Raw genomic sequence first — 72,089 nt, 5'->3', positions numbered from 1 at the left:
CCTTCAGTCACTCTTACTCACTCTTACCCACTCTCGCTCACTCTTACTCACTCTAGTTAATAAGAACACGCCAATATAAGACAACAAAACGTTTTCAGATTCTTTCTCACCACTTTCCAGCAACTTTTATAATTTATATAAATTATCTTAGGGAATAATACATAAATTATATATTTAAACATGATATTAGTGTTTAGTGGAATGCATAAGGAGTCAAATTGTGTTAAAAAGAGCGATTTTTAGAAAATTTGGAAAACTACTTTTTTCTGTTCATATTATAACTAAATGGATTTTAAAGGTTTCACTCAGCCAATATATATCATTCACAATTTATTAATGAATTTTACAAAAAAACACCATAAATTTTATATTTAAACATGTAAAAACTATTTGTTTTACATTTGGAAGAAAATAATTGTAGAAAAACAATTTATAATTAAACCTTTGTGTTTGGATTTTTTGAGTAAAAGTTTCTCAAAGGCTCTCCTGCACCATTCTCAATGCAAATCATTCCCACACCTATGGGAAGAGATAGGCGAACGTTGTGTAGATGATTTGTGTTTGCTGGGATATTATCGGTATAAAAAGTCGTAATTTCAAACTGCGAATGCGCGCAGAAAGCCCCAATTTGGCTCCAAAATATGGCTCAAAGGTCGAATTTGGGATGTCTGGGATATTTTGCAAACTGCAGGGGGGTTTGGGCAAAATGTGACCCATCGCTTCTTTCAGTAATTGGCATATTTTCAAGCGTCACATTTGGGATGTTTGGGATAAAAAGTCGTAATTTCAAACTGCGAATACGTGAAGAGACCCCGAATTTCGCTCCAAAAACATTTTCAAGAGTCGAATTTGGGATGTTTGGGATATTTTGAAAACTGCAGGGGGGTTTTGGCAAAATGTGACCCATCGCCGCTCTCAGCAATTGGCATATTTTAGGTATAAAATGACGTAATTTCAAACTGCGAATACATGCAGAGAGCCCAAATTTGGTTCCAAAATACGGCTCAAGCGTCGAATTTGGGATGTTTGGGATATTTTGCAAATTGCAGGGGGGGTTTGGGCAAAATGTGACCCATCGCTTTTTTCAGTAATTGGCATATTTTCAAGCGTCAAAATTAGGATGTTTGGGATAAAAATCGTAATTTCAAACTGCGAATACGTGCAGAGAGCCAGAATTTGGCTCCAAAATAATTCTCAAGGGTTGAATATGGGATGTTTGGGATATTTTGAAAACTGCAGGGAGGGTTTGGGGAAAATGTGATCCATCGCCGCGCTCCATAATTGGCATATTTTCGGTTTAAAAATTGCTAATTTCAAACTGCGAATACGTGCAGAGAGCTAGAATTTGGCTCCAAAATATGGCTCAAGCGTTGAATTTGGGATGTTTTGGATATTTTCAAAACTGCAGGGAGGGTTCGGGCAAAATGTGATCCATCGCCGCTCTCAGTAATTGACATATTTTCGGTTTAAAAAGTCGTAATTTAAAACTGCGAATACGTGCAGAGAGCCAGAATTTGGCTCCACAATATGGCTCAGGCGTCGAATTTGGGATGTTTGGGATATTTTGAAAACTGCAGGGAGGGTTTGGGCAAAATATTATCCATCGCCGCATTCAGTAATTGACATATTATCGGTATAAAAAGTCGTAATTTCAAACTGCGAATGCGCGCAGAAAGCCCCAATTTGGCTCCAAAATATGGCTCAAAGGTCGAATTTGGGATGTTTGGGATATTTTGCAAACTGCAGGGGGGTTTGGGCAAAATGTGACCCATCGCTTCTTTCAGTAATTGGCATATTTTCAAGCGTCACATTTGGGATGTTTGGGATAAAAAGTCGTAATTTCAAACTGCGAATACGTGCAGAGAGCCCGAATTTCGCTCCAAAAACATTTTCAAGAGTCGAATTTGGGATGTTTGGGATATTTTGAAAACTGCAAGGAGGGGGTTTCGGCTAAATGTGACCTATCGCCGCTCTCAGAAATTGAAATATTATCGGTATAAAAAGTCGTAATTTCAAACTGCGAATATACGTGCAGAGAGCCACAATTTGGCTCCAAAATTTCGCTCAAGGGTCGAATTTTGGATGTCTGGGATATTTTGAAAACTGCAGGGGGGTTTGGGCAAAATGGGACCCATCGCCACTCTCAGTAATTGGCATATATTCGGTATAAAATGACGTAATTTCATACTGCGAATACGTGCAGAGAGCCCAAATTTGGTTCCAAAATACGGATCAAGCGTCGAATTTGGGATGTTTGGGCTATTTTGAAAACTGCAGGGAGGGTTTGGGCAATATGTGACAAATCACTGCTCTCAGTAATTGGCATATTTTCAGTATAAAAAGTCGTAATTTCAAACTGCGAATACGTGCAAAGAACCAGAATTTGGCTCCAAAATAAGGCCCAATGGTAGAATTTGGGATTTTTGGGATATATTGAAAACTGCAGGTAGGGTGTGGGCAAAATGTGGTCCATTGCCGCTCTAAGTAATTGGCATATTTTCGGTATAAAAATTCGTAATTTCAAACTGCGAATACGTACAGAAAGCCAGAATTTGGCTCCAAAATATGGCTCAAGCGTTGATTTTGGGATGTTTGGGATATTTTGAAAACTGCAGGGAGGGTTTGGGTAAAATGTGATCCATCGCCGCTCTCAGTAATTGGCATTTTTTTCAGTATAAAAGTCGTAATTTCAAACTGCGAATACATGCAGAGAGCCAGAATTTGGCTCCAAAATATAACTCAAGCGTCGAACTTGGGATGTTTGCTATATTTTGAAACTGCAGTGAGGGTTTGGGCAAAATGTGATCCATCGCCGCTCTCAGTAAATGGCATATTTTCGGTATAAAAAGACGTAATTTCAAACTGCGAGTACGTGCAGAGAGTCCGAATTTGGCTCCAAAATATGGCACAAGGGTCGAATTTGGGACGTTTGGGATATTTTGAAAACTGCAGGAAAGGCTTGGGCAAAATGTGATCCATCGCTGCACTCAGTAATTGGCATATTTTCGGTACAAAATGTCATAATTTCAACTGCTAATACGTGCAGAGAGCCCGAATTTGGCTCCAAAATATGGCTCAAGCGTGGAATATGGGATGTTTATGATATTTTGAAAACTGCAGGGAGGGTTTGGGCAAAATGTGATCTATTGCCGCTTTCAGTAATTGTCATGTTTTCGTTATAAAATGTCGTAATTTCAAACTGCGAATACGTGCAGAGAGCCAGAATACGTGCAGAGAGCCAGATTTAAATCTGTACCACATCACTCTCTTAAGCCTCTGCATCACTCTATTGAGCTTCTGCATCATTTTCTTGAGCCTCAGCGTCCCTCTCTTAAGCTTCTACATCATTCTCTTGATCCTCTGCATCACTCTCTTAAGCTTCTACATCATTCTCTTGAGCCTCTGCACCCCTCTCATAAACCTCTACATCATTCTCTTCAGCCTCTGCATCCCTCTCTTGAGCCTCTGCATCACTCTCAAGTGCCTCTGCATCTTTCTCTTTTGCCTCTGCATCACTCACTTTTGCCTCTGCATCCCTCTCTTGAGCCTCTGCATCACTTTCGTGATCCTCTGCATCACTCTTTTGAGCCTCTGCATCATTTTCTTGAGCCTCTGCATCCCTCTCTTAAGCCTCTTCATCACACTCTTAAGCCTCTGAATCACTCCCTTGAGCCTCTCCATCCCTCTTTTGAGCCTCTTCATCACTCTCTTGAGCCTCTGCATCACTCTCGTAAGCCTCTGAATCACTCTCTCGAGCATCTGAATCACTCTCTTGAGCATCTGCATCCCTCTCTGAGCCTCTGCATCACTCCCTTCAGCCTCTGCATCCCTCTCTTGAGCCTCTGCATCACTCTCTTGAGATTCTGCATCACTTTCTTGAGCCTCTACATCCCTCTCTTGAGCCTCTTCATCCCTCTCTTAAGCCTCTGCATCACTCTCTTGAGCCTCTGCATAACTCTCTTGAGCCTCTACATCACTCTCTTGAGCCTCTGCATCCCTCTCTTAAGCCTCTGCAACACTCTCTTCAGCCTCTGCATCACTCCCTTAAGCCTCTGCATCCCTCTCTTGATCATCTGCATCTCTCTCGTAAGCCTCCGCATCACTCTCTTGAGCCTCTGCATAACTCTCTTGAGTCTCTGCATCACTCTCTAGAGCCTCTGCATCCCTCTCTTGAGCCTTTGCAACACTTTCTTTTGCCTCTGCATCACTCTCTTAAGCCTCTGAATCCCTCCCTTGATCCTCTGCATCACTCTCTTAAGCCTCTGCATCCCTCTCTTGAGCCTCTGCATCACTCTCACGAGCATTTGCATCCCTATCTTGTGTCTCTGCATCCCTCACTTGAGCCTCTGCATCCCTCTCTTGAGCCTCTGCATCTCTCTCTTGGGCCACTGCATCCCTCTCTTAAGCCTCTACATCATTCTCTTGAGCCTCTGCATTACTCTCTAGAACCTCTGCATCACTGTCTAAAGCCTCTGCATCTCTCTCTTCAGCCTCTGCATCCCTCTCTTAAGCCTCTACATCACCCTATTGAGCCTCTGCATCCCTCTCTTAAGCTTCTACATCATTCTCTTGATCCTCAGCATCACTCTCTTGAGCCTCTGCATCATTCTCTTGAACCTCTGCATCGCTCTCCTAACCCTCTACATCATTCTCTTGAGCCTCTGCATCCCTCTCTTGAGCATCTGCATCACTCTCAAGTGCCTCTGCATCTTTCTCCTGTGCCTAAGCATCACTCACTTTAGCCTCTGCATCCCTCTCTTGAGCCTCGGCATCACTCTCGTGATCCTCTGCATCATTCTTTTGAGCCTCTGCATCATTCTCTTGAGCCTCTGCACCCCTCTCTTATGGCTCTGCATCACACTCTTAATCCTCTGAATCAATCTCTTGAGCCTCTCCATCCCTCTCTTGAGCCTCTGCATCACTCTCTTAAGCCTCTGCATCACTCTCGTAAGCCTCTGAATCACTCTCTTGAGCCTCTGCATCCCTGTCTTGAGCCTCTGCATCACTCCCTTCAGCCTCTGCATCCCTCTCTTCAGCCTCTGCATCACTCTCTTGAGATTCTGCATCACTTTCTTGAGCCTCTACATCCTTCTCTTGAGCCTCTGCATCCCTCTTTTAAGCCTCTGCATCACTCTCTTGAGCCTCTGCATAACTCTCTTGAGCCTCTGCATCACTCTCTTGAGCCTCTGCATCCCTTTCTTAAGCCTCTGCATTCCTCTCTTGAGCCTCCACATCACTCTCAAGAGCCTCTGCATCCCTCTCTTGTGCCTCTGCATCCCTCACTTGAGCCTCTGCATCCCTCTCTTGAGCCTCTGCATCTCTCTCTTGGGCCACTGCATCCCTCTCTTTAGCCTCCGCATCTCTCTTTTAAGCCTCTGCATCACTCTGTTAAGCCTCTGCATCACTCTCTCAAGCCTCTGAATCACTCTCTTAAGCCTCTGCATAACTCTCTTGAGCCTCTGCATCCCTCTCTCAACTCTCTGCATCACACTCTTGAGCCTCTGCATCACCCTCGTAAGCCTCTGCATTACTCTCTTGAGCCTCTGCATCCCTCTCCTAAGCGTCTGCCTCACTCTCTTAAGCCTCAGCATAACTCTCTTGAGTCTCTGCATCCCTCTCTTGAGCCTCTGCATCAATCTTTTCATCCTCTTCATCCCTCTCTTGAGCCTCCGCAACACTCCCGTCAGCCTCTGCATCACTCTAGTAAGCCTCTCAATCACTCTTTCGAGCCTCTGCATCACTCTCTTGATCCTCTGCATCACTCTCTTGAGCCTCTGCATCACTTTCTTGAGCCTCTGCATCACTCTCTAGAGCCTCTGCATCACTCTCTTCAGCCTCTGTATCACTCTCTTAAGCCTCTGCTTCCCTCTCTTGATCCTCTGCATCACTCTCCTGAGCCTCTGCATCACTCTCTTAAGCCTCTGCATTACTTTCTTGAGCCTTTGCATCCCTCACCTAAGCGTCTGCCTCACTCTCTTAAGCCTCTGCATCACTCTCTTGAGCCTCTGCATCCCTCTCTTGAGCCTCTGCATCAATCTTTTAATTGTCATCATCGCTCTCTTGAGCCTCCGCAACACTCCCTTCAGCCTCTGCATCACTCTAGTAAGCCTCTGAATCTCTCTCTCGAGCCTCTGCATCATTCTCATGATCCTCTGCATCACTCTCTTGAGCATCTGCATCACTCTCTTGAGCCTCTGAATCACTCTCTTGAGCCTCTGCATTACTCTCTTGAGCCCCTGCATCCCTCTCTTGAGCCTCTGCATCACTCTCATGAGCCTCTGCATCACCCTTTTAGGCCTCTGCATCCCTCTTTTGAGCCTCTACATCACTTTCTTAAGCCTCTCTCCCGAGCTTCTGCATCACCTTCTTCAGCCTCTGCATTACTCTCTTGAGCCTCTGGATCACTGTCTAAAGCCTCTGCATCTCTCTCTTCAGCCTCTACATACAATCTATTAAGCCTCTGCATCACTCTCTTAAGCCTCTACATCACTCTATTGAGCTTCTGCATCATTCTCTTGAGCCTCTGCATTCCTCTCTTAAGTTTCTACATCATTCTCTTGATCCTCTGCATCACTCTCTTGAGCCTCTGCATCATTCTCTTGAGCCTCTGCATCCCTTTCCTAGACCTCTACATCATTCTCTTGAGCCTCTGCATCCCTCTCTTGATCCTCTGCGTCACTCTTAAGTGCCTCTGCATCTTTCTCTTGTGCCTCTGCATCACTCACTTTAGCCTCTGCATCCCTCTCTTGAGCCTCTGCATCACTCTCGTGATCCTCTGCATAACTCATTTGAGACACTGCATCATTCTCTTGAGCCTCTGCATCCCTCTCTTAAGCCTCTGCATCACACTCTTAAGTCTCTGAATCACTCTCGTGTGCCTCTCCATCCCTCTCTTGAGCCTCTGCATCACTCTCTTAAGCCTCTGCATCACTCTCGTAAGCCTCAGAATCACTCTCTTTAGCCTCTGCATCCCTCTCTTGAGCCTCTGCATCACTCTCTTCAGCCTCTGCATCCCTCTCTTCAGCCTCTGCATCACTCTCTTGAGATTCTGCATCACTTTCTTGGGCCTCTACATCCCTCTCTTGAGCCTTTGCATCCCTCTCCTAAGCCTCTGCATCACTCTCTTGAGCCTCTGAATAACACTCTTGAGCCTCTGCATCACTCTCTTGAGCCTCTGCATCCCTCTCTTAAGCCTCTGCAACACTCTCTTCAGCCTCTACATCACTCCCTTAAGCCTCTGCATCCCTCTCTTGATCATCTGCATCTCTCTCGTAACCCTCCGCATCACTCTCTTGAGCCTCTGCATAACTCTCTTGAGCCTCTGCATCACTCTCTAGAGCCTCTGCATCCCTCTCTTGAGCCTCTGCAACACTCTCTTCCGCCTCTGCATCACTCTCCTAAGCCTCTGAATCCCCTCTGTTGAGGCCTCTGCATCACTCTCTCGAGCCTCTGCATCACTCTCTTGATCCTCTGCATCACTCTCTTGAGCCTCTGCATCACTCTCTTGAGCCTCTGCATCACTCTCTTGATCCTCTGCATCACTCTCTTGAGCCTCTGCATCCCTCTCTTGAAGTCCTGCATCTCTCTCATGAGCCTCTGCATCCCTGTCTTCAGCCTTTGCATCACTCTCTTAAGCCTCTGCATCCCTCTCTTGAGCCTCTGCATCACTCTCAAGAGCATTTGCATCCCTCTCTTGTGCCTCTGCATCCCTCACTTGAGACTCTGCATCCCTCTATTGAGCCTCTGCATCTCTCGCTTGGGCCACTGCATCCCTCTCTTGAGCCTCCGCATCTCTCTTTTAAGCCTCTGCATCACTCTGTTAAGCCTCTGCATCACTCTCTCAAGCCTCTGAGTCACTCTATTGAGCCTCTGCATAACTCTCTTGAGCCCCTGCATCCCTTTCTCAACTATCTGCATCACTCTCTTGAGCCTCTGCATCACCCTCTTAAGCCTCTGCATTACTCTCTTGAGCCTCTGCATCTCTCTCCTAAGCGTCTGCCTCACTCTCTTAAGCCTCTGCATAACTCTCTTGAGTCTCTGCATCCCTCTCTTGAGCCTCCGCAACACTCCCGTCAGCCTCTGCATCACTCTAGTAAGCCTCTCAATCACTCTCTTGATCCTCTGCATCACTCTCTTGATCCTCTGCATCACTCTCTTGAGCCTCTGCATCACTTTCTTGAGCCTCTGCATCACTCTCTAGAGCCTCTGCATCACTCTCATCAGCCTCTGCATCACTCTCTTAAGCCTCTGCTTCCCTCTCTTGATCCTCTGCATCACTCTCCTGAGCCTCTGCATCACTCTCTTAAGCCTCTGCATTACTCACTTGAGCCTTTGCATCCCTCACCTAAGCGTCTGCCTCACTCTCTTAAGCCTCTGCATCACTCTCTTGAGCCTCTGCATCCCTCTCTTGAGCCTCTGCTTCAATCTTTTAATTGTCATCATTGCTTTCTTGAGCCTCCGCAACACTCCCTTCAGCCTCTGCATCACTCTAGTAAGCCTCTGAATCACTCTCTCGAGCCTCTGCATCATTCTCATGATCCTCTGCATCACTCTCTTGAGCATCTGCATCACTCTCTTGAGCCTCTGAATCACTCTCTTGTGCCTCTGCATTACTCTCTTGAGCCCCTGCATCCCTCTCTTGAGCCTCTGCATCACTCTCATGAGCCTCTGCATCACCCTTTTAGGCCTCTGCATCCCTCTTTTCAGCCTCTACATCACTTTCTTAAGCCTCTCTCCCGAGCCTCTGCATCACTCTCTTCAGCCTCTGCATTACTCTCTTGAGCCTCTGGATCACTGTCTAAAGCCTCTGCATCTCTCTCTTCAGCCTCTACATCCCCTCTATTAAGCCTCTGCATCACTCTCTTAAGCCTCTACATCACTCTATTGAGCTTCTGCATCATTCTCTTGAGCCTCTGCATTCCTCTCTTAAGTTTCTACATCAATCTCTTGATCCTCTGCATCACTCTCTTGAGCCTCTGCATCCCTCTCTTGTGCCTCTGCGTCACTCTTAAGTGCCTCTGCATCTTTCTCTTGTGCCTCTGCATTACTCACTTTAGCCTCTGCATCCCTCTCTTGAGCCTCTGCATCACTCTCGTGATCCTCTGCATAACTCATTTGAGACACTGCATCATTCTCTTGAGCCTCTGCATCCCTCTCTTAAGCCTCTGAATCACACTCTTAAGTCTCTGAATCACTCTCGTGTGCCTCTCCATCCCTCTCTTGAGCCTCTGCATCACTCTCTTAAGCCTCTGCATCACTCTCGTAAGCCTCTGAATCACTCTCTTTAGCCTCTGCATCCCTCTCTTGAGCCTCTGCATCACTCTCTTCTGCCTCTGCATCCCTCTCTTCAGCCTCTGCATCACTCTCTTGAGATTCTGCATCACTTTCTTGGGCCTCTACATCCCTCTCTTGAGCCTTTGCATCCCTCTCCTAAGCCTCTGCATCACTCTCTTGAGCCTCTGAATAACACTCTTGAGCCTCTGCATCACTCTCTTGAGCCTCTGCATCCCTCTCTTAAGCCTCTGCAACACTCTCTTCAGCCTCTACATCACTCCCTTAAGCCTCTGCATCCCTCTCTTGATCATCTGCATCTCTCTCGTAACCCTCCGCATCACTCTCTTGAGCCTCTGCATTACTCTCTTGAGCCTCTGCGTCATTCTCTAGAGCCTCTGCATCCCTCTCTTGAGCCTCTGCAACACTCTCTTCCGCCTCTGCATCACTCTCCTAAGCCTCTGAATCCCCTCTGTTGAGGCCTCTGCATCACTCTCTCGAGCCTCTGCATCACTCTCTTGATCCTCTGCATCACTCTCTTGAGCCTCTGCATCACTCTCTTGAGCCTCTGCATCACTCTCTTGATCCTCTGCATCACTCTCTTGAGCCTCTGCATCCCTCTCTTGAAGTCCTGCATCTCTCTCATGAGCCTCTGCATCCCTGTCTTCAGCCTTTGCATCACTCTCTTAAGCCTCTGCATCCCTCTCTTGAGCCTCTGCATCACTCTCAAGAGCATTTGCATCCCTCTCTTGTGCCTCTGCATCCCTCACTTGAGACTCTGCATCCCTCTATTGAGCCTCTGCATCTGTCGCTAGGGCCACTGCATCCCTCTCTTGAGCCTCCGCATCTCTCTTTTAAGCCTCTGCATCACTCTGTTAAGCCTCTGCATCACTCTCTCAAGCCTCTGAATCACTCTATTGAGCCTCTGCATAACTCTCTTGAGCCCCTGCATCCCTCTCTCAACTGTCTGCATCACTCTCTTGAGCCTCTGCATCACCCTCTTAAGCCTCTGCATTACTCTCTTGAGCCTCTGCATCTCTCTCCTAAGCGTCTGCCTCACTCTCTTAAGCCTTTGCATCACTCTCTAGATCCTCTGCATCCCTCTCTTCAGCCTCTGCATCAATCTTTTCTTCCTCTTCATCCCTCTCTTGAGCCTCCTCACCACTCCCTTCTGCCTCTGCATCACTCTAGTAAGCCTCTGAATCACTCTCTCGAGCCTCTGCATCATTCTCTTGATCCTCTGCATCACTCTCTTGAAACTCTGCATCACTCTCTTGAGCCTCTGAATCACTCTCTTGAGCTTCTGCATTACTCTCCTGAGCCCCTGCATTACTCTCTTGAGCTCCTGCATCCCTCTCTTGAGCCTCTGCATCACTCTCTTGAGCCTCTGCATCACCCTTTTAAGCCTCTGCATCCCTCTTTTGAGCCTCTACATCAATTTCTTAAGCCTCTCTCCTGAGCCTCTGCATCACTCTCTTCAGCCTCTGCATTACTCTCTTGACCCTCTGAATCACTCTCTAAAGCCTCTGCATCTCTCTCTTCATCCTCTCCATCCCCTCTATTAAGCCTCTGTATCACTCTCTTAACCCTCTACATCACTCTATTGAGCTTCTGCATCATTCTCTTGAGCCTCTGCATTCCTCTCTTAAGTTTCTACATCATTCTCTTGATCTTCTGCATCACTCTCTTGATCCTCTGCATCACTCTCTTGAGCCTCTGCGTCATTCTCTTGAGCCTCTGCATCCCTCTCCTAAACCTCTACATCATTCTCTTGAGCCTCTGCATCCATCTCTTGAGCCTCTGCATCACTCTCAAGTGCCTCTGCATCTTTCTCTTGTGCCTCTGCATCACTCACTTTACCCTCTGCATCCCTCTCTTTAGCCTCTGCATCACTCTCGTGATCCTCTGCATCACTCTTTTGAGCCACTGCATCATTCTCTTTAGCCTCTGCATCCCTCTCTTAAGCCTCTGCATCACACTCTTAAGCCTCTGAATCACTCTCTTGTGCCTCTCCATCCCTCTCTTGAGCCTCTGCATCACTCTCTTAAGCCTCTACATCACTCTCGTAAGCCTCTGAATCACTCTCTTGAGCCTCTGCATCCCTCTCTTGAGCCTCTGCATCACTCTCTTCAGCCTCTGCATCCCTCTCTTCAGCCTCTGCATCACACTCTTGAAATTCTGCATCACTTTCTTGGGCCTCTACATCCCTCTCTTGAGCCTCTGCATCCCTCTCTTAAGCCTCTGCATCACTCTCTTGATCCTCTGCATCACTCTCTTGAGCCTCTGCATCACTCTCTTGAGCCTCTGCATCACTCTCTTGATCCTCTGCATCACTCTCTTGAGCCTCTGCATCCCTCTCTTGAAGTCCTGCATCTCTCTCATGAGCCTCTGCATCCCTCTCTTCAGCCTTTGCATCACTCTCTTAAGCCTCTGCATCCCTCTCTTGAGCCTCTGCATCACTCTCTAAAGCATTTGCATCCCTCTCTTGTGCCTCTGCATCCTTCGCTTGAGACTCTGCATCCCTCTCTTGAGCCTCTGCATCTCTCGCTTGGGCCACTGCATCCCTCTCTTGAGCCTCCGCATCTCTCTTTTAAGCCTCTGCATCACTCTGTTAAGCCTCTGCATCACTCTCTCAAGGCTCTGAATCACTCTCTTGAGCCTCTGCATAACTCTCTTGAGCCCCCTGCATCCCTCTCTCAACTCTCTGCATCACTCTCTTGAGCCTCTGCATCACCCTCTTAAGCCTCTGCATTACTCTCTTGAGTCTCGGCATCCCTCTCGTAAGCATCTGCCCCACTCTCTTAAGCCTCTGCATCACTCTCTTGAGCCTCTGCATCCCTCTCTTGAGCCTCTGCATCAATCTTTTCATCCTCTTCATCCCTATCTTGAGCCTCCTCAACACTCCCTTCAGCCTCTACATCACTCTAGTAAGCCTCCGCATCACTCTCTTGAGCCTCTGTATAACTCTCTTGAGCCTCTGCATCACTCTCTAGAGCCTCTGCATCCCTCTCTTGAGCCTCTACAACACTCTCTTCCGCCTCTGCATCACTCTCTTAAGCCTCTGAATCCCTCTCTTTAGGCCTCTGCATCAATCTCTCGAGCCTCTGCAGCACTCTCTTGATCCTCTGCATCACTCTCTCGAGCCTCTGCATCACTTTCTTGAGCCTCTGCATCACTCTCAAGAGCCTCTGTATCACTCTCTTCAGCCTCTGCATCACTCTCTTAAGCCTCTGCTTCGCTCTCTTGATCCTCTGCATCACTCTCCTGAGCCTCTGTATCACTCTCTTAAGCCTCTGCATCACTCTCGTAAGCCTCTAAATCACTCTCTTGATCCTCTGCATTACTCTCTTGAGCCCCTGCATCCCTCTCTTGAGCCTCTGCATCACTCTCTTGAGCCTCTGCATCACTCTCTTGAGCCTCTGCATCTCTCTCTTGAAGTCCTGCATCTCTCTCATGAGCCTCTGCATCCCTCTCTTCAGCCTTTGCATCACTCTCTTTAGCCTCTGAATCACTCTCTTGAGCCTCTGCATACCTTTCTTGAGCCTCTACATCACTCTCAAGAGCATTTGCATCCCTCTCTTGTGCCGAAATATTGGTAAAAATGAATATATTTACGTAATATCAAACTACATGAAAAACGTGAAAAAAGTCACTATTATTCCAAATTTGTGGATTTTTACTTCGAATCATAAAGCGAGGTTTCGTATTATTTATATCGAAGAAAAGACATATGACAATGTTGTTTCCAATACAAATGATAAAAATCAATGTGTATTCATTAGAATTACCTAAAATGTTCTTGATTTTTCGTTTATATTACCGATGGAAGATGTACAAGTAAAACCGCTCTATTTCGGCTGAAACGTCGATATATGCAATAAAAACCGAACTTCTCCCCTTTTCAATATCTTACTCAGTATTTCAAAGAGAAACAAATAGATGATTGAAGATGAAGTATTTAAGTTTATTATCTAATCAATTACGTGTTTGCATCATTTTTATCGTATATTAAATGAATTAATGACCCTTGAGCCATATTTTGGAGCCAAATTCTGGCTCTCTGCACGTATTTGCAGTTTAAAATTACGACTTTCTACACCGAAAATATGCCAATTACTGAGAGTTGCGTTGGGTAACATTTTGCCCAAACCCCCCCTGCAGTTTTCATAATATCTCAAACATCACAAATTGAAAGCTTGAGGCATATTTTGGAGCCAAGTTCTGTCTTTCTGCTCGTATTCGCAGTTTAAAATTACGACCTTTTTTACGGAAAATATGCCAATTACTGAAAGCGGCGATGGATCACATTTTGACCCAACCCCTCCATGCAATTTATAAAATATCCAAAACATCCCAAATTCGACTTGGAGCCATATTTTGGAGCCAAATTCTGGCTCTCTGCACGTATTCGCTGATTGGAATTACGACTTTTTATACCGAAAATATGGCAATTACTCTAAGCGGCGATGGATAACATTTAGCCCACACTTTCCACGCAGTTTTCAAAATATCCTAAAAATCACAAATTTGACGTTTGGGCCATATTTTAGAGCTAAATTCTGGCTCTCTGCACGTATTCGCAGTTTGAAATTACAAATTTTTATTCCAAAATACACCAATTTCTTAGAGCGGCAATGGGTCACATTTTGCCCAAACCCCCCTGCGGTTTGCAAAATATCCCAAACATCCCAAATTCAACCCTTGAGCCATTATTTGGAGCCAAAATTTTTGCTTTCTGCACGTATTCGCAGTTTCATATTACAACTTTTTATACCGAAAATATGTCAATAACTGAATGCGGTGATGGATCACATTTTTCCCAAACCCTCCCTGCAGTTTTCAAAATATCCGAAACATCCCAAATTCGACCCTTGATCCATATTTTGGAGCCAAATTCTGGCTCTCTGCACATATTCGCAGTTTGAAACTACGAATTTTTATACCAAAAGTATGCCAATTACTGAGAGCAGCGATGGGTCACATTTTGCCCAAACCCTCCCTGCAGTTTTTAAAATCTCCCAAACATCCCAAATTCGACCCTTGAGCAATATTTTGGAGCCAAATTCTGTCTTTCTGCTCGTATTCGCAGTTTGAAATTACGACTTTTTATACCGAAAATATGCCAATTACTGAAAGCGGCGAAGGATCACATTTTGCCCAAACCCTCTCTGTAGTTTTCAAAATATCCCAAGCATCCCAAATTCGACCCTTCAGCCATATTTTGTAGCCAAATTCTGGCTCTCTGCACATATTACAAGTTTAAAATTACGACATTTTATACCGAAAATATGCCAATTACCTAAAGCGGCGATGGGTCACATTTTGCCCCCCCCCCACCCCCCACTGCAGTTTTCAAAATATCCCAAACTTCCCAAATTCGACGCTTGAGCCATATTTTGGAGCCGAATTCTAGCTCTCTGCACGGATTCGCAGTTTGAAAATACGAATTTTATTACGAAATTATGCCAATTACTGTGAGAGGCGATGAGTCACATTTTGCCCAAACCCAGCCTGCAGTTTTCAAAATTTCCCAAACTTCCCAAATTCGACGCTTGAGCCATATTTGGGAGCCAAATTCTAGCTCTCTGCACATATTCGCAGTTTAAAAATTACGACTTTTTATACCGAAAATATGCCAATTACTGAGAGCTGCGATGGGTCACATATTGCCCAAACCCCCCTGTAGTTTTCGAAATATCCCAAACATCCCAAATTCGACCCTTGAGCCATATTTTGGAGCCAAATTATGGCTCTGTGCATGTATCCCTCCCCCTATTCCTTCCCCAGTGTTACCCCCCCCCCTCTCCATCCCGTCAAATAGAGAAAATGGCGGCGAAAACGCTTTATTTACCCAGCCAAACCGTTCACCTCATTTGGACATGCAAATATTAATTATTACACCCGTTTAAAGATTCACATGTCAGTCAGTTAGCCTAAATTCTCCTATATTCATTCATACATGACACTGCAATCATTGCAATTGTTTATAAATAGACACTAACTAACCCTGCTTGCTCCAAATTTTTTTCAGAAGGCAACTCCAGCGTGGCCTAGTCGGATAGAACATGTTCCTAATCCGGATAGACCTGCGTTCGAGCCTGTCGCAACGGATGCAACTACAGGGCGCAGATAGATTTCCGTGATGTCCTCTCCTGTAGGAGAATCAGTTTCGATAGATTCTCTGGATAGCCGAAGATTGATTGACTGCTCCCTTGGAATGTGGGGAAGGGTTGAAATCCGGGGGCCCACGGACGGATACCTGGATGCACTGACCTCGGGCAGGTCTTTCAATTCACCTGGATTTCAGGTGGGGAGAAGGGAGGCAATTTGGGTCGACACAAATGGCTTCCTGGACCCAGAACTCCATGGATACATGTGTCCGTGTATCCTTGGATACATGTCCGTATATCACAGACAAGCATAGATAGTCACACGGGTTGATCACACGGATACATTTCCGTGTGATCCGTGAATCCGTGTGATACGGGATTCGAATTCGATTGAATTCGTGGGTGGGGATAAGGATAAGGGAGGCAATTTGAGGGGACACAAATGGCTTCCTGGACCCAGAACCCCATGGATAACCCTAAACATAATAAGGTTACGAAATCCCATAAGATAAGATACACGGACATACATAAGATAGACGGAAATCCCTAAGATACACGGATAGGTTCGTGTCACAGGTAACAGGGGGACGGAAGGGAGGGAGAAAGAGAGAGAGGGAGGGAGGAAGGGAGAGCTAGGGTATAATTAAATTTCAATTATCAATTTTATTAATTACAATTAAATTAATTTAACTCAATTTAATTGGAGCTAAAAATCTACTTAAGATTTCTTAATTTTAATTTATTAATTTAATTAATTTAATAAGTTTTAATATTAATGAGTTTAAATCTAGGGAGGGAAGGAGGGAGGTTTATTTTCTGTTGTTAGGTTAGCGTATTTTTAACCAACCTAACCAACCTAAACTAACCTAACCTAATATAATCAACTTTTTTTTTTAAGTTTAAAAACCTTTATAACAATAATGCAAACTATATTAAAGAAAATTATTTAAAAAATTAAACTATATTAAATACAAGTTAAACTTGTTTCTTAACTTGTTCCTTGTTCCTCCCTCTATAAACCTTTAATAACTATAGGTTAAAATTAATAAGGACATTAACTCCATTAGGCAGGTTTAGGTTACAGGTTATGTTAAGTTTAGGTTTAGGTAAGGTTGGGAAATAAGTCAATGCTTTAAACAACCGACGGCTAAAAGGACAGACTCCAAGATTGATACTCTATCCTGCTGGATCGAGCATTAAATTATTATGCATTAAATTATTAAATTAAATTAAATTTTTCAATTTTTAAAATATTAGCATTAAAGCTAAGCATTAAATTGGATCTATGTGTGTACTCACACATAGGTGAGTACACATAACTGAATAACATGTTCCTTCTCGTCTCACAATCGGGGATTCAAGGGTTCGAATCCCGGTCGGACAAGGTTGTAATTGTTGGTAGCGTTTCCTTTCACCCAATGCCTCTATTCACCTAGAAGTATATAGTGAGTTACTTGCATCCTGGTAAGTGAGTGAGGGTTAGTCCTTGTTAGTTGGACCTTGTGGGGTAGGTGTTATAAGCCTAACATATGTATATATAAACTGCTTGTTCCACGACTCAGTGATTTTATATGTGTTTACTAAATGATGCCTAAGAGAGCATATCTAAGACCTAAAATTTGGCCATTTTAGATTATTTTTACTTTTAAATTATTTGAATTTATGCCAAGGTCATATATGCTTTGAAGAGATATGCTTAGGTTCTTTAATTATCGGAGGGTTGGTGGCATTTGCATGCAATTTGTGCGAGATCAATAGCATCCCAACATTTCCATTTTGGAGAAACACTCCATGTGTTGTTGGTTTGACTAAATAGTTGCTATTTTGCTATTAGTTACTATTATTCCAAATTTGTGGATTTTAACTTCGAATCATAAAGCGAGGTTTCGTATTATTTAGATCCAAGAAAAGACATATGACAATGTTGTTTCCAATACAAATGATAAAAATAAATGTGTTTTCATTAGAATTAACTAAAATGTTCCTGATTTTCCGTTTATATTACCGATGGAAGAGGGACACGTAAAACCGCTCTATTCCGGCTGAAACGTCGATCTCTTAAGCCTCTGCATCACTCTCTTGAGCCTTTGCATCACTCTCTTGAGCCTCTGCATCCCTCTCTTAAGCCTCTGCAACACTCTCTTCAGCCTCTGTATCACTCTCTTTAGCCTCAGCATCCCTCTCTTGAGTATCTGCATCCCTCTCTTCAGCCTCTGCAACACTCTTCAGCCTCTGCATCACTCTCTTGAGCCTTTGTATCACTCTTTTGAGCCTCTGCATCCCTCTCTTAAGGCGCTGCAACACTCTCTCCAACCTCTGCAGCACTCTCGTAAGCCTCTGCATCCCTTTTTGGAGCCTATGCATCACTTTCTTAAGCCTCTGCATCCCTTTCTTGAGCCTCTGCATCACTCTATTGAACTCCTGCATCCCTCTCATGAGCCTCTGCATCCCTCTCCTGAGCCTTTGCATCACTCTCTTAAGCCTCTGCATCACTCTCTTGAGCCTCTGCGTCACTCTCAAGAGCCTATGAATCCCTCTCTTGTGCCTCTGCATCCCTCACTTGAGCCTCTGCATCTCTCTCTTGAGCCCCTTCAGCACTCTCGTAAGCCTCTGAATCCCTTTTTTGAGCCTCTGCATCACTTTCTTAAGCCTCTGCATCCCTTTCTTGAGCCTCTGCATCACTCTCTTGAACTCCTGCATCCCTCTCATGAGCCTCTGCATCCCTCTCCTGAGCCTTTGCCTCACTCTCTTAAGCCTCTGCATCACTCTCTTGAGCCTCTGCGTCACTCTCAAGAGCCTATGAATCCCTCTCTTGTGCCTCTGCATCCCTCACTTGAGCCTCTGCATCTCTCTCTTGAGTCCCTGCATCCCTCTCTTGAGCCTCTGCATCAATCTCTTGAGCCTCTGCGTCACTCTGTTGAGCCCCTGCATCCTTCTCTTAAGCCTCTGCATCACTCTCTTAAACCTCTGCATTACTCTCGGAAGCCTCTGAATCACTCTCTTGAGCCTATACATCCCTCTCTTGAATTCCTGCATCCCTCTCATGAGCCTCTGCATCCCTCTCATGAGCCTCTGCATCCCTCTCATGAGCCTCTGCATCCCTCTCTTGAGCCTTTGCATCACTCTCTTAAGCCTCTGCATCCCTCTCTTTAGCCTCTGCATCCCTCTCTTGGGCCTCTGCATCCCTCTCTTGGGCCTCTACATCCCTCTCTTGAGCTTCTCCATCCCTCTCTTAAGCCTCTGCATCATTCTCTTAAGCCTTTGCATCTCTCTCTTCAGCATCTGCATCACTTCCTTGAGCCTCTGCATCCCTCTCTTAAGCCTCTAAATCACTCTCTTGAGCATCTGCATCCCCCTCTTGAGTCTCTGCATCACTCTCTTAAGCCTCTGCATGCCTCTCTTCATCCTCTGCATCACTCTCTTGACCCTCTGCATCATTCTCTTGAGCCTCTGCATCCCTCTCTTAAGCCTCTACATCATTCTCTTGAGCCTCTGCATCACTCTCTTGAGCCTTTGCATCACTCTCTTAAGCCTCTGCATCTCTCTCTTCAGAATCTGCATCACCCTCTTGAGCCTCTGCATCCCTCTCTTAAGCCTCTGCATCACTTACTTAAGCCTCTGCATCACTCTCTTGAGCCTCTGCATCCCTCTCTTGAGCCTCTGCATCATTCTCCTAAGCCTCTGCATCACTCTTTTGAACTTCTGCATCTCTCTCTTGAGCCTCTGCATCCCTCTCTTAAGCCTCTGCATCACTCTCCTAAACCTCTGCATCACTCTCTTTAGCCTCTGCATCACTCATGTGAGCCTCTGCATCAGTCTCTTGAGCCTCTCCATCACTCTCTTAAGCCTCTGCATCACTCTCCTGAGCCTCTGCATCCCTTTCTTGAGCCTCTGCATCATTCTCCTAAGCCTCTCCATCCCTCACTTGAGCCTCTGCACCCCTCTCATGAGCCTCTGCATGTAACGGTTCTCCAATGTAACGGTTCTATTGTTACGTAAAGTATGGTGACAAATAAACACAGACACTAAGATACTATATATATATTTGGTCGAATATACAGAAGTACACAGGTGATACTTTGGTGTGAGTTGAGCGCACTGAGCGTCGGTACAGTATCTCGCAAGTGTCTGCTCTAGACAACACTTGAAAGTAGACTCTGGTTAATGTTTGCTATTGCTGCTTATATGCTCTTGAGCCTTTCCATCACTCTCTTAAGCCTCTGCATCCCTTTCTTGAGCCTTTGCATCACTCTTTGGAGTCTCTGCATCCCTCTCTTAAGCCTATGCATCCCCTGTCTTGAGCCTCTGCATCACTCTCTTGAGCCTTTGCATCACTCTCTTGAGCTGCTGCATCATTCTCACATGCCTCTCCAAAACTCTCTTTAGCCTCTGCATCACTCTCTTAAGCCTCTGCATCCCGCTCTTCATCCTCTGCATCACTTTCTTGAGCCTCTGCATAATTCTTTTGAGGCTCTGCATCCCTCTCTTAAGCCTCTACATCATTCTCTCGAGCCTCTGCATGACTCTCTTGAGCCTCTGCATCACTCTCTTAAGCCTCTGCATCTCTCTCTTCAGCCTCTACATCACTCTCTTCAGCCTCTGCATCCCTCTCTTAAGCCTCTGCATCACTCACTTAAGCCTCTTCATCACTCTCTTCAGCCTCTGCATCCCTCTCTTGAACCTCTGCACCATTCTCCTAAGCCTCTGCATCACTCTATTGAGCCTCTGCATCACTCTCTTGAGCCTCTGCATCTCTCTCTTTATCCTCTGCATCACTCTCTTAAGCCTCTGCATCCCTCTCTTGAGCCTCTGAATCCCTCTTTTGAGCCTCTGCACCACTCCCACGAGCTTCTGCATCATTTTTTTCATCCTCTGCATCCCACTCTTCAGCATCTGCATCACTCTCTTGGGCCCCTGCATCCCTCTCTTCAGCCTCTGCATCACTTTCTTGAGGCTCTGCATCACCCTCTTAAGCCTCTGCATCCCTCTCTTGAGCCTCTGCAACATTCTCTTCAGCCTCTGCATCACTCTCTTAAGCCTCTGCATTACTCTCTTGAGCCTCTGCATCACTCTCTTGAGCCTCTGCATCATTCTCTTGAGCCTCTGCATCCTTCTCTTAAGCAGCTACATCATTCTCTTGAGCCTCTGCATCACTCTCTTGAGCCTCTGCACCCCTCTCTTGAGTCTCTGCATCAATCTCTTAAGCCTCTGCATCCCTCTCTTCATCCTCTGCATCATTCTCCTAAGTCTCTGCATCACTCTCTTGAGCCTCTGCATCACTCGCTTGAGCCTCTGCATCCCTCTTGCAAATACTTCATTTTCAATCAATTATTTGTTTCTCGTTAAAATACTGAGTAAGATATTGAAAAGGGGAAAAGTTCTGTTTTTATTGCATATATCGACGTTTCAGCCGGAATAGAGCGGTTTTCGTGTATATCTTCCATCGGTAATATAAACGGAAAATCAGGAACATTTTAGTAAATTCTAATGAAAACACATTGATTTTTATCATTTGTATTGGAAACAACATTGTCATATGTCTTTTCTTGGGTCTAAATAATACGAAACCTCGCTCTATGATTTGAAGTTAAAATCCTCAAATATGGTTAAATAGTGACTTTTTTCACGTTTTTCATGTAGTTTGATATTACGTAAATATATTCATTTTTACCGATATTTCGATACTATTTCTTAGGCTTAAGAGAGGGATGCAGAGGCTCAAGAGAGGGATGCAGAGGCTCAAGTGAGAGATACAGAGGCAAAAGAGAGGATGCAGAGGCTCTTGAGAGTGACGCAGAGGCTCAAGAGAGGGATGCAGAGGCTTAGGAGAGTGATACAAAGGCTCAGGAGAGGGATGCAGAGGCTCATGAGAGGGATGCAGGAGTTAAAGAGAGTGATGCAGAGGCTCAAGAGAGGGATGCAGAGGCTCAAGAGAGTGATGCTGAGGATCAAGAGAGGGAAAGCAGAGGCATAAGAGAGTGATGCAGCAGCTGAAGAGAGTGATGCAGAGGCTCTAGAGAGTGATGCAGAGGCTTAAGAGAGTGATGCAGAGGCTCAAGAGTGTGATGCAGAGGATCAAGAGAGTGATGCAGAGGCTCAAGAGAGGGATTCAGATGCTTAAAAGAGTAATGCAGAGGCCTCAAGAGAGTGATGAAGAGGCTGAAGAGAGTGTTGCAGAGGCTCAAGAGAGTGATGCCGAGGCTCAAGAGAGTATTGCAGAGGATCAAGAGAGGGATGCAGAGGCTTAAGAGAGTGATGCAGAGGCTGAAGTGAGTGTTGCAGAGGCTAAAGAGAGGGATGCAGAGGCTCAAGAGAGTGATGCAATGGCTCAAGAGAGTGATGCAGAGGCTCATGAGAGGGATGCAGAGGCTCAAGTAAGAGATGGAGAGGCTCAGGAGAGTGATGCAGAGGCTCAAGAGAGGGATGCAGAGGCTCAGGAAAGTGATGCAGAGGCTCCAGAGAGTTTTGCAGGGGCTCAAGAGAGTGATGCAGAGGCTTACGAGAGTGATTGAGAGGCTCAAGAGAGTGATGCAGAGGCTCAAGACAGGGGATGCAGAGGCTTAAGAGAGGGATGCAGAGACTCCAAAGAGTGATGCAAAGGCTCAAGAAAGGGATGCAGAGGCTTGAGCCTCTGCATCAGTCTCATGAGCCTCTCCATCACTCTCTAGCGCATCTGCTTCCCTCTCCTGATCTTCTGCATCAATATCCTGAGCCTCTGCATCACTCTCTTAAGCCTCTGCATCACTCTCGAAAGCCTCTGAATCACTCTCTTGAGCCTCTGCATTACTCTCTTGAGCCCCTGCATCCCTCTCTTGAGCCTCTGCATCACTCTCTTGAGCCTCTGCATCACCCTTTTAAGCCTCTGCATCCCTCTTTTGAGCCTCTGCATCACTTTCTTAAGCCTCTCTCCTGAGCCTCTGCATCACTCTCTTCAGCCTCTGCATCACTCTCTTAAGCCTCTGCATCCCTCTCTTGATCCTCTGCATCACTCTCTTGAGCCCCTGCATCATTCTCTTGAGCCTCTGCATCCCTCTCTTAAGCCTCTACATCATTCTCTTGAGCCTCTGCATTACTCTCTTGAACCTCTGCATCACTGTCTAAAACTTCTGCATCTCTCTCTTCAGCCTCTGCATCCCCTCTATTTAGCCTCTGCATCACTCTCTTAAGCCTCTACATCACCCTATTGAGCTTCTGCATCATTCTCTTGAGCCTCTGCATCCCTCTCTTAAGCTTCTACATCATTCTCTTGATCCTCTGCATCACTCTCTTGAGCCTCTGCATCATTCTCTTGTGCCTCTGCATCCCTCTCCTAACCTTCTACATCATTCTCTTGAGCCTCAGCATCCCTCTCTGGAGCCTCTGCATCACTCTCAAGTGCCTCTGCATCTTTCTCTTGTGCCTAAGCATCACTCACTTTAGCCTCTGCATCCCTCTCTTGAGCCTCTGCATCACTCTCGTGATCCTCTGCATCATTCTTTTGAGCCTCTGCATCATTCTCTTGAGCCTCTGCATTACTCTCTTGAACCTCTGCATCACTGTCTAAAACTTCTGCATCTCTCTCTTCAGCCTCTGCATCCCTCTCTTAAGCCTCTACATCATTCTCTCGAGCCTCTGCATGACTCTCTTGAGCCTCTGCATCACTCTCTTAAGCCTCTGCATCTCTCTCTTCAGCCTCTGCATCACTCTCTTCAGCCTCTGCATCCCTCTCTTAAGCCTCTGCATCACTCACTTAAGCCTCTTCATCACTCTCTTCAGCCTCTGCATCCCGCTCTTGAACCTCTGCACCATTCTCCTAAGCCTCTGCATCACTCTATTGAGCCTCTGCATCACTCTCTTGAGCCTCTGCATCTCTCTCTTTATCCTCTGCATCACTCTCTTAAGCCTCTGCATCCCTCTCTTGAGCCTCTGAATCCCTCTTTTGAGCCTCTGCACCACTCTCACGAGCTTCTGCATCATTTTTTTCATCCTCTGCATCCCACTCTTCAGCATCTGCATCACTCTCTTGGGCCCCTGCATCCCTCTCTTCAGCCTCTGCATCACTTTCTTGAGGCTCTGCATCACCCTCTTAAGCCTCTGCATCCCTCTCTTGAGCCTCTGCAACATTCTCTTCAGCCTCTGCATCACTCTCTTAAGCCTCTGCATTACTCTCTTGAGCCTCTGCATCACTCTCTTGAGCCTCTGCATCATTCTCTTGAGCCTCTGCATCCTTCTCTTAAGCAGCTACATCATTCTCTTGAGCCTCTGCATCACTCTCTTGAGCCTCTGCACCCCTCTCTTGAGTCTCTGCATCAATCTCTTAAGCCTCTGCATCCCTCTCTTCATCCTCTGCATCATTCTCCTAAGTCTCTGCATCACTCTCTTGAGCCTCTGCATCACTCGCTTGAGCCTCTGCATCCCTCTTGCAAATACTTCATTTTCAATCAATTATTTGTTTCTCGTTAAAATACTGAGTAAGATATTGAAAAGGGGAAAAGTTCTGTTTTTATTGCATATATCGACGTTTCAGCCGGAATAGAGCGGTTTTCGTGTATATCTTCCATCGGTAATATAAACGGAAAATCAGGAACATTTTAGTTAATTCTAATGAAAACACATTGATTTTTATCATTTGTATTGGAAACAACATTGTCATATGTCTTTTCTTGGGTCTAAATAATACGAAACCTCGCTCTATGATTTGAAGTTAAAATCCTCAAATATGGTTAAATAGTGACTTTTTTCACGTTTTTCATGTAGTTTGATATTACGTAAATATATTCATTTTTACCGATATTTCGATACTATTTCTTAGGCTTAAGAGAGGGATGCAGAGGTTCAAGAGAGGGATGCAGAGGCTCAAGTGAGAGATACAGAGGCACAAGGGAGGGATGCAGAGGCTCTTGAGAGTGACGCAGAGGCTCAAGAGAGGGATGCAGAGGCTTAGGAGAGTGATACAAAGGCTCAGGAGAGGGATGCAGAGGCTCTTGAGAGGGATGCAGGAGTTAAAGAGAGTGATGCAGAGGCTCAAGAGAGGGATGCAGAGGCTCAAGAGAGTGATGCTGAGGATCAAGAGAGGGAAAGCAGAGGCATAAGAGAGTGATGCAGCAGCTGAAGAGAGTGATGCAGAGGCTGTAGAGAGTGATGCAGAGGCTCAAGAGTGTGATGCAGAGGATCAAGAGAGTGATGCAGAGGCTCAAGAGAGGGATTCAGATGCTTAAAAGAGTAATGCAGAGGCCTCAAGAGAGTGATGAAGAGGCTGAAGTGAGTGTTGCAGAGGCGAAAGAGAGTGATGCCGAGGCTCAAGAGAGTATTGCAGAGGATCAAGAGAGGGATGCAGAGGCTTAAGAGAGTGATGCAGAGGCTGAAGTGAGTGTTGCAGAGGCTAAAGAGTGGGATGCAGAGGCTCAAGAGAGTGATCAAAGGCTCAAGAGAGTGATGCAGAGGCTCATGAGAGGGATGCAGAGGCTCAAGTAAGAGATGGAGAGGCTCAGGAGAGTGCTGCAGAGGCTCAAGAGAGGGATGCAGAGGCTCAGGAAAGTGATGCAGAGGCTCCAGAGAGTTTTGCAGGGCTCAAGACAGTGATGCAGAGGCTTACGAGAGTGATTGAGAGGCTCAAGAGAGTGATGCAGAGGCTCAAGACAGGGGATGCAGAGGCTTAAGAGAGGGATGCAGAGACTCCAAAGAGTGATGCAAAGGCTCAAGAAAGGGATGCAGAGGCTTGAGCCTCTGCATCAGTCTCTTGAGCCTCTCCATCACTCTCTAGCGCATCTGCTTCCCTCTCCTGATCTTCTGCATCAATATCCTGAGCCTCTGCATCACTCTCTTAAGCCTCTGCATCACTCTCGAAAGCCTCTGAATCACTCTCTTGAGCCTCTGCATTACTCTCTTGAGCCCCTGCATCCCTCTCTTGAGCCTCTGCATCACTCTCTTGAGCCTCTGCATCACCCTTTTAAGCCTCTGCATCCCTCTTTTGAGCCTCTGCATCACTTTCTTAAGCCTCTCTCCTGAGCCTCTGCATCACTCTCTTCAGCCTCTGCATCACTCTCTTAAGCCTCTGCATCCCTCTCTTGATCCTCTGCATCACTCTCTTGAGCCCCTGCATCATTCTCTTGAGCCTCTGCATCCCTCTCTTAAGCCTCTACATCATTCTCTTGAGCCTCTGCATTACTCTCTTGAACCTCTGCATCACTGTCTAAAACTTCTGCATCTCTCTCTTCAGCCTCTGCATCCCCTCTATTTAGCCTCTGCATCACTCTCTTAAGCCTCTACATCACCCTATTGAGCTTCTGCATCATTCTCTTGAGCCTCTGCATCCCTCTCTTAAGCTTCTACATCATTCTCTTGATCCTCTGCATCACTCTCTTGAGCCTCTGCATCATTCTCTTGTGCCTCTGCATCCCTCTCCTAACCTTCTACATCATTCTCTTGAGCCTCAGCATCCCTCTCTGGAGCCTCTGCATCACTCTCAAGTGCCTTTGCATCTTTCTCTTGTGCCTAAGCATCACTCACTTTAGCCTCTGCATCCCTCTCTTGAGTCTCTGCATCACTCTCGTGATCCTCTGCATCATTCTTTTGAGCCTCTGCATCATTCTCTTGAGCCTCTGCATTACTCTCTTGAACCTCTGCATCACTGTCTAAAACTTCTGCATCTCTCTCTTCAGCCTCTGCATCCCTCTCTTAAGCCTCTACATCATTCTCTCGAGCCTCTGCATGACTCTCTTGAGCCTCTGCATCACTCTCTTAAGCCTCTGCATCTCTCTCTTCAGCCTCTGCATCACTCTCTTCAGCCTCTGCATCCCTCTCTTAAGCCTCTGCATCACTCACTTAAGCCTCTTCATCACTCTCTTCAGCCTCTGCATCCCACTCTTGAACCTCTGCACCATTCTCCTAAGCCTCTGCATCACTCTATTGAGCCTCTGCATCACTCTCTTGAGCCTCTGCATCTCTCTCTTTATCCTCTGCATCACTCTCTTAAGCCTCTGCATCCCTCTCTTGAGCCTCTGAATCCCTCTTTTGAGCCTCTGCACCACTCTCACGAGCTTCTGCATCATTTTTTTCATCCTCTGCATCCCACTCTTCAGCATCTGCATCACTCTCTTGGGCCCCTGCATCCCTCTCTTCAGCCTCTGCATCACTTTCTTGAGGCTCTGCATCACCCTCTTAAGCCTCTGCATCCCTCTCTTGAGCCTCTGCAACATTCTCTTCAGCCTCTGCATCACTCTCTTAAGCCTCTGCATTACTCTCTTGAGCCTCTGCATCACTCTCTTGAGCCTCTGCATCATTCTCTTGAGCCTCTGCATCCTTCTCTTAAGCAGCTACATCATTCTCTTGAGCCTCTGCATCACTCTCTTGAGCCTCTGCACCCCTCTCTTGAGTCTCTGCATCAATCTCTTAAGCCTCTGCATCCCTCTCTTCATCCTCTGCATCATTCTCCTAAGTCTCTGCATCACTCTCTTGAGCCTCTGCATCACTCGCTTGAGCCTCTGCATCCCTCTTGCAAATACTTCATTTTCAATCAATTATTTGTTTCTCGTTAAAATACTGAGTAAGATATTGAAAAGGGGAAAAGTTCTGTTTTTATTGCATATATCGACGTTTCAGCCGGAATAGAGCGGTTTTCGTGTATATCTTCCATCGGTAATATAAACGGAAAATCAGGAACATTTTAGTTAATTCTAATGAAAACACATTGATTTTTATCATTTGTATTGGAAACAACATTGTCATATGTCTTTTCTTGGGTCTAAATAATACGAAACCTCGCTCTATGATTTGAAGTTAAAATCCTCAAATATGGTTAAATAGTGACTTTTTTCACGTTTTTCATGTAGTTTGATATTACGTAAATATATTCATTTTTACCGATATTTCGATACTATTTCTTAGGCTTAAGAGAGGGATGCAGAGGTTCAAGAGAGGGATGCAGAGGCTCAAGTGAGAGATACAGAGGCACAAGGGAGGGATGCAGAGGCTCTTGAGAGTGACGCAGAGGCTCAAGAGAGGGATGCAGAGGCTTAGGAGAGTGATACAAAGGCTCAGGAGAGGGATGCAGAGGCTCTTGAGAGGGATGCAGGAGTTAAAGAGAGTGATGCAGAGGCTCAAGAGAGGGATGCAGAGGCTCAAGAGAGTGATGCTGAGGATCAAGAGAGGGAAAGCAGAGGCATAAGAGAGTGATGCAGCAGCTGAAGAGAGTGATGCAGAGGCTGTAGAGAGTGATGCAGAGGCTCAAGAGTGTGATGCAGAGGATCAAGAGAGTGATGCAGAGGCTCAAGAGAGGGATTCAGATGCTTAAAAGTGTAATGCAGAGGCCTCAAGAGAGTGATGAAGAGGCTGAAGTGAGTGTTGCAGAGGCGAAAGAGAGTGATGCCGAGGCTCAAGAGAGTATTGCAGAGGATCAAGAGAGGGATGCAGAGGCTTAAGAGAGTGATGCAGAGGCTGAAGTGAGTGTTGCAGAGGCTAAAGAGTGGGATGCAGAGGCTCAAGAGAGTGATCAAAGGCTCAAGAGAGTGATGCAGAGGCTCATGAGAGGGATGCAGAGGCTCAAGTAAGAGATGGAGAGGCTCAGGAGAGTGCTGCAGAGGCTCAAGAGAGGGATGCAGAGGCTCAGGAAAGTGATGCAGAGGCTCCAGAGAGTTTTGCAGGGCTCAAGACAGTGATGCAGAGGCTTACGAGAGTGATTGAGAGGCTCAAGAGAGTGATGCAGAGGCTCAAGACAGGGGATGCAGAGGCTTAAGAGAGGGATGCAGAGACTCCAAAGAGTGATGCAAAGGCTCAAGAAAGGGATGCAGAGGCTTGAGCCTCTGCATCAGTCTCTTGAGCCTCTCCATCACTCTCTAGCGCATCTGCTTCCCTCTCCTGATCTTCTGCATCAATATCCTGAGCCTCTGCATCACTCTCTTAAGCCTCTGCATCACTCTCGAAAGCCTCTGAATCCCTCTCTTGAGCCTCTGCATCACTCTCTTGAGCCTCTGCATCACCCTTTTAAGCCTCTGCATCCCTCTTTTGAGCCTCTGCATCACTTTCTTAAGCCTCTCTCCTGAGCCTCTGCATCACTCTCTTCAGCCTCTGCATCACTCTCTTAAGCCTCTGCATCCCTCTCTTGATCCTCTGCATCACTCTCTTGAGCCCCTGCATCAATCTCTTGAGCCTCTGCATCCCTCTCTTAAGCCTCTACATCATTCTCTTGAGCCTCTGCCTTACTCTCTTGAACCTCTGCTTCACTGTCTAAAACTTCTGCATCTCTCTCTTCAGCCTCTGCATCCCCTCTATTTAGCCTCTGCATCACTCTCTTAAGCCTCTACATCACCCTATTGAGCTTCTGCATCATTCTCTTGAGCCTCTGCATCCCTCTCTTAAGCTTCTACATCATTCTCTTGATCCTCTGCATCACTCTCTTGAGCCTCTGCATCATTCTCTTGAGCCTCTGCATCCCTCTCCTAACCTTCTACATCATTCTCTTGAGCCTCAGCATCCCTCTCTGGAGCCTCTGCATCACTCTCAAGTGCCTCTGCATCTTTCTCTTGTGCCTAAGCATCACTCACTTTAGCCTCTGCATCCCTCTCTTGAGCCTCTGCATCACTCTCGTGATCCTCTGCATCATTCTTTTGAGCCTCTGCATCATTCTCTTGAGCCTCTGCATCCCTCTCTTAAGCCTCTGCATCACACTCTTAAGCCTCTGAATCACTCTCTTGAGCCTCTCCATCCCTCGCTTGAGCCTCTGCATCACTCTCTTCAGCCTCTGCATCCCTCTCTTCAGCCTCTGCATCACTCTCTTGAGATTCTGCATCACTTTCTTGAGCCTCTACATCCTTCTCTTGAGCCTCTGCATCCCTCTCTTAAGCCTCTGCATCACTCTCTTGAGCCTCTGCATAACTCTCTTGAGCCACTGCATAACTCTCTTGAGCCTCCGCATCATTCTCAAGAGCCTCTGCATCCCTCTCTTGTGCCTCTGCATCCCTCACTTGTGCCTCTGCATCCCTCTCTTGAGCCTCTGCATCTCTCTCTTGGGCCACTGCATCCCTCTCTTGAGCCTCCGCATCTCTCTTTTAAGCCTCTGCATCACTCTGTTAAGCCTCTGCATCACTCTCTCAAGCCTCTGAATCACTCTCTTGAGCCTCCGCAACACTCCCTTCAGCCTCTGTATCACTCTAGTAAGCCTCTCAATCACTCTCTCGAGCCTCTGCATCACTCTCTTGATCCTCTGCATCACTCTCTTGAGCCTCTGCATCACTTTCTTGAGCCTCTGCATCACTCTCTAGAGCCTCTGCATCACTCGCTTCAGCCTCTGCATCACTCTCTTAAGCCTCTGCTTCCCACTCTTGATCCTCTGCATCACTCTCCTGAGCCTCTGCATCACTCTCTTAAGACTCTGCATCACTCTCTTGAGCCTCTGCATCCCTCTCTTGAGCCTCTGCATCAATCATTTAATTGTCTTCATCGCTCTCTTGAGCCTCCGCAACACTCCCTTCAGCCTCTGCATCACTCTAGTAAGCCTCTGAATCACTCTCTCGAGCCTCTGCATCATTCTCATGATCCTCTGCATCACTCTCTTGAGCCTCTGCATCACTCTCTTGAGCCTCTGAATCACTCTCTTGATCCTCTGCATTACTCTCTTGAGCCCCTGCATCCCTCTCTTGAGCCTCTGCATCACTCTCTTGAGCCTCTGCATCACCCTTTTAAGCCTCTGCATCCCTCTTTTGAGCCTCTACATCACTTTCTTATGCCTCTCTCCCGAGCCTCTGCATCACTCTCTTCAGCCTCTGCATTACTCTCTTGAGCCTCTGGATCACTGTCTAAAGCCTCTGCATCTCTCTCTTCAGCCTCTACATCCCCTCTATTAAGCCTCTGCATCACTCTCTTAATCCTACATCTCTCTACACTCTTTAGCCTACATTAAGCCTCTACATCACTCTATTGAGCTTCTGCATCATACTCTTGAGCCTCTGCATTCCTCTCTTAAGTTTCAACATCATTCTCTTGATCCTCTGCATCACTCACTTTAGCCTCTGCATCCCTCTCTTGAGCCTCTGCATCACTCTCTTGAGCCTCTGCATCATTCTCTTGAGCCTCTACATCTCTCTCCTAAACCTCAACATCATTCTCTTGAGCCTCTGCATCCCTCTCTTGAGCCTCTGCATCACTCTCAAGTGCCTCTGCATCTTTCTCTTGTGCCTCTGCATCACTCACTTGAGCATCTGCATCCCTCTCTTGAGCCTCTGCATCACTCTCGTGAACCTCTGCATCACTTTTTTGAGCCACTGCATCATTCTCTTGAGCCTATGCATCCCTCTCTTAAGCCTCTGCATCACACTCTTAAGCCTCTGAATCACTCTCTTGTGCCTCTCCATCCCTCTCTTGAGCATCTGCATCACTCTCTTAAGCCTCTACATCACTCTCGTAAGCCTCTGAATCACTCTCTTTAGCCTCTGCATCCCTCTCTTGAGCCTCTGCATCACTCTCTTCAGCCTCTGCATCCCTCTCTTCAGCCTCTGCATCACACTCTTGAGATTCTGCATCACTTTCTTGGGCCTCTACATCCCTCTCTTGAGCCTCTGCATCCCTCTCTTAAGCCTCTGCATCACTCTCTTGAGCCTCTGAATAACTCTCTTGAGCCTCTGCATCACTCTCTTGAGCCTCTGCATCCCTCTCTTAAGCCTCTGCAACACTCTCTTCAGCCTCTACATCACTCCCTTAAGCCTATGCATCCCTCTCGTGATCATCTGCATCTCTCTTGTAACCCTCCGCATCACTCTCTTGAGCCTCTGCATCACTCTCTAGAGCCTCTGCATCCCTCTCTTGAGCCTCTGCAACACTCTCTTCCGCCTCTGCATCACTCTCTTAAGCCTCTGAATCCCTCTCTTGAGGCCTCTGCATCCCTCTCGTGATCATCTGCATCTCTCTTGTAACCCTCCGCATCACTCTCTTGAGCCTCTGCATAACTCTCTTGAGCCTCTGCATCACTCTCTAGAGCCTCTGCATCCCTCTCTTGAGCCTCTGCAACACTCTCTTCCGCCTCTGCATCACTCTCTTAAGCCTCTGAATCCCTCTCTTGAGGCCTCTGCATCACTCTCTTGAGCCTCTGCATTACTCTCTTGAACCTCTGCATCACTGTCTAAAACTTCTGCATCTCTCTCTTCAGCCTCTGCATCCCCTCTATTTAGCCTCTGCATCACTCTCTTAAGCCTCTACATCACCCTATTGAGCTTCTGCATCATTCTCTTGAGCCTCTGCATCCCTCTCTTAAGCTTCTACATCATTCTCTTGATCCTCTGCATCACTCTCTTGAGCCTCTGCATCATTCTCTTGTGCCTCTGCATCCCTCTCCTAACCTTCTACATCATTCTCTTGAGCCTCAGCATCCCTCTCTGGAGCCTCTGCATCACTCTCAAGTGCCTCTGCATCTTTCTCTTGTGCCTAAGCATCACTCACTTTAGCCTCTGCATCCCTCTCTTGAGCCTCTGCATCACTCTCGTGATCCTCTGCATCATTCTTTTGAGCCTCTGCATCATTCTCTTGAGCCTCTGCATTACTCTCTTGAACCTCTGCATCACTGTCTAAAACTTCTGCATCTCTCTCTTCAGCCTCTGCATCCCTCTCTTAAGCCTCTACATCATTCTCTCGAGCCTCTGCATGACTCTCTTGAGCCTCTGCATCACTCTCTTAAGCCTCTGCATCTCTCTCTTCAGCCTCTGCATCACTCTCTTCAGCCTCTGCATCCCTCTCTTAAGCCTCTGCATCACTCACTTAAGCCTCTTCATCACTCTCTTCAGCCTCTGCATCCCGCTCTTGAACCTCTGCACCATTCTCCTAAGCCTCTTCATCACTCTATTGAGCCTCTGCATCACTCTCTTGAGCCTCTGCATCTCTCTCTTTATCCTCTGCATCACTCTCTTAAGCCTCTGCATCCCTCTCTTGAGCCTCTGAATCCCTCTTTTGAGCCTCTGCACCACTCTCACGAGCTTCTGCATCATTTTTTTCATCCTCTGCATCCCACTCTTCAGCATCTGCATCACTCTCTTGGGCCCCTGCATCCCTCTCTTCAGCCTCTGCATCACTTTCTTGAGGCTCTGCATCACCCTCTTAAGCCTCTGCATCCCTCTCTTGAGCCTCTGCAACATTCTCTTCAGCCTCTGCATCACTCTCTTAAGCCTCTGCATTACTCTCTTGAGCCTCTGCATCACTCTCTTGAGCCTCTGCATCATTCTCTTGAGCCTCTGCATCCTTCTCTTAAGCAGCTACATCATTCTCTTGAGCCTCTGCATCACTCTCTTGAGCCTCTGCACCCCTCTCTTGAGTCTCTGCATCAATCTCTTAAGCCTCTGCATCCCTCTCTTCATCCTCTGCATCATTCTCCTAAGTCTCTGCATCACTCTCTTGAGCCTCTGCATCACTCGCTTGAGCCTCTGCATCCCTCTTGCAAATACTTCATTTTCAATCAATTATTTGTTTCTCGTTAAAATACTGAGTAAGATATTGAAAAGGGGAAAAGTTCTGTTTTTATTGCATATATCGACGTTTCAGCCGGAATAGAGCGGTTTTCGTGTATATCTTCCATCGGTAATATAAACGGAAAATCAGGAACATTTTAGTTAATTCTAATGAAAACACATTGATTTTTATCATTTGTATTGGAAACAACATTGTCATATGTCTTTTCTTGGGTCTATATAATACGAAACCTCGCTCTATGATTTGAAGTTAAAATCCTCAAATATGGTTAAATAGTGACTTTTTTCACGTTTTTCATGTAGTTTGATATTACGTAAATATATTCATTTTTACCGATATTTCGATACTATTTCTTAGGCTTAAGAGAGGGATGCAGAGGCTCAAGAGAGGGATGCAGAGGCTCAAGTGAGAGATACAGAGGCACAAGAGAGGGATGCAGAGGCTCTTGAGAGTGACGCAGAGGCTCAAGAGAGGGATGCAGAGGCTTAGGAGAGTGATACAAAGGCTCAGGAGAGGGATGCAGAGGCTCTTGAGAGGGATGCAGGAGTTAAAGAGAGTGATGCAGAGGCTCAAGAGAGGGATGCAGAGGCTCAAGAGAGTGATGCTGAGGATCAAGAGAGGGAAAGCAGAGGCATAAGAGAGTGATGCAGCAGCTGAAGAGAGTGATGCAGAGGCTCTAGAGAGTGATGCAGAGGCTCAAGAGTGTGATGCAGAGGATCAAGAGAGTGATGCAGAGGCTCAAGAGAGGGATTCAGATGCTTAAAAGAGTAATGCAGAGGCCTCAAGAGAGTGATGAAGAGGCTGAAGTGAGTGTTGCAGAGGCGAAAGAGAGTGATGCCGAGGCTCAAGAGAGTATTGCAGAGGATCAAGAGAGGGATGCAGAGGCTTAAGAGAGTGATGCAGAGGCTGAAGTGAGTGTTGCAGAGGCTAAAGAGTGGGATGCAGAGGCTCAAGAGAGTGATCAAAGGCTCAAGAGAGTGATGCAGAGGCTCATGAGAGGGATGCAGAGGCTCAAGTAAGAGATGGAAAGGCTCAGGAGAGTGCTGCAGAGGCTCAAGAGAGGGATGCAGAGGCTCAGGAAAGTGATGCAGAGGCTCCAGAGAGTTTTGCAGGGCTCAAGACAGTGATGCAGAGGCTTACGAGAGTGATTGAGAGGCTCAAGAGAGTGATGCAGAGGCTCAAGACAGGGGATGCAGAGGCTTAAGAGAGGGATGCAGAGACTCCAAAGAGTGATGCAAAGGCTCAAGAAAGGGATGCAGAGGCTTGAGCCTCTGCATCAGTCTCTTGAGCCTCTCCATCACTCTCTAGCGCATCTGCTTCCCTCTCCTGATCTTCTGCATCAATATCCTGAGCCTCTGCATCACTCTCTTAAGCCTCTGCATCACTCTCGAAAGCCTCTGAATCCCTCTCTTGAGCCTCTGCATCACTCTCTTGAGCCTCTGCATCACCCTTTTAAGCCTCTGCATCCCTCTTTTGAGCCTCTGCATCACTTTCTTAAGCCTCTCTCCTGAGCCTCTGCATCACTCTCTTCAGCCTCTGCATCACTCTCTTAAGCCTCTGCATCCCTCTCTTGATCCTCTGCATCACTCTCTTGAGCCCCTGCATCAATCTCTTGAGCCTCTGCATCCCTCTCTTAAGCCTCTACATCATTCTCTTGAGCCTCTGCCTTACTCTCTTGAACCTCTGCTTCACTGTCTAAAACTTCTGCATCTCTCTCTTCAGCCTCTGCATCCCCTCTATTTAGCCTCTGCATCACTCTCTTAAGCCTCTACATCACCCTATTGAGCTTCTGCATCATTCTCTTGAGCCTCTGCATCCCTCTCTTAAGCTTCTACATCATTCTCTTGATCCTCTGCATCACTCTCTTGAGCCTCTGCAACATTCTCTTGAGCCTCTGCATCCCTCTCCTAACCTTCTACATCATTCTCTTGAGCCTCAGCATCCCTCTCTGGAGCCTCTGCATCACTCTCAAGTGCCTCTGCATCTTTCTCTTGTGCCTAAGCATCACTCACATTAGCCTCTGCATCCCTCTCTTGAGCCTCTGCATCACTCTCGTGATCCTCTGCATCATTCTCTTGAGCCTCTGCATCATTCTCTTGAGCCTCTGCATCCCTCTCTTAAGCCTCTGCATCACACTCTTAAGCCTCTGAATCACTCTCTTGAGCCTCTCCATCCCTCGCTTGAGCCTCTGCATCACTCTCTTCAGCCTCTGCATCCCTCTCTTCAGCCTCTGCATCACTCTCTTGAGATTCTGCATCACTTTCTTGAGCCTCTACATCCTTCTCTTGAGCCTCTGCATCCCTCTCTTAAGCCTCTGCATCACTCTCTTGAGCCTCTGCATAACTCTCTTGAGCCACTGCATAACTCTCTTGAGCCTCCGCATCATTCTCAAGAGCCTCTGCATCCCTCTCTTGTGCCTCTGCATCCCTCACTTGAGCCTCTGCATCCCTCTCTTGAGCCTCTGCATCTCTCTCTTGGGCCACTGCATCCCTCTCTTGAGCCTCCGCATCTCTCTTTTAAGCCTCTGCATCACTCTGTTAAGCCTCTGCATCACTCTCTCAAGCCTCTGAATCACTCTCTTGAGCCTCCGCAACACTCCCTTCAGCCTCTGTATCACTCTAGTAAGCCTCTCAATCACTCTCTCGAGCCTCTGCATCACTCTCTTGATCCTCTGCATCACTCTCTTGAGCCTCTGCATCACTTTCTTGAGCCTCTGCATCACTCTCTAGAGCCTCTGCATCACTCGCTTCAGCCTCTGCATCACTCTCTTAAGCCTCTGCTTCCCACTCTTGAACCTCTGCATCACTCTCCTGAGCCTCTGCATCACTCTCTTAAGACTCTGCATCACTCTCTTGAGCCTCTGCATCCCTCTCTTGAGCCTCTGCATCAATCTTTTAATTGTCTTCATCGCTCTCTTGAGCCTCCGCAACACTCCCTTCAGCCTCTGCATCACTCTAGTAAGCCTCTGAATCACTCTCTCGAGCCTCTGCATCATTCTCATGATCCTCTGCATCACTCTCTTGAGCCTCTGCATCACTCTCTTGAGCCTCTGAATCACTCTCTTGATCCTCTGTATTACTCTCTTGAGCCCCTGCATCCCTCTCTTGAGCCTCTGCATCACTCTCTTGAGCCTCTGCATCACCCTTTTAAGCCTCTGCATCCCTCTTTTGAGCCTCTACATCACTTTCTTATGCCTCTCTCCCGAGCCTCTGCATCACTCTCTTCAGCCTCTGCATTACTCTCTTGAGCCTCTGGATCACTGTCTAAAGCCTCTGCATCTCTCTCTTCAGCCTCTACATCCCCTCTATTAAGCCTCTGCATCACTCTCTTAAGCCTACATCACTCTACACTCTTTAGCCTACATTAAGCCTCTACATCACTCTATTGAGCTTCTGCATCATTCTCTTGAGCCTCTGCATTCCTCTCTTAAGTTTCTACATCATTCTCTTGATCCTCTGCATCACTCACTTTAGCCTCTGCATCCCTCTCTTGAGCCTCTGCATCACTCTCTTGAGCCTCTGCATCATTCTCTTGAGCCTCTGCATCTCTCTCCTAAACCTCAACATCATTCTCTTGAGCCTATGCATCCCTCTCTTGAGCCTCTGCATCACTCTCAAGTGCCTCTGCATCTTTCTCTTGTGCCTCTGCATCACTCACTTTAGCATCTGCATCCCTCTCTTGAGCCTCTGCATCACTCTCGTGATCCTCTGCATCACTTTTTTGAGCCACTGCATCATTCTCTTAAGCCTATGCATCCCTCTCTTAAGCCTCTGCATCACACTCTTAAGCCTCTGAATCACTCTCTTGTGCCTCTCCATCCCTCTCTTGAGCATCTGCATCACTCTCTTAAGCCTCTACATCACTCTCGTAAGCCTCTGAATCACTCTCTTGAGCCTCTGCATCCCTCTCTTGAGCCTCTGCATCACTCTCTTCAGCCTCTGCATCCCTCTCTTCAGCCTCTGCATCACACTCTTGAGATTCTGCATCACTTTCTTGGGCCTCTACATCCCTCTCTTGAGCCTCTGCATCCCTCTCTTAAGCCTCTGCATCACTCTCTTGAGCCTCTGAATAACTCTCTTGAGCCTCTGCATCACTCTCTTGAGCCTCTGCATCCCTCTCTTAAGCCTCTGCAACACTCTCTTCAGCCTCTACATCACTCCCTTAAGCCTATGCATCCCTCTCGTGATCATCTGCATCTCTCTTGTAACCCTCCGCATCACTCTCTTGAGCCTCTGCATAACTCTCTTGAGCCTCTGCATCACTCTCTAGAGCCTCTGCATCCCTCTCTTGAGCCTCTGCAACACTCTCTTCCGCCTCTGCATCACTCTCTTAAGCCTCTGAATCCCTCTCTTGAGGCCTCTGCATCACTCTGTTGAGCCTCTGCATCACTCTCTTGATCCTCTGCATCACTCTCTTGAGCCTCTGCATCACTCTCTTGAGCCTCTGCATCACTCACTTGATCCTCTGCATCACTCTCTTGAGCCTCTGCATCCCTCTCTTGAAGTCCTGCATCTCTCTCATGAGCCTCTGCATCCCTCTCTTCAGCCTTTGCATCACTCTCTTAAGCCTCTGCATCCCTCTCTTGAGCCTCTGCATCACTCTCAAGAGCATTTGCATCCCTCTCTTGTGCCTCTGCATCCCTCACTTGAGACTCTGCATCCCTCTCTTGAGCCTCTGCATCTCTCGCTTGGGCAACTGCATACCTCTCCTGAGCCTCCTCATCTCTCTTTTAAGCCTCTGCATCACTCTGTTAAGCCTCTGCATCACTCTCTTAAGCCTCTGAATCACTGTCTTGAGCCTCTGCATAACTCTCTTGAGCCCCTGCATCCCTCTCTCAACTCTCTGCATCACTCCTTTGAGCCTCTGCATCACCCTCTTAAGCCTCTGCATTACTCTCTTGAGCCTCTGCATCCCTCTGCTAAGCGTCTGCCTCACTCTCTTAAGCCTCTGCATCACTCTCTTGAGCCTCTGCATCCATCTCTTGAGCCTCTGCATCAATCTTTTTATCCTCTTCATCCCTATCTTGAGCCTCCGCAACACTCCCTTCAGCCTCTGCATCACTCTAGTAAGCCTCCGCATCACTCTCTTGAGCCTCTGTATAACTCTTTTGAGCCTCTGCATCACTCTCTAGAGCCTCTGCATCCCCCTCTTGAGCCTCTGCAACACTCTCTTCCGCCTCTGAATCACTCTCTTAAGCCTCTGAATCCCTCTCTTTAGGCCTCTGCATCAATCTCTCGAACCTCTTCATCACTCTCTTGATCCTCTGCATCACTCTCTTGAGCCTCTGCATCACTTTCTTGAGCCTCTGCATCACTCTCTAGAGCCTCTGCATCACTATCTTCAGCCTCTGCATCACTCTATTGATCCTCTGCATTACTCTCTTGAGCCTCTGCATTACTCTCTTGAGCCTCTGCATCACTGTCTAAAGCCTCTGCATCTCTCTCTTCAGCCTCTGCATCCCCTCTATTAAGCCTCTGCATCACTCTCTTAAGCCTCTGCATCACTCTATTGAGCTTCTGCATCATTCTCTTGAGCCTCTGCATCCCTCTCTTAAGCTTCTACATCATTCTCTTGATCCTCAAGATCCTCAAGAGGCTCAAGAGAAAGATGCAGAGGCTCAAGAGAGTGATGAAGAGGATCAAGAGAGGGATGCAGAGGCTTAAGAGAGTGATGCAGAGGCTGTAGAGAGTGATGCAGAGGCTCAGGAGAGAGGCTTAAGAAAGTGATGCAGAGGCTCAAAAGAGGGATGCAGAGGTTTAAAAGGTTGATGCAGAGGCTCAAGAGAGTGATGCAGAGGCTCAAGAGAGGGATGCAGGGGCTCAAGAGAGTAATGCAGAGGATCAAGAGAGTGATTCAGAGGCTTACGAGAGTGATGCAGAGGCTTAAGAGAGTGATACAGAGGCTCAGGAGAGTGATGCAGAGGATCAAGAGAGGGAAGCAGAGGCTTAAGAGAGTGATGCAGAGGCTGAAGAGAGTGATGCAGAGGCTCTTGAGAGTGATGCAGAGGCTCAAGAATGTGATGCAGAGGCTCAAGAGAGTAATGCAGAGGATCAAGAGAGTGATGCAGAGGCTGAAGATAGTGATGCAGAGGCTCTAGAGAGTGATGCAGAGGCTCAAGAAAGTGATGCAGAGGCTCAAGAGAGTGATGCAGAGGATCAAGAGAGTGATGCAGAGGCTCGGGAGATTGATGCTGAGGCCTAAAGAGAGGGATTCAGAGGCTTAAGAGAGTGATGCAGAGGCGGAAGAGAGTGTTGCAGAGGCTCAAGAGGGGGATGCAGAGGCTCTAGAGAGTGATGCAGAGGGATTCAGAGAATGTGAGGCTTAAGAGAGTGATGCAGAGGCTCAAGAGAGTGATGCAGAGGATCAAGAGAGTGATGCAGAGGCTCGAGAGAGTGATTCAGAGGTTTACTAGAGTGATGCAGAGGCTGAAGGGAGTGTTGCGGAGGCTCAAGAGAGGGATGAAGAGAATTAAAAGATTGATGCAGAGGCTCAAGAGAGGGATGCAGAGGCTCAAGAGAGTGATGCAGAGGCTTAGGAGAGTGAGGCAGACGCTTAGGAGAGGGATGCAGAGGCTCAAGTGAGTAATGCAGAGCCTTACGAGAGTGATGCAGAGGCTCAGGAGAGTGATGCAGAGGATCAAGAGAGGGAAGCAGAGGCTTAAGAGAGTGATACAGAGGCTGAAGAGAGTGATGCAGAGGCTCTAGAGAGTGATGCAGAGGCTCAAGAAAGTGATGCAGAGGCTCAAGAGAGTGATGCAGAGGATCAAGAGAGTGATGCAGAGGCTCGAGATAGTGATTCAGAGGCTTCCTAGAGTGATGCAGAGGCTGAAAGGAGTGTTGCGGAGGCTCAAGAGAGGGATGAAGAGGATGAAAAGATTGATGCAGAGGCTCAAGAGAGGGATGCAGAGGCTCAAGGGAGTGATGCAGAGGCTTAAGAGAGTGAGGCAGACGCTTAAGAGAGGGATGCAGAGGCTCAAGAGAGTAATGCAGAGGCTTACGAGGGTGATGCAGAGGCTTAAGAGAGTGATGCAGAGAGTTGCGAGAGGGATGCAGGGGCTCAAGAGAGTTATGCAGAGGCTCAAGAGAGTGATTCAGAGGCTTGAGAGAGTGATGCAGAGGCTTAACAGAGTGATGCAGAGGCTTAAAAGAGAGATGCGGAGGCTCAAGAGAGGGATGCAGTGGCCCAAGAGAGAGATGCAGAGGCTCAAGAGAGGGATGCACAGGCTCAAGTGAGGGATGCAGAGGCACAAGAGAGGGATGCAGAGGCTCTTTAGAGTGATGCAGAGGCTCAAGAGAGGGATACAGAGGCTTAAGAGAGTGATGCAAAGGCTGAAGAGAGGGATGCAGAGACTCATGAGAGAGAAGCAGGACTTCAAAAGAGGGATGCAGAGGCTCAAGTGAGTGATGCAGAGGATCAAGAGAGTGATGCAGAGGCCCAAGAGAGTGATGCAGAGGCTCAAGAGAGTGATGCAGAGGATCAAGAGAGTGATGCAGAGGCTCGAGAGAGTGATGCAGAGGCCTCAAGAGAGGGATATTTGAAAACTGCAAGGGGGGGCGTTGGGCAAAATGTGACTCATCGTTACTTTCAGTAATTGGCATATTTTCAGTATAAAAAGTCGTAATTTAAAACTGCAATACGTGCAGAGAGCCAGAATTTGGCTCCAAAATAAGGCTCCTGGGTCGAATTTGGGGTGTTTGGGATATTTTGAAAACTGCATGGGGTTTTAGGCAAAATGTGACATTTCGCCGCTCACAGTAATTTGCATTATTTCGGTATAAAAAGTCAAAATTTCAAACTGCTAATACGTGCAGAGAGCCACAATTTTACTCCAAAATATGGCTCAAGCGTCGAATTTGGGATGTTTCCGATATTTTGAAAACTGCATGGCGAGATTTGGGAAAAACGTGACATATCGCTGCTCAAGGTAATTGGCATATTTTCGGTATAAAAATTCGTATTTTTAACCTGCGAATACGTGAAGAAAGCAGAACTTGGCTCTAAAATAAGGCTCCAGGGTTGAATTTGGGATGTTTGGGATATTTTGAAAACTGGAGGGAGGGTTTGGGCAAAATGTGATTCATCACCGCTCTCCGTAATTGGCATATTTTCGGTATAAAAATTCGTAATTTCAAGCTGCGAATATGTGCAGAGAGCCAAAATTTGGCTCCAAAATATTGCTGAAGGGTCGAATTTGGGATGTTTGAGATAATTTAAAAACTGCAGGATGGTTTGGGCAAAATGTGACCTGTCGCCGCTCTAAGTAATTGGCATATTTTCGGTATAAAATGACGTAATTTCAAACTGCGAATAAGTGCAGAGAGGCCGAATTTGGCTCCAAAATATGGTTCAAATCGCCGAACTTGGAATGTTTGGGATATTTTGAAAAGTGCAAAGTGGGTTTGGGCAAAATGTGACCCCATCGCTGCTCTCAGTAATTGACATATTTTCGGTATAAAAATTCGTAATTTCAACCTGCGAACATGTGCAGAGAGCCAAAATTTGGCTTAAAAATATGGCTCAAGAGTCGAATTTGCGATGTTTAGGATATTTTGAAAACTGCAGAGGGTTTTGGGTCAAAATGTGACCCATCGCTGCTTTCAGTAATTGGCATATTTTCAGTATAAAAGGTCGTAATTTCAAACTGCAAATACGTGCTGAGAGTTAGAATTTGGCTCCAAAATAAGGCTCAAGGGTCGAATTTTAGATGTTTGGGATATATTGAAAACTGCAGGTAGGGTTTGGGCAAAATGTGATCCATTGCCCCTTTCAGTAATTGGCATATTTTCAGTATAAAAGTCGTAATTTCAAACTGCGAATACGTGCAGGGAGCCAGAATTTGGCTCCAAAATATGGCTCAAGCGTTGAACTTGGGATGTTTTGGATATTTTGAATACTGCAGGGAGGGTTAGGGCAAAATGTGATCCATCGCCGCTTTCAGTAATTGACATATTTTCGGTTTAAAAAGTCGTAATTTCAAACTGCGAATACGTGCAGAGAGCCAGAATTTTGCTCCAAAATATGGCTCAAGATTCGAATTTGGGATGTTTGGGATATTTTGAAAACTGCAGTGAGGGTTTGGGCAGAAGGTGACCCATCGTTGCTTTCAGTAATTTTCATATTTTCGGTATAATAAGTCGTAATTTCAAACTGCGAATTGGTGCAGAGAGCCCGAATTTGGCTACAAAATATGGCTCAGGCGTTGAATTTGGGATGTTTTGGATATTTTGAAAACTGCAGGGAGGGTTTGGGCAGAAGGTGACCCATCGCCGCTTTCAGTAATTGGCATATTTTCGGTATAATAAGTCGTAATTTCAAACTACGAATACGTGCAGAGAGCCCAAATTTGACTCCAAAATATGGCTCTAGCGTCGAATTTTGGGTGTTTGGGATATTTTAAGAACTGCAGGTGAGGGGGGGGGGAATGGGCAAAATGTGACCCATCGCTGCTTTCAGTAATTGACATTTTCGGTATAAAATGTTGTAATTTCAACCTGCGAATATGTGCAGAGAGCCAGAATTTTGCTCCAAATTATGGCTCAAGGGTCGAATTTGGTATGCTTGGGATATTTTAAAACTGAATAGTGGATTGGAGTAAAATGTGATCTATCGCCGCTTTCAGTAATTGGCATATTTTCTGTATAAAAAGTGGTTTTTCAAACTGCGAATACATGCAGAAAGCCAGAATTTGTTTAGAAAATATGGCTCAAGGGTCGAATTTGGGATGTTTGGGATATTATAAAATTGCCGGGAGGGTTTGGTCATAATGTGATCAAACGCCCCTTTCAGTAATTGGCATATTTACAGTATAAAAGTCGTAATTTCAAACTGCGAATACGTGCAGAGAGCCAGAATTTGGCTCCAAAATATGGCTCAAGGGTCGAATTTGGGATGTTTGGGATATTTTGCAAACTGCAGGGGGGGTTTGGGCAAAATGTGACCCATCGCTGATTTCAGTAATTGGCATATTTTCAGTATAAAAAGTCGTAATTTCAAACTGCGAATACTTGCAGAGAGCCTTAAATTGGTTTCAAAATATGGCTCAAGCGTCGAATTTGAGATGTTTGGGATATTTTGAAAACTGCACGGAGGGTTTGGGCAGAACTGCGAATAGGTGCAGAGAGCCAGAATTTGGCTCCAAAATATGGCTCAAGGGTAGAATTTGGGATGCTTGGGATATTTTGAAAACTGAATAGTGGGTTTGGGCAAAATGTGATCCATCGTTGCTCTCCGTAATTGGCATATTTTCGGTATAAAAATTCGTAATTTCAAGCTGCGAATATGTGCAGAGAGCCACAATTTGGCTTCAAAATTTGGCTCAAGGGTCGAATTTGGGATGTTTGAGATGTTTTTAAAACTGCAGGGGGGTTTGGGCAAAATGTGACCTATCGCAGCTCTAAGTGATTGGCATATTTTCGGTATAAAATTAAATAATTTAAAACTGCGAACACGTGCAGAGAGCCCGAATTTGGCTCCAAAATATGGCTCAAGCGTCGAATTTGGGATGTTTGAGACATTTTGAAAACTACAGAGAGGGTTTCGGCAAAATGTGATCCATCGCCACTTTCTGTAATTGGCATGTTTTCGGTATAAAATGTCGTAATTTCAAACTGCGAATACGTGCAGAGAACCAGAATTTAGCTTCAAAATACTTCTCATGGTTCGAATTTGGGATGTTTGGGGTATTTCGAAAACTGCAGGGGGGGTTTGGGCAAAATGTGACCCATCGCTTCTTTCAGTAATTGGCATATTTTCAAGCGTCAAATTTGGGATGTTTTGGGATAAAAAGTCGTAATTTCAAACTGCGAATACGTGCAGAGAGCCAGAATTTCACTCCAAAAATATTTTCAAGAGTCGAATTTGGGATGTTTGGGATATTTTGAAAACTGCAAGGAGGTTGTTTCGGCTAAATGTGACCTATCGCCGCTCTCAGTAATTGACATATTATCGGTATAAAAAGTCGTAATTTCAAACTGCGAATATGTGCAGAGAGCCACAATTTGGCTCCAAAATTTCGCTCAAGGGTCGAATTTGGGATGTTTGGGATATTTTAAAAACTGCATGGGGGTTTTGGCAAAATGTGACCCATCGCCGCTCTCAGTAATTGGCATATTTTCGGTATAAAATGACGTAATTTCAAACTGCGAATACGTGCAGAGCCAGAATTTGGGTCCAAAATAAGGTTCCAGGGTCGAATTTGGGATGTTTGGGATATTTTTAAAACTGCAGAGAGGGTTTGGGCATAATGTGATCCATCGCCGCTTTCCGTAATAGGCATATTTTCAGTATAAAAAGTCATAGTTTCAAACTGCGAATACGTGCAGAGAGCCAGAATTTGGCTCCAAAATATGGCTAAAGGGTCAAATTTGGGATGTTTGGGATATATGAAAACTGCAAGTGGGGGGGGGGGGCAAAATGTGACTCATCGCTGCTTTCAGTAATTGGCATATTTTCAGTATAAAAAGTCGTAATTTCAAACTGCAATACGTGCAGAGAGCCAGAATTTGGCTCCAAAATAAGGCTCCTGGGTCGAATTTGGGATGTTTGGGATATTTTGAAAACTGCATGGGGTTTTAGGCAATATGTGACATTTCGCCGCTCACAGTAATTTGCATTATTTCGGTATAAAAAGTAAAAATTTCAAACTGCTAATACGTGCAGAGAGCCACAATTTTGCTCCAAAATATGGCTCAAGCGTCGAATTTGGGATGTTTCCGATATTTGAAAACTGCATGGCGGGGTTTGGGCAAAACGTGACATATCGCTGCTCAAGGTAATTGACATATTTTCGGTATAAAAATTCGTATTTTTAACCTGCGAATACGTGAAGAAAGCAGAACTTGGCTCTAAAATAAGGCTCCAGGGTTGAATTTGGGATGTTTGGGATATTTTGAAAACTGGAGGAAGGGTTTGGACAAAATGTGATCCATCACCGCTCTCCGTAATTGGCATATTTTCGGTATAAAAATTCGTAATTTCAAGCTGCGAATATGTGTAGAGAGCCAAAATTTGGCTCCAAAATATGGCTCAAGGGTCGAATTTGGGATGTTTGAGATAATTTGAAAACTGCAGGGGGGTTTGGGCAAAATGTGACCTATCGCCGCTCTAAGTAGTTGGCATATTTTCGGTATAAAATGACGTAATTTCAAACTGCGAATACGTGCAGAGAGGCCGAATTTGGCTCCAAAATATGGTTCAAGCGCCGAACTTGGAATTTTTGGGATATTTTGAAAAGTGCAAAGTGGGTTTGGGCAAAATGTGACCCATCGCTGCTGTCAGTAATTGACATATTTTCGGTATAAAAATTCGTAATTTCAACCTGCGAACATGTGCAGAGAGCCAAAATTTGGCCCTAAAATATGGCTCAGGCGTCGAATTTGGGATGTTTGGGATATTTTGAAAACTTCAGGGAGGGTTTGGGCAGAATGTGATCCATCGTCACTTTCAATAATTGGCATATTTTTGGTATAAAAATTCGTAATTTCCAACTTCGAATACGTGCAGAGAGCCAGAATTTGGCTCCAAAATAATTCTCAAGGATCGAATTTGGCATGTTTGGGATATTTTGAAAACTGCATGGAGAGTTTGGGCAAAATGTGATCCATCGCCGCTCTGAGTAATTGGCATATTTTCGGTATAAAAAGTCGTAATTTCAAACTGCGAATACGTGCAGAGAGCCAGAATTTGGCTCCAAATTATAGCTCAAGCGTCGAATTTGAGATGTTTGGGATATTTTGAAAACTGCAGGGGGGGGGGGGGGTTAGGCAAAGTTTGACCTATCGCCGCTCTCAGTAATTGATATATCTTTGGTGTATAAATTAGTAATTTCAAACTGCGAATATGTGCAGAGAGCCACAATTTGGCTCCAAAATATGGCTCAAGGGTCGAATTTGGGATGTTTGGGATATTTTGAAAACTACAGGGGGGTTTGGGCAAAATGTGATCCATCGCCGCTCTCAGTAATTGGCATATTTTCGGTATAAAAAGTTGTAATTTCAAACTGCGAATACATGCAGAGAACCAGAATTTTGCTCCTAAATATAGCTCATGGGTCTCGAATTTGGGATGTTTGGGATATTTTGAAACCTGCAGGGGGGTTTGGGCAAAATGTGATCCATCGCCGCACTCAGTAATTGGTATATTTTCGGTATAAAAATTAGTAATTTCAAACTGCGAATACGTGCAGAGAGCCAGAATATGGCTCCAAAATATCGCTTATGGGTCGAATTTGGGATGTTCAGGATATTTTGAAAACTGCAGGGAGGGTTTGGGCAAATTGTGACCCATCGCTGCTTTCAGTAATTTGGCATATTTTCGGTATAAAAATATCACTCTCTTGAGAATATCTCAAAAATATCTCTTGAGAATTCACAAAAACGTGGAAAAACGGCAAAATATTGCCTAATTCGATGATATTTTGTTTATATCACATAAAGGAAAAGGGGATGATAAACGTCAAAATATTGCTAAATTCGATGATTTATAGTACGAAACAAAAAGCAAGAAAACTTGCTTAAATGCAATATTATGCGAAATTCTGAGATTTGAAGACGAAATCACATATCGTGATACTACATGAAAAAGTATCGAATTATTGGTAAAAATGAATATATTTACGAAAAATCAAACTACATGAAAAACGTGAAAAAATCACTATTAAACCAAATTTAAGGATTTTAACTTCGAATCATAAAGCGAGGTTTCGTATTATTTAGATCAAAGAAAAGACATACGACAATGTTGTTTCCAATACAAACGATAAAAATCAATGTGTTTTCATTAGAATTGACAAAAATGTTCCTGATTTTCCGTTTGTATTACCGATGGAAGATGTACACGTAAAACCGCACAATTCCAGCTGAAACGTCGATATAAACAATAAAAACCGAACTTCTCCCCTTTTCAATATCTTAGTCAGTATTTCAACGAGAAACAAATACATGATTAAAAATGAAGTATTTAAGGTTATTATCTAATCAATTATGTGTTTGTATCATTTTTATCGTATTTTTAATGAATTAATAACAATAAACTGAAAATTCACAAAAACGTGGAAAAACGGCAAAATATGGCCTAATTCGATGATATTTTGTTTATATCACATAAAGGAAAAGGGGGATGATAAACGTCAACATATTACTAAATTCGATGATTTATAGTACGAAACTAAATGCAAGAAAACTTGCTTAAAATGCAATATTATGCGAAATTTTGAGATTTGAAAGCCAAATCACACATCGTGATACTACTAGAAAAACTATCTAAATATTGGTAAAAATGAAAAGATTTAATGTTCATGATTTTCCGTTTATATTACCGATGGAAGATGTACACATAACACCGCTCTATTCCGGCTGAAACGTCGATATATGCAATAAAAACCGAACTTCTCCCCTTTTCAATATCTTACTCAGTATTTCAACGAGACAGAAATAGTTGATTGAAAATGAAGTATTTAAGGTTATTATCTAATCAATTATGATAAACGTCAATATATTGCTAAATTCGATGATTTTTCGTACGAAACAAAATGCAAGAAAACTTGCTTAAAATGCAATATTATGCGAAATTCTGAGATTTGAAGACCAAATCACATATCGTGATACTACATGAAATAGTATCGAAATATTGGTAAAAATGAATATATTTACGTAATATCAAACTACATGAAAAACGTGAAAAAAGTCACTATTTAACCATATTTGAGGATTTTAACTACAAATCATAGAGCGAGGTTTCGTATTATTTATATCCAAGAAAAGACGTATGACAATGTTGTTTCCAATACAAATGATAAAAATCAATGTGTTTTCATTAGAATTAACTAAAATGTTCCTGATTTTCCGTTTATATTACCGATGGAAGATATACACGAAAACCGCTCAATTCCGGCTGAAACGTCGATATATGCAATAAAAACAGAACGTCTCCCCTTTTCAATATCTTACTCAGTATTTTAACGAGAAACATATAGTTGATTGAAAATGAAGTATTTAAGGGTATTATCTAATCAATTATGTATTTGCATCATTTTTATCGTATTTATAATAAATTAATACCAATAAACTAAAAATTCACAAAAACGTGGAAAAACGGCAAAATATTGCCTAATTCGATGATATTTTGTTTAAATCATATAAAGGAAAAGGAGATGATAAGCGTCAAAATATTGCTAAATTCGATGATTTTTCGTACGAAACAAAATGCAAGAAAACTTGCTTAAAATGCAATATTATGGGAAATTCTGAGATTTGAAGGCCAAATCACATATCGTGATACTACAAGAAATAGTATCGAAATATTGGTAAAAATGAATATATTTACGTAATATCAAACTACATGAAAAACGTGAAAAAGTCACTATTTAACCATATTTGAGGATTTTAACTTCAAATCATAGAGCGAGGTTTCGTATTATATAGATCCAAGAAAAGACATATGACAATGTTGTTTCCAATACAAACGATAAAAATCAATGTGTTTTCATTAGAATTAACTAAAATGTTCCTAATTTTCCGTTAATATTACCGATGGAAGATGTACACGTAAAACCACTCTAATCCGGCTGAAACGCCGATATATGCAATAAAAACCGAACTTCTCCCTTTTCCAATATCCTACTCAGTATTTTAACGAGAAACAAATGGTTGATTGAAAATGAAGTATTTAAGGTTATTATCTAATCAATTATGTTTTTGCATCATTTTTATCGTATATATAATAAATTAATACCAATAAACTGAAAATTCACAAAAACGTGGAAAAACGGCAAAATATTGCCTAATTCGATGATATTTTGTTTAAATCATATAAAGGAAAAGTAGATGATAGACGTTAAAATATTGCTAAATTCGATGATTTTTCGTACGAAACAAAATGCAAAAAAACTTGCTTAAAATGCAATATTATGCGAAATTCTGAGATTTGAAGGCCAAATCACATATCGTGATACTACATGAAATAGTATCGAAATATTGGTAAAAATGAATATATTTACGTAATATCAAACTACACGTAAAACGTGAAAAAAGTCTCTAATTTACCATATTTGAGGATTTTACCTTCAAATCATAGAGCGAGGTTTCGTATTATTTAGATCCAAGAAAAGACATATGACAATGTTGTTTCCAATACAAAGGAGATGATAAACGTCAAAGTCCTGCACCTCTCTCATGAGCCTCTGCATCCCTCTCTTCAGCCTTTGCATCACTCTCTTAAGACTCTGCATCCCTCTCTTGAGCCTCTGCATCACTCTCAAGAGCATTTGCATCCCTCTCTTGTGCCTCTGTATCCCTCACTTGAGCCTCTACATCCCTCTCTTGAGCCTCTGCATCTCTCTCTTGGGCCACTGCATCCCTCTCTTGAGCCTCCGCATCTCTCTTTTAACCCTCTGCATCACTCTGTTAAGCCTCTGCATCACTCTCTCTAGCCTCTGAATCACTCTCTTGAGCCTCTGCATAACTCTCGTGACCCCTGCATCCCTCTCTCAACTCTCTGCATCACTCTCTTGAGCCTCTGCATCACCCTGTTAAGCCTCTGCATTACTCTCTTGAGCCTCTGCATCCCCCTCCTAAGCGTCTGCCTCACTCTCTTAAGCCTCTGCATCCCTCTCTTGAGCCTCTGCATCAATCTTTTCATCCTCTTCATCCCTCTCTTGAACCTCCGCAACACTCCCTTCAGCCTCTGCATCACTCTAGTATGCCTCCGCGTCACTCTCTTGAGCCTCTGTATAACTCTCTTGAGCCTCTGCATCACTCTCTAGAGCCTCTGCATCACTCTCTTAAGCCTCTGAATCCCTCTCTTGAAGCCTCTGCATCACTCTCTCGAGCCTCTGCATCACTCTCTTGATCCTCTGCATCACTCTCTTGATCCTCTGCATCGATCTCTTGACCCTCTGCATCGCTTTCTTGAGCCTCTGCATCACTCTCTAGAGCCTCTGCATCACTCTCTTCAGCCTCTGCATCACTCTCTTAAGCCTCTGCTTCCCTCTCTTGATCCTCTGCAACACTCTCCTGAGCCTCTGTATCACTCTCTTAAGCCTCTGCATCACTCTCGTAAGCCTCTGAATCACTTTCGTGATCCTCTGCATTACTCTCTTGAGCCCCTGCATCCCCCTTTTGAGCCTCTGCAACACTCTCTTGAGCCTCTGCATCAACCTTTTAAGCCTCTGCATCCCTCTTTTGAGCCTCTGCATCACTTTCTTAAGCCTCTCTCCTGAGCCTCTGCATCGCTCTCTACAGCCTCTGCATCCCTCTCTTGATCCTCTGCATCACTCTCTTGAGCCTCTGCATCATTCTCTTGAGCCTCTGCATCCCTCTCTTAAGCCTCTACATCATTCTCTTGAGCCTCTGCATTACTCTCTTGAGCCTCTGCATCACTGTCTAAAGCCTCTGCATCTCTCTCTTCAGCCTATGCATCCCCTATATTAAGCCACTGCATCACTCTCTTAAGCCTCTGCATCACTCTATTGAGCTTCTGCATCATTCTCTTGAGCCTCTGCATCCCTCTCTTAAGCTTCTACATCATTCTCTTGATCCTCTGCATCACTCTCTTGAGCCTCTGCATCATTCTCTTGAGCCTCTGCATCCCTCTCCTAAACCTCTTCATCATCCTCTGCACCACTCTCTTTATCCTCTGCATCACTCTCTTGAGCCTCTGCATCACTCTTTTGATCCTCTGCATCACTCTCTTGAGCCTCTGCATCCCTCTCTTGAAGTCCTGCTTCTCTCTCATGAGCCTCTGCATCCCTCTCTTCAGCCTTTGCATCACTCTCTTAAGACTCTGCATCCCTCTCTTGTGCCTCTGCATCCCTCACTTGAGCCTCTGCATCCCTTACTTGAGCCTCTGCATCTCTCTCTTGGGCCACTGCATCCCTCTCTTGTGCCTCTGCATCTCTCTTTCAAGTCTCTGCATCACCCTGTTAAGCCCCTGCATCCCTCTCTCAACTCTCTGCATCACTCTCTTGAGCCTCTGCATCACCCTCGTAAGCCTCTGCATTACTCTCTTGAGCCTCTGCATCCCTCTCTTAATTGTCTGCCTCACTCTCCTAAGCCTCTGCATCACTCTCTTGAGCCTCTGCATCCTTCTCTTGAGCCTCTGCATCAATCTTTTCATCCTCTTCATCCCTCTCCTAATTGAGCCTCCGCAACACTCCCTTCAGCCTCTGCATCACTCTAGTAAGCCTCTGAATCACACTCTCGAGCCTCTGCATCACTCTCTTGATCCTCTGCATCACTCTCTTGAGCCTTTGCATCACTCTCTTGGGCCTCTGCATCACTCTCTAGAGCCTCTGCATCACTCTCTTCAGCCTCTGCATCACTCTCTCAACTCTCAGCATCACTCACTTGAGCCTCTGCATCACCCTCTTAAGCCTCTGCTTCACTCTCTTGAGCCTCTGCATCCCTCTCTTGAGCCTCTGCATCGATCTTTTAATTCTCTTCATCCCTCTCTTGAGCCAACGCAACACTCCCTTCAGCCTCTGCATCACTCTAGTAAGCCTCTGAATCACTCTCTCGAGCCTCTGCATCACTCTCTTGATCCTCTGCATCACTCTCGTAAGCCTCTGAATCACTCTCTTGAGCCTCTGCATTACTCTCTTGAGCCCCTGCATCCCTCTCTTAAGCTTCTGCATCACTCTCTTGAGCCTCTGCATCACCCATTTAAGCCTCCGCATCCCTCTTTTGAGCCTCTGCATCACTTTCTTAATCCTCTCTCCTGAGCCTCTGCATCACTCTCTTCAGCCTCTGCATCACTCTCTTAAGCCTCTGCATCCCTCTCTTGATGCTCTGCATCACTCTCTTGAGCCCCTGCATCATTCTCTTGAGCCTCTGCATCCCTCTGTTAAGCCTCTACATCATTCTCTTGAGCCTCTGCATTACTCACTTGAACCTCTGCATCACTGTCTAAAGCCTCTGCATCTCTCTCTTCAGCCTCTGCATCCCCTCTATTAAGCCTCTGCATCACTCTCTTAAGCCTCTACATCACTCTAAAATGCAATATTATGCGAAATTCTGAGATTTGAAGGCCAAATCACATATCGTGATACTACATGAAATAGTATCGAAATATTGGTAAAAATGAATATATTTACGTAATATCAAACTACACGTAAAACGTGAAAAAGTCACTAATTTACCATATTTGAGGATTTTAACTACATATCATAAAGCGAGGTTTCGAATTATTTAGATCCATGAAAAGACATGACAATGTTGTTACCAATACAAATGATAAAAATCAATGTGTTTTCATTAGAATTAACTAAAATGTTCCTGATTTTCCGTTTATATTACCGATGGAAGATGTACACGAAAACTGCTCTATTCCGGCTGAAACGTCGATATATGCAATAAAAACAGAACTTCTCCCCTTTTCAATATCTTACACAGTATTTTAACGAGAAATAAATAGTTGATTGAAAATGAAGTATTTAAGGGTATTATCTAATCAATTATGTGTTTGCATCATTTTTATCGTATATATAATGAATTAATACCCATAATCTGAAAATTCACAAAAACGTGGAAAAACGGCCTAATTCGATGATATTTTGTTTAAATCACATAAAGGAAAAGGGGATGATAAACGTCAAAATATTGCTAAATTCTATGATTTTTCGTACGAAACAAAATGCAAGAAAACTTGCTTAAAATGCAATATTATGCAAAATTCTAAGATTTGAAGGCCAAATCACATATCGTGATGCTACATGAAATAGAATCGAAATATTGGTAAAAATGAATATATTTACGTAATATCAAACTACATGAAAAACGTGAAAAAGTCACTATTTAACCATATTTGAGGATTTTAAATTCAAATCATAGAGCGAGGTTTCGTATTATTTAGATCCAAGAAAAGACATATGGCAATGTTGTTTCCAATACAAACGATAAAAATCAATGCGTTTTCATTAGAATTAACTAAAATGTTCCTGATTTTACGTTAATATTACCGATGGAAGATGTACACGAAAACTGCTCTATTCCGGCTGAAACGTCGATATATGCAATAAAAACAGAACTTCTCCCCTTTTCAATATCTTACTCAGTATTTTAACGAGAAATAAATAGTTGATTGAAAATGAAGTATTTAAGGGTATTATCTAATCAATTATGTGTTTGCATCATTTTTATCGTATATATAATGAATTAATACCCATTGACTGAAAATTCACAAAAACGTGGAAAAACGGCAAAATATTGCCTAATTCGATGACATTTTGTTTAAATCACATAAAGAAAAGGGGATGATAAACGTCAAAATATTGCTAAATTCGATGATTTTTCGTACGAAACAAATTGGAAGAAAACTTGCTTAAAATGCAATATTATGAGAAATTCTGAGATTTGAAGGCCAAATCACATATCGTGATACTACATGAAATAGTATCGAAATATTGGTAAAAATGAATATATTTACGTAATATCAAACTACATGAAAAACGTGAAAAAGTCACTATTTAACCATATTTGAGGATTTTAACTTCAAATCAGAGAGCGAGGTTTCGTATTATTTAGATCCAAGAAAAGACATATGACAATGTTGTTTCCAATACAAACGATAAAAATCAATGTGTTTTCATTAGAATTAACTAAAATGTTCCTGATTTACCGTTTATTATACCGATGGAAGATGTACACGAAAACCGCTCTATTCCGGCTGAAACGTCGATATATGCAATAAAAACAGAACTTCTCCCCTTTTCAATATCATACTCAGTATTTTAACGAGAAACAAATAATTGATTGAAAATGAAGTATTCAAGGTTATTATCTAATCAATTATGTGTTTGCATCATTTTTATCGTATATATAATGAATTAATACCAATAAACTGAAAATTCACAAAAACGTGGAAAAACGGCAAAATATTGCCTAATTCGATGATATTTTGTTTAAATCACATAAAGGAAAAGAGGATGATAAACGTCAATATATTGCTAAATTCGATGATTTTTCGAACGAAACAAAATGCAAGAAAACTTGCTTAAAATGCAATATTATGCGAAATTCTGAGATTTGAAGGCCACATCACATATCGTGATACTACATGAAATAGTATCGAAATATTGGTAAAAATTAATATATTTACGTAATATCAAACTACATGAAAAACGTGATAAAAGTCACTATTTAACCATATTTGAGGATTTTAACTTCAAATCATAGAGCGAGGTTTCGTATTATTTAGATCCAAGAAAAGACATATAACAATGTTGTTTCCAATACAAATGATAAAAATCAATATGTTTTTATTAGAATTAACTAAAACGTTCCTGATTTTCCGTTTGTATTACCGATGGAAGATATGCACGAAAACTGCTCTAATCCGGCTGAAACGTCGATATAAGCAATAAAAACTGAACTTCTCCCCTTTTCAATATCTTACTCAGTATTTTAACGAGAAACAAATAATTGATTGAAAATGAAGTATTTAAGGTTATTATGTTATCAATTATGTGTTTGCATCATTTTTATCGTATATATAATGAATTTATACCCATTGACTGAAAATTCACAAAAACGTGGAAAAACGGCAAAATATTGCCTAATTCGATGACATTTTGTTTAAATCACATAAAGGAAAAGGGGATAATAAACGTCAAAATATTGCTAAATTCGATGATTTTTCGTACGAAACAAAATGCAAGAAAACTTGCTTAAAATGCAATATTATGCGAAATTCTGAGATTTGAAGGCCAAATCACATATCGTGATACTACATGAAATAGTATCAAAATATTGGCAAAAATGAATATATTTACGTAATATCAATCTACATGAAAAACGTGAAAAAATCTCTATTTAACCATATTTGAGGATTTTAACTTCAAATCATAGAGCGAGGTTTCGTATTATTTAGATCCAAGAAAAGACAAATGACAATGTTGTTTCCAATACAAACGATAAAAATCAATGTGTTTTCATTTGAATTAACTAAAATGTTAATGATTTTCCGTTAATATTACCGATGGAAGATGTACACGAAAACCGCTCTATTCCGGCTGAAACGTCGATATACGCAATAAAAACAGAACTTCTCCCCTTTTCAATATCATACTCAGTATTTTAACGAAAAACAAATAATTGATTAAAAATGAAGTATTCAAGGTTATTATCTAATCAATTATGTGTTTGCATCATTTTTATCGTATATATAATGAATTAATACCAATAAACTGAAAATTCACAAAAACGTGGAAAAACGGCAAAATATTGCCTAATTCGATGATATTTTGTTTAAATCACATAAAGGAAAAGGGGATGATAAACGTCAATATATTGCTAAACTCGATGATTTTTCGTACGAAACAAAATGCCAGAAAACTTGCTTAAAATGCAATATTATGCGAAATTCTGATATATGAAGGCCAAATCACATATCGTGATACGACATGAAATAGTATCGAAATATTGGTAAAAATGAATATATTTACGTAATATCAAACTACATGAAAAACGTGAAAAAAGTCACTATTTAACCATATTTGAGGATTTTAACTTCAAATCATAGACTGAGGTTTCGTATTATTTAGATCCAAGAAAAGACATATGACAATGTTTTTTCCAATACAAATGATAAAAATCAATGTGTTTTCATTAGAATTAACTAAAATGTTCCTGATTTTCCGTTTATATTACCGATGGAAGATGCTGCATCATTCTCTTGAGCCTCTGCATCCCCCTCTTAAGCTTCTACATCATTCTCATGATCCTCTGCATCACTCTCTTGAGCCTCTGCATCATTCTCTTGAGCCTCTGCATCCCTCTCCTAACCCTCTACATCATTCTCTTGAGCCTCTGCATCCCTCTCTTGAGCCTCTGCATCACTCTCAAGTGCCTCTGCATCTTTCTCTTGTGCCTCTGCATCACTCACTTTAGCCTCTGCATCCCTCTCTTGAGCCTCTGCATCACTCTCGTGATCCTCTGCATCACTCTTCTGAGCCTCTGCATCATTCTCTTGAGCCTCTGCATCCCTCTTCTAAGCCTCTGCATCACACTCTTAAGCCTCTGAATCACTCTCTTGAGCCTCTCCATCCCTCTCTTGAGCCTCTGCATCGCTCTCTTAAGCCTCTGCATCACTCTCGTAAGCATCTGAATCACTCTCTTGAGCTTCTGCGTCCCTCTCTTGAGCCTCTGCATCACTCTCTTGAGATTCTGCATCACTTTCTTGAGCCTCTACATCCCTTTCTTGAGCCTCTGCATCCCTCTCTTAAGCCTCTGCATCACTCTCTTGAGCCTCTGCATAACTCTCTTGAGCCTCTGCATCACTCGCTTGAGCCTCTGCATCCCTCTCTTAAGCCTCACAAAAAGGAAAAAATCACATAAAGGAAAAGGGGATGATAAACGTCAATATATTGCTAAATTCGATGATGTTTAGTACGAAACAAAATGCAAGAAAACTTGCTTAAAATGCAATATTATGCAAAAATCTGAGATATGAAGGCCAAATCACATATCGTGATACTACATGAAATAGTATCGAAATATTGGTAAAAATGAATATATTTACGTAATATCAAACTACATAAAAAACGTGAAAAAAGTCAGTCTTATTCCAAATTTGTGGGTTTTAACTTCGAATCATAAAGCGAGGTTTCGTATTATTTAGATTGAAGAAAAGACATATGACAATGTTGTTTCCAATACAAACGATAAAAATCACTGTGTTTTCATTAGAATTAACTAAAATGTTCCTGATTTTCCGTTAATATTACCGATGGAAGATGTACACCAAAACCGCTCTATTCCGGCTGAAACGTCGATATATGCAATAAAAACAGAACTTCTCCCCTTTTCAATATCATACTCAGTATTTTAACGAGAATCAAATAATTGATTGAAAATGAAGTATTCAAGGTTATTATCTAATCAATTATGCGTTTGCATCATTTTTATCGTATATATAATGAATTAACACCAATAAACTGAAAATTCACAAAAACGTGGAAAAACGGCAAAATATTGCCTAATTCGATGATATTTTGTTTAAATCACATAAAGGAAAAGAGGATGATAAACGTCAAAATATTGCTAAATTCGATGATTTTTCGTACGAAACAAAATGCAAGAAAACTTGCTTAAAATGCAATATTATGCGAAATTCTGAGATTTGAAGGCCAAATCACATATCGTGATACTACATGAAATAGTATCAAAATATTGGCAAAAATGAATATATTTACGTAATATCAATCTACATGAAAAACGTGAAAAAATCTCTATTTAACCATATTTGAGGATTTTAACTTCAAATCATAGAGCGAGGTTTCGTATTATTTAGATCCAAGAAAAGACAAATGACAATGTTGTTTCCAATACAAACGATAAAAATCAATGTGTTTTCATTTGAATTAACTAAAATGTTAATGATTTTCCGTTAATATTACCGATGGAAGATGTACACGAAAACCGCTCTATTCCGGCTGAAACGTCGATATACGCAATAAAAACAGAACTTCTCCCCTTTTCAATATCATACTCAGTATTTTAACGAAAAACAAATAATTGATTAAAAATGAAGTATTCAAGGTTATTATCTAATCAATTATGTGTTTGCATCATTTTTATCGTATATATAATGAATTAATACCAATAAACTGAAAATTCACAAAAACGTGGAAAAACGGCAAAATATTGCCTAATTCGATGATATTTTGTTTAAATCACATAAAGGAAAAGGGGATGATAAACGTCAATATATTGCTAAACTCGATGATTTTTCGTACGAAACAAAATGCCAGAAAACTTGCTTAAAATGCAATATTATGCGAAATTCTGATATATGAAGGCCAAATCACATATCGTGATATGACATGAAATAGTATCGAAATATTGGTAAAAATGAATATATTTACGTAATATCAAACTACATGAAAAACGTGAAAAAAGTCACTATTTAACCATATTTGAGGATTTTAACTTCAAATCATAGACTGAGGTTTCGTATTATTTAGATCCAAGAAAAGACATATGACAATGTTGTTTCCAATACAAACGATAAAAATCAATGTGTTTTCATTAGAATTAACTAAAATGTTAATGATTTTCCGTTAATATTACCGATGGAAGATGTACACCAAAACCGCTCTATTCCGGCTGAAACGTCGATATATGCAATAAAAACAGAACTTCTCCCCTTTTTAATATCATACTCAGTATTTTAACGAGAAACAAATAATTGATTGAAAATGAAGTATTCAAGGTTATTATCTAATCAATTATGTGTTTGCATCATTTTTATCGTATATATAATGAATTAATACCAATAAACTGAAAATTCACAAAAACGTGGAAAAACGGCAAAATATTGCCTAATTCGATGATATTTTGTTTAAATCACATAAAGGAAAAGAGGATGATAAACGTCAATATATTGCTAAATTCGATGATTTTTCGAACGAAACAAAATGCAAGAAAACTTGCTTAAAATGCAATATTATGCGAAATTCTGAGATTTGAAAGCCACATCACATATCGTGATACTACATGAAATAGTATCGAAATATTGGTAAAAATTAATATATTTACGTAATATCAAACTACATGAAAAACGTGATAAAAGTCACTATTTAACAATATTTGAGGATTTTAACTTCAAATCATAGAGCGAGGTTTCGTATTATTTAGATCCAAGAAAAGACATATGACAATGTTGTTTCCAATACAAATGATAAAAATCAATATGTTTTCATTAGAATTAACTAAAACGTTCCTGATTTTCCGTTTGTATTACCGATGGAAGATATGCACGAAAACTGCTCTATTCCGGCTGAAACGTCGATATAAGCAATAAAAACAGAACTTCTCCCCTTTCAATATCTTACTCAGTATTTTAACGAGAAACAAATAATTGATTGAAAATGAAGTATTTAAGGTTATTATCTTATCAATTATGTGTTTGCATCATTTTTATCGTATATATAATGAATTTATACCCATTGACTGAAAATTCACAAAAACGTGGAAAAACGGCAAAATATTGCCTAATTCGATGACATTTTGTTTAAATCACATAAAGGAAAAGGGGATGATAAACGTCAAAATATTGCTAAATTCGATGATTTTTCGTACGAAACAAAATGCAAGAAAACTTGCTTAAAATGCAATATTATGCGAAATTCTGAGATTTGAAGGCCAAATCACATATCGTGATACTACATGAAATAGTATCAAAATATTGGCAAAAATGAATATATTTACGTAATATCAATCTACATGAAAAACGTGAAAAAATCTCTATTTAACCATATTTGAGGATTTTAACTTCAAATCATAGAGCGAGGTTTCGTATTATTTAGATCCAAGAAAAGACAAATGACAATGTTGTTTCCAATACAAACGATAAAAATCAATGTGTTTTCATTTGAATTAACTAAAATGTTAATGATTTTCCGTTAATATTATCGATGGAAGATGTACACGAAAACCGCTCTATTCCGGCTGAAACGTCGATATACGCAATAAAAACAGAACTTCTCCCCTTTTCAATATCATACTCAGTATTTTAACGAAAAACAAATATTTGATTAAAAATGAAGTATTCAAGGTTATTATCTAATCAATTATGTGTTTGCATCATTTTTATCGTATATATAATGAATTAATACCAATAAACTGAAAATTCACAAAAACGTGGAAAAACGGCAAAATATTGCCTAATTCGATGATATTTTGTTTAAATCACATAAAGGAAAAGGGGATGATAAACGTCAATATATTGCTAAACTCGATGATTTTTCGTACGAAACAAAATGCCAGAAAACTTGCTTAAAATGCAATATTATGCGAAATTCTGATATTTGAAGGCCAAATCACATATCGTGATACGACATGAAATAGTATCGAAATAGTGGTAAAAATGAATATATTTACGTAATATCAAACTACATGAAAAACGTGAAAAAAGTCACTATTTAACCATATTTGAGGATTTTAACTTCAAATCATAGACTGAGGTTTCGTGTTATTTAGATCCAAGAAAAGACATATGACAATGTTTTTTCCAATACAAATGATAAAAATCAATGTGTTTTCATTAGAATTAAGTAAAATGTTCCTCATTTTCCGTTTATATTACCGATGGAAGATGCTGCATCATTCTCTTGAGCCTCTGCATCCCCCTCTTAAGCTTCTACATCATTCTCATGATCCTTTGCATCACTCTCTTGAGCCTCTGCATCATTCTCTTGAGCCTCTGCATCCCTCTCCTAACCCTCTACATCATTCTCTTGAGCCTCTGTATCCCTCTCTTGAGCCTCTGCATCACTCTCAAGTGCCTCTGCATCTTTCTCTTGTGCCTCTGCATCACTCACTTTAGCCTCTGCATCCCTCTCTTGAGCCTCTGCATCACTCTCGTGATCCTCTGCATCACTCTTCTGAGCCTCTGCATCATTCTCTTGAGCCTCTGCATCCCTCTTCTAAGCCTCTGCATCACACTCTTAAGCCTCTGAATCTCTCTCTTGAGCCTCTCCATCCCACTCTTGAGCCTCTGCATCGCTTTCTTAAGCCTCTGCATCACTCTCGTAAGCATCTGAATCACTCTCTTGAGCTTCTGCATCCCTCTCTTGAGCCTCTGCATCACTCTCTTGAGATTCTGCATCACTTTCTTGAGCCTCTACATCCCTTTCTTGAGCCTCTGCATCCCTCTCTTAAGCCTCTGCATCACTCTCTTGAGCCTCTGCATAACTCTCTTGAGCCTCTGCATCACTCGCTTGAGCCTCTGCATCCCTCTCTTAAGCCTCACATAAAGGAAAAAATCACATAAAGGAAAAGGGGATGATAAACGTCAATATATTGCTAAATTCGATGATGTTTAGTACGAAACAAAATGCAAGAAAACTTGCTTAAAATGCAATATTATGCAAAAATCTGATATATGAAGGCCAAATCACATATCGTGATACTACATGAAATAGTATCGAAATATTGGTAAAATGAATATATTTACGTAATATCAAACTACATAAAAAACGTGAAAAATGTCACTCTTATTCCAAATTTGTGGATTTTAACTTCGAATCATAAAGCGAGGTTTCGTATTATTTAGATTGAAGAAAAGACATATGACAATGTTGTTTCCAATACAAACGATAAAAATCAATGTGTTTTCATTAGAATTAACTAAAATGTTCCTGATTTTCCGTTAATATTACCGATGGAAGATGTACACCAAAACCGCTCTATTCCGGCTGAAACGTCGATATATGCAATAAAAACAGAACTTCTCCCCTTTTCAATATCATACTCAGTATTTTAACGAGAAACAAATAATTGATTGAAAATGAAGTATTCAAGGTTATTATCTAATCAATTATGTGTTTGCATCATTTTTATCGTATATATAATGAATTAAAAATCACATAAAGGAAAAGAGGATGATAAACGTCAATATATTGCTAAATTCGATGATTTTTCGAACGAAACAAAATGCAAGAAAACTTGCTTAAAATGCAATATTATGCGAAATTCTGAGATTTGAAGGCCACATCACATATCGTGATACTACATGAAATAGTATCGAAATATTGGTAAAAATTAATATATTTACGTAATATCAAACTACATGAAAAACGTGATAAAAGTCACTATTTAACCATATTTGAGGATTTTAACTTCAAATCATAGACTGAGGTTTCGTGTTATTTAGATCCAAGAAAAGACATATGACAATGTTTTTTCCAATACAAATGATAAAAATCAATGTGTTTTCATTAGAATTAAGTAAAATGTTCCTCATTTTCCGTTTATATTACCGATGGAAGATGCTGCATCATTCTCTTGAGCCTCTGCATCCCCCTCTTAAGCTTCTACATCATTCTCATGATCCTTTGCATCACTCTCTTGAGCCTCTGCATCATTCTCTTGAGCCTCTGCATCCCTCTCCTAACCCTCTACATCATTCTCTTGAGCCTCTGTATCCCTCTCTTGAGCCTCTGCATCACTCTCAAGTGCCTCTGCATCTTTCTCTTGTGCCTCTGCATCACTCACTTTAGCCTCTGCATCCCTCTCTTGAGCCTCTGCATCACTCTCGTGATCCTCTGCATCACTCTTCTGAGCCTCTGCATCATTCTCTTGAGCCTCTGCATCCCTCTTCTAAGCCTCTGCATCACACTCTTAAGCCTCTGAATCTCTCTCTTGAGCCTCTCCATCCCACTCTTGAGCCTCTGCATCGCTCTCTTAAGCCTCTGCATCACTCTCGTAAGCACCTGAATCACTCTCTTGAGCTTCTGCATCCCTCTCTTGAGCCTCTGCATCACTCTCTTGAGATTCTGCATCACTTTCTTGAGCCTCTACATCCCTTTCTTGAGCCTCTGCATCCCTCTCTTAAGCCTCTGCATCACTCTCTTGAGCCTCTGCATAACTCTCTTGAGCCTCTGCATCACTCGCTTGAGCCTCTGCATCCCTCTCTTAAGCCTCACATAAAGGAAAAAATCACATAAAGGAAAAGGGGATGATAAACGTCAATATATTGCTAAATTCGATGATGTTTAGTACGAAACAAAATGCAAGAAAACTTGCTTAAAATGCAATATTATGCAAAAATCTGATATATGAAGGCCAAATCACATATCGTGATACTACATGAAATAGTATCGAAATATTGGTAAAATGAATATATTTACGTAATATCAAACTACATAAAAAACGTGAAAAAAGTCACTCTTATTCCAAATTTGTGGATTTTAACTTCGAATCATAAAGCGAGGTTTCGTATTATTTAGATTGAAGAAAAGACATATGACAATGTTGTTTCCAATACAAACGATAAAAATCAATGTGTTTTCATTAGAATTAACTAAAATGTTCCTGATTTTCCGTTAATATTACCGATGGAAGATGTACACCAAAACCGCTCTATTCCGGCTGAAACGTCGATATATGCAATAAAAACAGAACTTCTCCCCTTTTCAATATCATACTCAGTATTTTAACGAGAAACAAATAATTGATTGAAAATGAAGTATTCAAGGTTATTATCTAATCAATTATGTGTTTGCATCATTTTTATCGTATATATAATGAATTAAAAATCACATAAAGGAAAAGAGGATGATAAACGTCAATATATTGCTAAATTCGATGATTTTTCGAACGAAACAAAATGCAAGAAAACTTGCTTAAAATGCAATATTATGCGAAATTCTGAGATTTGAAGGCCACATCACATATCGTGATACTACATGAAATAGTATCGAAATATTGGTAAAAATTAATATATTTACGTAATATCAAACTACATGAAAAACGTGATAAAAGTCACTATTTAACAATATTTGAGGATTTTAACTTCAAATCATAGAGCGAGGTTTCGTATTATTTAGATCCAAGAAAAGACATATGACAATGTTGTTTCCAATACAAATGATAAAAATCAATATGTTTTCATTAGAATTAACTAAAACGTTCCTGATTTTCCGTTTGTATTACCGATGGAAGATATGCACGAAAACTGCTCTATTCCGGCTGAAACGTCGATATAAGCAATAAAAACAGAACTTCTCCCCTTTCAATATCTTACTCAGTATTTTAACGAGAAACAAATAATTGATTGAAAATGAAGTATTTAAGGTTATTATCTTATCAATTATGTGTTTGCATCATTTTTATCGTATATATAATGAATTTATACCCATTGACTGAAAATTCACAAAAACGTGGAAAAACGGCAAAATATTGCCTAATTCGATGACATTTTGTTTAAATCACATAAAGGAAAAGGGGATGATGAACGTCAATATATTGCTAAACTCGATGATTTTTCGTACGAAACAAAATGCCAGAAAACTTGCTTAAAATGCAATATTATGCGAAATTCTGATATTTGAAGGCCAAATCACATATCGTGATACGACATGAAATAGTATCGAAATATTGGTAAAAATGAATATATTTACGTAATATCAAACTACATGAAAAACGTGAAAAAAGTCACTATTTAACCATATTTGAGGATTTTAACTTCAATTCATAGACTGAGGTTTCGTGTTATTTAGATCCAAGAAAAGACATATGACAATGTTTTTTCCAATACAAATGATAAAAATCAATGTGTTTTCATTAGAATTAAGTAAAATGTTCCTGATTTTCCGTTTATATTACCGATGGAAGATGCTGCATCATTCTCTTGAGCCTCTGCATCCCCCTCTTAAGCTTCTACATCATTCTCATGATCCTTTGCATCACTCTCTTGAGCCTCTGCATCATTCTCTTGAGCCTCTGCATCCCTCTCCTAACCCTCTACATCATTCTCTTGAGCCTCTGTATCCCTCTCTTGAGCCTCTGCATCACTCTCAAGTGCCTCTGCATCTTTCTCTTGTGCCTCTGCATCACTCACTTTAGCCTCTGCATCCCTCTCTTGAGCCTCTGCATCACTCTCGTGATCCTCTGCATCACTCTTCTGAGCCTCTGCATCATTCTCTTGAGCCTCTGCATCCCTCTTCTAAGCCTCTGCATCACACTCTTAAGCCTCTGAATCTCTCTCTTGAGCCTCTCCATCCCACTCTTGAGCCTCTGCATCGCTTTCTTAAGCCTCTGCATCACTCTCGTAAGCATCTGAATCACTCTCTTGAGCTTCTGCATCCCTCTCTTGAGCCTCTGCATCACTCTCTTGAGATTCTGCATCACTTTCTTGAGCCTCTACATCCCTTTCTTGAGCCTCTGCATCCCTCTCTTAAGCCTCTGCATCACTCTCTTGAGCCTCTGCATAACTCTCTTGAGCCTCTGCATCACTCGCTTGAGCCTCTGCATCCCTCTCTTAAGCCTCACAAAAAGGAAAAAATCACATAAAGGAAAAGGGGATGATAAACGTCAATATATTGCTAAATTCGATGATGTTTAGTACGAAACAAAATGCAAGAAAACTTGCTTAAAATGCAATATTATGCAAAAATCTGAGATATGAAGGCCAAATCACATATCGTGATACTACATGAAATAGTATCGAAATATTGGTAAAAATGAATATATTTACGTAATATCAAACTACATAAAAAACGTGAAAAAAGTCAGTCTTATTCCAAATTTGTGGGTTTTAACTTCGAATCATAAAGCGAGGTTTCGTATTATTTAGATTGAAGAAAAGACATATGACAATGTTGTTTCCAATACAAACGATAAAAATCACTGTGTTTTCATTAGAATTAACTAAAATGTTCCTGATTTTCCGTTAATATTACCGATGGAAGATGTACACCAAAACCGCTCTATTCCGGCTGAAACGTCGATATATGCAATAAAAACAGAACTTCTCCCCTTTTCAATATCATACTCAGTATTTTAACGAGAATCAAATAATTGATTGAAAATGAAGTATTCAAGGTTATTATCTAATCAATTATGCGTTTGCATCATTTTTATCGTATATATAATGAATTAACACCAATAAACTGAAAATTCACAAAAACGTGGAAAAACGGCAAAATATTGCCTAATTCGATGATATTTTGTTTAAATCACATAAAGGAAAAGAGGATGATAAACGTCAAAATATTGCTAAATTCGATGATTTTTCGTACGAAACAAAATGCAAGAAAACTTGCTTAAAATGCAATATTATGCGAAATTCTGAGATTTGAAGGCCAAATCACATATCGTGATACTACATGAAATAGTATCAAAATATTGGCAAAAATGAATATATTTACGTAATATCAATCTACATGAAAAACGTGAAAAAATCTCTATTTAACCATATTTGAGGATTTTAACTTCAAATCATAGAGCGAGGTTTCGTATTATTTAGATCCAAGAAAAGACAAATGACAATGTTGTTTCCAATACAAACGATAAAAATCAATGTGTTTTCATTTGAATTAACTAAAATGTTAATGATTTTCCGTTAATATTACCGATGGAAGATGTACACGAAAACCGCTCTATTCCGGCTGAAACGTCGATATACGCAATAAAAACAGAACTTCTCCCCTTTTCAATATCATACTCAGTATTTTAACGAAAAACAAATAATTGATTAAAAATGAAGTATTCAAGGTTATTATCTAATCAATTATGTGTTTGCATCATTTTTATCGTATATATAATGAATTAATACCAATAAACTGAAAATTCACAAAAACGTGGAAAAACGGCAAAATATTGCCTAATTCGATGATATTTTGTTTAAATCACATAAAGGAAAAGGGGATGATAAACGTCAATATATTGCTAAACTCGATGATTTTTCGTACGAAACAAAATGCCAGAAAACTTGCTTAAAATGCAATATTATGCGAAATTCTGATATATGAAGGCCAAATCACATATCGTGATATGACATGAAATAGTATCGAAATATTGGTAAAAATGAATATATTTACGTAATATCAAACTACATGAAAAACGTGAAAAAAGTCACTATTTAACCATATTTGAGGATTTTAACTTCAAATCATAGACTGAGGTTTCGTATTATTTAGATCCAAGAAAAGACATATGACAATGTTGTTTCCAATACAAACGATAAAAATCAATGTGTTTTCATTAGAATTAACTAAAATGTTAATGATTTTCCGTTAATATTACCGATGGAAGATGTACACCAAAACCGCTCTATTCCGGCTGAAACGTCGATATATGCAATAAAAACAGAACTTCTCCCCTTTTTAATATCATACTCAGTATTTTAACGAGAAACAAATAATTGATTGAAAATGAAGTATTCAAGGTTATTATCTAATCAATTATGTGTTTGCATCATTTTTATCGTATATATAATGAATTAATACCAATAAACTGAAAATTCACAAAAACGTGGAAAAACGGCAAAATATTGCCTAATTCGATGATATTTTGTTTAAATCACATAAAGGAAAAGAGGATGATAAACGTCAATATATTGCTAAATTCGATGATTTTTCGAACGAAACAAAATGCAAGAAAACTTGCTTAAAATGCAATATTATGCGAAATTCTGAGATTTGAAAGCCACATCACATATCGTGATACTACATGAAATAGTATCGAAATATTGGTAAAAATTAATATATTTACGTAATATCAAACTACATGAAAAACGTGATAAAAGTCACTATTTAACAATATTTGAGGATTTTAACTTCAAATCATAGAGCGAGGTTTCGTATTATTTAGATCCAAGAAAAGACATATGACAATGTTGTTTCCAATACAAATGATAAAAATCAATATGTTTTCATTAGAATTAACTAAAACGTTCCTGATTTTCCGTTTGTATTACCGATGGAAGATATGCACGAAAACTGCTCTATTCCGGCTGAAACGTCGATATAAGCAATAAAAACAGAACTTCTCCCCTTTCAATATCTTACTCAGTATTTTAACGAGAAACAAATAATTGATTGAAAATGAAGTATTTAAGGTTATTATCTTATCAATTATGTGTTTGCATCATTTTTATCGTATATATAATGAATTTATACCCATTGACTGAAAATTCACAAAAACGTGGAAAAACGGCAAAATATTGCCTAATTCGATGACATTTTGTTTAAATCACATAAAGGAAAAGGGGATGATAAACGTCAAAATATTGCTAAATTCGATGATTTTTCGTACGAAACAAAATGCAAGAAAACTTGCTTAAAATGCAATATTATGCGAAATTCTGAGATTTGAAGGCCAAATCACATATCGTGATACTACATGAAATAGTATCAAAATATTGGCAAAAATGAATATATTTACGTAATATCAATCTACATGAAAAACGTGAAAAAATCTCTATTTAACCATATTTGAGGATTTTAACTTCAAATCATAGAGCGAGGTTTCGTATTATTTAGATCCAAGAAAAGACAAATGACAATGTTGTTTCCAATACAAACGATAAAAATCAATGTGTTTTCATTTGAATTAACTAAAATGTTAATGATTTTCCGTTAATATTATCGATGGAAGATGTACACGAAAACCGCTCTATTCCGGCTGAAACGTCGATATACGCAATAAAAACAGAACTTCTCCCCTTTTCAATATCATACTCAGTATTTTAACGAAAAACAAATATTTGATTAAAAATGAAGTATTCAAGGTTATTATCTAATCAATTATGTGTTTGCATCATTTTTATCGTATATATAATGAATTAATACCAATAAACTGAAAATTCACAAAAACGTGGAAAAACGGCAAAATATTGCCTAATTCGATGATATTTTGTTTAAATCACATAAAGGAAAAGGGGATGATAAACGTCAATATATTGCTAAACTCGATGATTTTTCGTACGAAACAAAATGCCAGAAAACTTGCTTAAAATGCAATATTATGCGAAATTCTGATATTTGAAGGCCAAATCACATATCGTGATACGACATGAAATAGTATCGAAATAGTGGTAAAAATGAATATATTTACGTAATATCAAACTACATGAAAAACGTGAAAAAAGTCACTATTTAACCATATTTGAGGATTTTAACTTCAAATCATAGACTGAGGTTTCGTGTTATTTAGATCCAAGAAAAGACATATGACAATGTTTTTTCCAATACAAATGATAAAAATCAATGTGTTTTCATTAGAATTAAGTAAAATGTTCCTCATTTTCCGTTTATATTACCGATGGAAGATGCTGCATCATTCTCTTGAGCCTCTGCATCCCCCTCTTAAGCTTCTACATCATTCTCATGATCCTTTGCATCACTCTCTTGAGCCTCTGCATCATTCTCTTGAGCCTCTGCATCCCTCTCCTAACCCTCTACATCATTCTCTTGAGCCTCTGTATCCCTCTCTTGAGCCTCTGCATCACTCTCAAGTGCCTCTGCATCTTTCTCTTGTGCCTCTGCATCACTCACTTTAGCCTCTGCATCCCTCTCTTGAGCCTCTGCATCACTCTCGTGATCCTCTGCATCACTCTTCTGAGCCTCTGCATCATTCTCTTGAGCCTCTGCAACCCTCTTCTAAGCCTCTGCATCACACTCTTAAGCCTCTGAATCTCTCTCTTGAGCCTCTCCATCCCACTCTTGAGCCTCTGCATCGCTTTCTTAAGCCTCTGCATCACTCTCGTAAGCATCTGAATCACTCTCTTGAGCTTCTGCATCCCTCTCTTGAGCCTCTGCATCACTCTCTTGAGATTCTGCATCACTTTCTTGAGCCTCTACATCCCTTTCTTGAGCCTCTGCATCCCTCTCTTAAGCCTCTGCATCACTCTCTTGAGCCTCTGCATAACTCTCTTGAGCCTCTGCATCACTCGCTTGAGCCTCTGCATCCCTCTCTTAAGCCTCACATAAAGGAAAAAATCACATAAAGGAAAAGGGGATGATAAACGTCAATATATTGCTAAATTCGATGATGTTTAGTACGAAACAAAATGCAAGAAAACTTGCTTAAAATGCAATATTATGCAAAAATCTGATATATGAAGGCCAAATCACATATCGTGATACTACATGAAATAGTATCGAAATATTGGTAAAATGAATATATTTACGTAATATCAAACTACATAAAAAACGTGAAAAATGTCACTCTTATTCCAAATTTGTGGATTTTAACTTCGAATCATAAAGCGAGGTTTCGTATTATTTAGATTGAAGAAAAGACATATGACAATGTTGTTTCCAATACAAACGATAAAAATCAATGTGTTTTCATTAGAATTAACTAAAATGTTCCTGATTTTCCGTTAATATTACCGATGGAAGATGTACACCAAAACCGCTCTATTCCGGCTGAAACGTCGATATATGCAATAAAAACAGAACTTCTCCCCTTTTCAATATCATACTCAGTATTTTAACGAGAAACAAATAATTGATTGAAAATGAAGTATTCAAGGTTATTATCTAATCAATTATGTGTTTGCATCATTTTTATCGTATATATAATGAATTAAAAATCACATAAAGGAAAAGAGGATGATAAACGTCAATATATTGCTAAATTCGATGATTTTTCGAACGAAACAAAATGCAAGAAAACTTGCTTAAAATGCAATATTATGCGAAATTCTGAGATTTGAAGGCCACATCACATATCGTGATACTACATGAAATAGTATCGAAATATTGGTAAAAATTAATATATTTACGTAATATCAAACTACATGAAAAACGTGATAAAAGTCACTATTTAACCATATTTGAGGATTTTAACTTCAAATCATAGACTGAGGTTTCGTGTTATTTAGATCCAAGAAAAGACATATGACAATGTTTTTTCCAATACAAATGATAAAAATCAATGTGTTTTCATTAGAATTAAGTAAAATGTTCCTCATTTTCCGTTTATATTACCGATGGAAGATGCTGCATCATTCTCTTGAGCCTCTGCATCCCCCTCTTAAGCTTCTACATCATTCTCATGATCCTTTGCATCACTCTCTTGAGCCTCTGCATCATTCTCTTGAGCCTCTGCATCCCTCTCCTAACCCTCTACATCATTCTCTTGAGCCTCTGTATCCCTCTCTTGAGCCTCTGCATCACTCTCAAGTGCCTCTGCATCTTTCTCTTGTGCCTCTGCATCACTCACTTTAGCCTCTGCATCCCTCTCTTGAGCCTCTGCATCACTCTCGTGATCCTCTGCATCACTCTTCTGAGCCTCTGCATCATTCTCTTGAGCCTCTGCATCCCTCTTCTAAGCCTCTGCATCACACTCTTAAGCCTCTGAATCTCTCTCTTGAGCCTCTCCATCCCACTCTTGAGCCTCTGCATCGCTCTCTTAAGCCTCTGCATCACTCTCGTAAGCACCTGAATCACTCTCTTGAGCTTCTGCATCCCTCTCTTGAGCCTCTGCATCACTCTCTTGAGATTCTGCATCACTTTCTTGAGCCTCTACATCCCTTTCTTGAGCCTCTGCATCCCTCTCTTAAGCCTCTGCATCACTCTCTTGAGCCTCTGCATAACTCTCTTGAGCCTCTGCATCACTCGCTTGAGCCTCTGCATCCCTCTCTTAAGCCTCACATAAAGGAAAAAATCACATAAAGGAAAAGGGGATGATAAACGTCAATATATTGCTAAATTCGATGATGTTTAGTACGAAACAAAATGCAAGAAAACTTGCTTAAAATGCAATATTATGCAAAAATCTGATATATGAAGGCCAAATCACATATCGTGATACTACATGAAATAGTATCGAAATATTGGTAAAATGAATATATTTACGTAATATCAAACTACATAAAAAACGTGAAAAAAGTCACTCTTATTCCAAATTTGTGGATTTTAACTTCGAATCATAAAGCGAGGTTTCGTATTATTTAGATTGAAGAAAAGACATATGACAATGTTGTTTCCAATACAAACGATAAAAATCAATGTGTTTTCATTAGAATTAACTAAAATGTTCCTGATTTTCCGTTAATATTACCGATGGAAGATGTACACCAAAACCGCTCTATTCCGGCTGAAACGTCGATATATGCAATAAAAACAGAACTTCTCCCCTTTTCAATATCATACTCAGTATTTTAACGAGAAACAAATAATTGATTGAAAATGAAGTATTCAAGGTTATTATCTAATCAATTATGTGTTTGCATCATTTTTATCGTATATATAATGAATTAAAAATCACATAAAGGAAAAGAGGATGATAAACGTCAATATATTGCTAAATTCGATGATTTTTCGAACGAAACAAAATGCAAGAAAACTTGCTTAAAATGCAATATTATGCGAAATTCTGAGATTTGAAGGCCACATCACATATCGTGATACTACATGAAATAGTATCGAAATATTGGTAAAAATTAATATATTTACGTAATATCAAACTACATGAAAAACGTGATAAAAGTCACTATTTAACAATATTTGAGGATTTTAACTTCAAATCATAGAGCGAGGTTTCGTATTATTTAGATCCAAGAAAAGACATATGACAATGTTGTTTCCAATACAAATGATAAAAATCAATATGTTTTCATTAGAATTAACTAAAACGTTCCTGATTTTCCGTTTGTATTACCGATGGAAGATATGCACGAAAACTGCTCTATTCCGGCTGAAACGTCGATATAAGCAATAAAAACAGAACTTCTCCCCTTTCAATATCTTACTCAGTATTTTAACGAGAAACAAATAATTGATTGAAAATGAAGTATTTAAGGTTATTATCTTATCAATTATGTGTTTGCATCATTTTTATCGTATATATAATGAATTTATACCCATTGACTGAAAATTCACAAAAACGTGGAAAAACGGCAAAATATTGCCTAATTCGATGACATTTTGTTTAAATCACATAAAGGAAAAGGGGATGATGAACGTCAATATATTGCTAAACTCGATGATTTTTCGTACGAAACAAAATGCCAGAAAACTTGCTTAAAATGCAATATTATGCGAAATTCTGATAT

Source organism: Procambarus clarkii, chromosome 16, assembly GCF_040958095.1.
Source record: "Procambarus clarkii isolate CNS0578487 chromosome 16, FALCON_Pclarkii_2.0, whole genome shotgun sequence".
NCBI lineage: Eukaryota > Metazoa > Arthropoda > Malacostraca > Decapoda > Cambaridae > Procambarus > Procambarus clarkii.
Note: the sequence above shows the minus strand (reverse complement) of the source record.